The following is a 72089-nucleotide window of genomic DNA, read 5'->3' as shown; positions in this document are numbered from 1 at the left end:
AAGTTTTTATTTCTTCTCCATGGATAAGTCATTATACTCGAACATTATGTGTGTGTGTGTGTGTTTTTTTTAAGCACTATGGGACTTAACTGCTGTGGTCATCAGTCCCCTAGAACTTAGAACTACTTAAACCTAACTAACCGAAGGACATCACACACATCCATGCCTGAGGCAGGATTCGATCCTGCGACCGTAGCGGTCACGCGGTTCCAGACTGTTGCGCCTAGAACCGCGCGGCCACTTCGGCCGGCCATAATACGTGTTCCAAAATTCTATAACTGATCGACGTTAGAGATATAGGCCTATAGTTCTGCACATCTGTTCGACGTCCCTTCTTGAAAAAGGGGATTACCTGTGCCCTTTTCCAATCTTATGGAACGCTACGCTCTTCTAGAGACCTACGGTACACCGCTGCAAGAAGAGGGGGCAAGTTCCTTCGCGTACTCTGTGTAAAATCGAACTGGTATTCCATCAGGTCCAGCGGCCTTTCCTCTTTTGAGAGATTTTAATTGTTTTTCTATCCCTCTGTCATCTATTTCGATATCTACCATTTTGTCATCTGTGCGACAATCTAGAGAAGTAACTACAGTGCAGTCTTCCTTGATGTGGTAACGGAAAGGGACCATCAAACAATGCAGATTGGAGTGGTAAAAAATCGCACTAAATCAGCGGAAGGAATCAATGGTGAGTTCTGAGGTGCTACCCTATTCTAGCTAGCACAGTGACTGATGTTAGGGAGATAAAAATGACGTCAGCGATCGAGCAGCTACTCAGAAATCATTTCTTGTAGTCAGTGCCAGCAAGGGGACCATAGGAACCTACCCCCATCGACCTGAGTCATATTGACAGGATGTGTGCGGCACGGCAAGGACTTCAACGAATCTAAACAGAAAGATGCAACTCTCCACCGTTTTCGAGAAAATCCGGTTTGAAAATTTTACGCGTACTTATACTTTGTATGGTCGCGAGAACTGAAGAGTCCGCAGTAGAGGGAATAAGTGCTTAGCTTCAAAATGGCGAGTTCTTTGGATGAAACTCCCTGCAGGAACTTCTTTTATAATTCCCACGTAGTTATAACAACAGACTTATTACGATTGCATATTATCAGTAATTAATGATTCATTTATTATTTTCATAATCTTTATGTTCAAATAAGGAGAAAAAGTTTTGTAAGGAGATTAGAAATAAAAAAAAGGATAAAGAAGAACTTTCAATAAAATCAGTGTAGTCAATTTATATTATTGTGTTTAGATTTGTCACAAGTGTAATGAGGAATGTATGGAGCAGTGCACGAATCATGATGATCATAGAAACAGGGTGAACAATAATTATTCCGACATATAACATTTGTGATGAATGCCGACATGTTGGCGGTTCATAGTTTTTTCAGTGTGTCTGTTGCAAAACAAGCTTGGTTTACATTGTTAATCGGTAAACCATTTCGTGACGTAGCACGCATATCTGTTGTCAGAACTGCGTAGGAATGAAAAAAAAAAAAAAAAAAGAGTACCAGATTCGATCGACAGATGTTGCGCTTATGCCCCGCTGAGGAATTCTTGAATATTAGCGACCATACTAAGTATGTAAGCACATCTAAAATTTTAAGGCTCAGTATCTCGAAAACGGTTTAGAGTCGCAACTTCCTGTTTCCCTATGTTTGAAGTCCTAGTCGTGCTTTCTACACCCTGTCATCGGTGAGGGGAAGCTCGTACGGTCACCTAGTAAGTGACGCCACGGTGGTACAAAGAGCTACACAACTGGGCAGGGGGTGACTGGACACGTGTGTTTGGAGTGATCAGTCACCTTATATCCTGTGGCAATGAAGTGCGTGACCTGCTGTCCATCATGTGTGTGTCACTGATACCGCCTAATACACTGAAGCTCAAAAGAAACTGATAAAGGCATATTCAAATACAGAGATATGTAAATAGGCAGAATACGGGGCTGCTGTCGGCAACGCCTATACAAGAGGAAAAGCGTGTGACGCACTTCTTAGATCGGTTACTGCTGCAGATCGGTTACTGCTGCTACAATGGCAGGTTATCAAGATATGAGTGTTATAGTTGACGCACGAGCGATGGGACACAGCATCTCCGAGATGGCGATGAAATGGGGATTCTCTTGTGCGACTATTTCACGAATGTACCGTGAATAACAGGAGTCCGGTAAAACATCAAATCTCCGACATCGCTGCGGCCGGAAAAAGATCCAGCAAGAACGGGTCCGACGACGACTGAAGAGAATCGTTTAACATGACAGAAGTGCAACCCTTCCTCTAATTGCTACATATTTCATTGTTGGGCCATCGACAAGTATCAGCGTGCGAACTATTCAACGAAAAATCATGCACATGGGCTTCCGGAGCCGAAGGGCAACTCGTGTGTCCTCGATGGCAGCACGACACAAAGCTTTACACATCGCCTGGGGCAGTCAGTACCGACATTGGACTGTTAATGACCGAAAACGAGTTTCGTTTCAAATTCTATGGAGCAGATGGATGTGTACGGGAATGGAGTCAGCGTCATGAATCCATGGTCCCTGCATATCAGCAGGGGATTGTTCAAGGTGGTTGAGACTATGATGGTGTAGGGTGTGTGCAGTTGGGTCGATATGGGACCCCTGATACGTCTAGATCGACACTCACAGGTGACACGTACGTAAGCATCCTGTCTGATCACCTGCATCCATTCATGTCCATTGTGCATTCCGACGGACTTGGGCAAATCTAGCAGGACAACACGACACCCCACACTTCCAGAACTGCTACAGAGTGACTCTAGGAACTCTCTCCTGAGTTTAAACACTTACACTGGCCACCAAACTCCCTTAGACATGAACAATTCTGGGCATAGCTAGGATGTCTTGCAACGCGCTGTTCAGAAGAGATCTCCATCCCTTCGTACTCTTACGAATTTATGGACAGACCTGCAGGATTTATGGTGTCGGTTTCCTCCAGCACTACTTCACACACTTTGCTCGAATCCATGTCACGTCGTGTTGCGGTACTTCAGTGTGCTCGAAGGGGTCCTAAACGGTATGAGGCAGGAGTACCAGTTTCTTTGGCTCTCCAGTGTATAACTCTCACAAATATTCTGCTCTCAATGTTCAAAGGTCAGCAACAAGCAGTCGATAGATATCAGTTTGCTTCTTTTTGGTGAAAACTCTTTCTAACCTTAAATTTGATTTTAACTTTCTTGCCAGATGCCATCCCTGATGCCACAATCATCAGTTAACCTAAGGGGGGAGGGGACTGAGTGTTTGCCTTTGTGGGACCAGCCGAGCATTTGTATAAACAAGTGTGGAAAGACATTTAAAAACCATACTAAATTGGATTACGAAGAGTGCACGCACAATATTCTGGTCAGTAGATACACAATGGGCTGAGCAAATATATTTTACTTATTTATTTATTGTTCCGTGGGACCACATTAACGAGAGGTCTCCATGGCCATGGAACGAGTCAATACATGAAATTATAACACGACTGTAGAACAGATAAAATGAAATATAAGAAACATATTCAGGCGACAAGTAGTTAGTTTAAATAAAGAAAATCAAGAATGTGACACTGGAATTTGCTTAATTTTTAGCTCTTCCAGGAGCTCCTCGACAGAATAGAAGGAGTGAGCCATGAGGAAACTCTTCAGTTTAGGCTTAAAAGTGTTTGGGCTACTGCTAAGATTTTAGAGTTCTTGTGGTAGCTTATTGAAAATGGATGCAGCAGAATACTGCACTCCTTTCTGCACAAGAGTCAAGGAAGTGCATTCGACATGTAGATTTGATTTCTGCTTAGTGTTAACTGAGTGAAAGCTGCTAACTCTTGGGAATAAGCTAATATTGCTAACAACATACGACATTAAAGGAAATATATACTGTGAGGGCAATGTCAAAATTCCCAGACTATTGAATAGGGGTCGACAAGAGGTTTTCGATTTTACACCACACATAGCTCGAACAGACCGTTTTTGAGCCAAAAATACCGTTTTTGAATCAGAAGAATTACCCCAAAAAATAATACCATATGACATAAGAGTATGAAAATATGCGAAGTAGACTACTTTTCGACTTGAAATGTCACTTATTTCATATACTGTTCTAATGGTAAATAAAGCGGCATTTAGTTTCTGAACAAGATCCTGAACATGGGCTTTCCACAACAGCTTACTATGTATCCGAACGCCTAGGAACTTGAACTGTTCCGTCTCGCTTATAATATGGCCATTCTGTCTGACAAAAATATCAGTTCTTGTTGAATTGTGAGTTAGAAACTGAGTCTTACTGTGATTTAGCATCAAATTATTTTCCACAAGCCACGAACTTATTTCATGAACTACATTATTTGATAATGTTTCAATATTACACACATTACACACAAGATCCTTCACTACCAAGCTGGTGTCATCAGCAAACAGAAATATTTTTGAATCACCTGTAATACCAGAAGGCATATCATTTATATAAATAAGAAACAGCTGTGGCCCCAGCACCGACCCTTGGGGAACGCCCCATTTAACAGTGTCCCATTGGGACTGAACATCACTACCACTCTCAATATTGCGGTGAATTACCTTCTGCTTTCTGTTCTTAAAGTAAGAGGAGAAACCAATTGTAAGCTACTCCCCTTACTCCATAATGGTTCAACTTCTGCAGTAATATTTTGTGGTCAACACAGTCAAAAGCTTTCGTTAAATCAAAGAAAACACCTAGCGTTCGCAACCTTTTCTTTAATCCGTTCGAAAACCTCACAGAGAAAAGAGACTATAGCATTTTCAGTTGTTAAGCCATTTCTAAAACCAAACTGTACATTTGACAGCAAATTATGTGAATTCAATGCTCCATTAACCTTGTATATACAACCCTCTCGATAACTTTAGCAAACACCGATGGCATAGAAATAGGTCTATAATTGTCAACATTATCCCTGTCTCCTTTTTTATAAAGTGGCTTCATTACCGAGTACTTTAATCGGTCAGGAAACCCTTCCACTCCTAAAGGAAAAGTTACAGATATGGCTAAGTACTGGGCTACCACACATAGAACAATACTTCAGTATTCTGCTAGATACCCCGTCATATCCATGAGAGTTCTTGGTCTTTAGTGATTTAATTATTAACTCAATCTCCCTCTTGTCAGTATCATGGAGGAGCATTTCAGGTAACAGTCTCGGGACACTTTTTTCTAAGAGCGCTATATGATTCCCTGTTGGGACTAGGTTTCTATTTAGTTCACGTGCTATATTCAGAAAGTGATTATTAAATACTTTACATGTATGTGACTTATCAGTAAATACTTTACATATATGTGACTTATCAGTAACACGGGCATTCCCACTACGTACTGATTCTATATCCTCGACTCCCCCACACCGCAAAGAGCTCCTAGAAAAGCTGCCAGCCAACCTGTATCCTGGTAAAGGAAGGGAGAGCGGTATTGGTGGGGGCCGCTCAAGTTGCTGTAGGGGAAATGCTGAGCTCTGGAGGAGAAGTGCTGCTATAAACGGAAGCCTACTCTCATATTTGAAGCCTAATTTGTCGAGTACGTACCCTAACGAGGAGGTATTTTCGCTTATTATGGGAAAAAGTGACCTTATTGTGAGATGCTGTAACTTGTAAATCAGAATATTATCTAACTGTAAGATTTTTGTCTCTTTACATCTACATCTATATTTAAATCTATAGGGATACTCTGTAAATCACACTTAAGTGCCTGGCAGAGCGTTCATTGAACTACTTCACAATCATTCTCTATTATTCTACTCTCGAGTAGTCCACGGAAAAAACAAACACCTATATTTTTCCGTGCGAGCCCTGATTTTCCTCATTTTATGATGATGATCGTTCTCCGTATGTAGATCGGCTCCAACAAAATATTTCCGCATTCGGAGGAGAAATCTAGTGGAAGAAATTTTGTGAGAAGATTCCGCCATAATGGAAAACGACTTCGTTCAAATGGTGTCCATCCTTAATCCTGTATCATGTCCAAGGCACAATATCCCCTATTTCGTTATGATACAAAACGTGCTGCTCTTCATTGAACTTTCTCAATGTACTCCGTTAATCCTATCTGATAAGGATTCCAGACCACGCAGCAATATTCCATAAAAGGATGGACAAGTGTAGTGTAGGCAGCCTCTTTAGTAGATCTATCACATTTTCTAAATCTCCTGTCAGTAAAATGAAGTCTTTGGTTTGCCTTCCCCACAACATTTTCTGTGTGTTCTTTCCAATTTAAGTAGTTCGTAATTGTAATTCTTATGTATTTAGTTGAATATGCGACCTTTAGATTGGACTCGATTATCGTGTGCTGAAGCTTAATGGATACCTTTTAGCACTCATGTGGATGACATCACACTTTTTTATTTTTTAGGGTCAACTGCCAATTTTCGTACCACACAGATATCTTTCTTAAATCGTTTTGCAATTTGTTTTGATCTTCTGATGAGTTTACTAGAAGGTAAATGACAGCATCATCTGCAACCAACCTCAGACAGCTGCTCAGATTGTCTCCTAAATCGTTTATAGAGATAAGGAACAGCACTGTCTTGGGGAACGACACAAATCACTTCTGTTTTAATAGATGATTTTCTGTTAATTACTACGAAATGTGATCGCTCTGACAGGAAATCATGAATCCAGTCACATAGCTGATACGATATTCCATAAACACGCAATTTCAGTACAAGCCGTTTGTGTGATACAGTATAAAAACCTTTTGGAAATATAGAAAAATGGAATCAATTTGAAATCCCTTGTCAATGTTACTCGTGATTGTAAAGAGCCAGTTGTGTTTCGCAAGAACAATGTTTCCTAAATCCGTGGTGACTGTGTGTCAATAGACCACTCCCTTCGAGGGAATTCATAATGTTCAACACAACATGTGTTCCAAAATACTGCTGCATATCGACATTAATGATATGGGCGTGTAATTTAGCTGATTACTCCTACTATCTATCTCGAATATTGGTCTGATCTGTGGTACTTTCCAGTCTTTGGGTTCGGATCTTTCGTCGGGCGAGCTGTTGTATGCGATTGTTAAGTATGGGGCTACTGCATCAGCATACTCTGAAATGAACCTAATTGGTATACAGTCTGGACCAGAAAACTTGCTTTTATTAAGTGATTTAAGTTACTTCATTATTCCGAGAATATCTGCTTGTAAGTTGATCATGTTGGCAGTTGTTGTTCATTTTATTTATTTCGTCATCTTTGGTGAAGGAATTTCGAAAGTCTGTGTTCAGTAACTCTACTTTCGCACCGCTGTGGTCGGTAGTATTTCCATTGCTATTGCGGAGGGAAGGTGTTGACTGTGTCTTGCCTCTAGCATACTTTACTTACAACCAGAATATCTTTCGATTTTCTGCCAGGTTTCACGATAAAAGTTTCGTTGGAGAAACTATTGTAAGCACCCCGCATTGATGTCAGCGCTAAATTTCGAGCTTCTGTAAAAGATCGCCAATCTTAGGGATTTTGCCTTCGTTTAATTTTGGTATGCCTTTTTCTGTTGTGTTGCAACAGTGTTCTGACCCTTTTTGTGTACCCCTCGTCGTTTGATAATTAATTTGGTATAAATCTCTCAATTGCTGTCGATACTATTTCTTTGAATTCAAGCCACATCTAGTCTACACTTACAATGTTAATTTGGAAGGAGTGGAGATTGTCTCTCAGGAAGAAGTCAAGTGAATTTTTATGTGCTCTTTTGAATGGTATATTTTTTGTTTATTTTTGGAGGATTTGGGGGTTACAATATTCAATCTCGCTAAGACAACCCTATGTCCACTAATCCCTGTATCCATTATGATGATCGTTATTAGCTCAAGATTATTTGTTGCTAAGACTTCAAGTTTGTTTTCACAACCATTTACTATTCACGAGGTCTCATGACCTAACTGCTCAAAATAATTTTCGGAGATTGCATTTAACACAATTTCGGGTGATGTTTTATGCTTACCTCCGGATTTAAACATGTATTTTCGCCAACATATCGAAGGTAAATTAACGTACCACGAACTGTAATTGTATGAGCCGGGTATGTTATAAGATGCTACTACAGTAGGGTGTAAAAATGAATGCACGCAACGGAAAAGCAGCGTTCCGTCTGCAGGCCATAAGTGGCCCATCGGGACCAACCGCCCGCTTGTCATCCTCAGATAAGGATGCGGGTAGAAGGGGCATGTGGTCAGCTCACCACTCTCCCACTCTTTACGATGGTTTACTTTGACTGGAGCCGCTTCTATTCGGTCGAGTAGCTCCTCAATTGGCATCACGACGCTGAGTGCACCCCGAAGAATGACAAAAGAGCATGGCGGCCCGGATGGTCACCCATCCAAGTGCCGGCCACGCCCGACAGCGCTTCGGTGATCTGACGGGAACCGTTGTATCCATTGCGGTAAGGCCGTTGCCTTTGCAACGGAAAATACTGAACGCAAAAATCAAGATTTGGCCCTGTCTGACTACTCCCTGAAGCAGATCTTAGGATCCCTTAATTGTGATGTTATTTCCTTTTTCTTGCTCTTTAACATATAAATTACAACATAAACATAAATGAATGGTTAAGGGAACTAGTAACTATAAAACGATAAATGTTGTTTCTGCTTATACATTAATTGTAGATTAAAATCCCTTTATATATTACAAATGTTTACATATCAATGTCCAATGGACATAAAGAGATACAAATGAATTTTCTAACTAATATGACTGATCACATTGTCCAAATCTGCCCCTTTTTATGGCTACGCGATCTAATATAAATAACACGAGATGAATGACGTCATTTGTGTACCAAACACTAGAAGACAATACTTTCAACGATGATCTACAGTGGTGTGCAACCTCAGTGGAAATACAACTTACGTGATCACGGCTGTTTAGCTTTATAGCCCTAATAGGCTGAAGCAGTTAGCAATATCACTGTATGTACTGCGTCTGGTGCATCGGAGTGATGGTTCTCGTACATGTCTGCGACAATGGAAGAACTCCAGCCACATGATAAAAAACTCTTTCTAACACTAGGATGGCAGAAGGCGGTCCTCTGACTAGTATAATCTAATACTGTCTTCCCCTCTCCATGTTTTAAGACAAGAAACGCGAACTCCCAGCCACAAGGACAGAATTTAGATAACGTCTCAATGTGAGTACAAAAAGAAGAAGTGCTCTCAATAACTGAACGCTGCATACTCGACGACGAAGTCCAGAGTCGTATAAGTTCGCAACAGTGAAGTGCCCAACTGTTCTAACTAACTGTTCTAACTTTATAATCTCCTGAGAGCAAAGACAGCAAGTCCGTCTGTACCAACAAAAGCTGATACTGAGCGGCCGTCAAACATGGGTGCTCATAACGGAACACCTCTTTCTCTCCACCGTTAGCTTCCCAGCAAAGTTCGGCTCCCCTCTGTCATAACTGCAGAAGGCGAATCATATTCTCGAAACCACGGAATATTCTCCCTCTCTACAGATTCTTCCGATTACCGACCAACCATATTTTAGACTTTTGTCATCCAGTGCAGAAAGTTTCCAAGAAAAAACCAATATCTGTTAATTAGGAATTCATACAATGGTACGCTTCTCAGAGTAAAAATCCTCGGAAATAACCCAGCTTGTGTGATTTCCGAGGAAACACTTCCTTGGTCCTCTCTGCTGTGTCCAAGATGTTCAGAGTTTCCGGTTATCCTTCTGGCGTAGCTACAATACCGGCCAGCTGCCACTCTATTGTGCTTCAGTGCTCAGGTGCTCCGACCATCCGTCCTGGGCTACTTCCTGTTTTTAGCAGGACCAACACACATGTGCGGGCTTTTCCAGCCAGGGCCTGAATTACGCCCCCTTTTCATTTCCACTGGCGTTCCAACCTCTGCTAGTATAGGCAATAAATCATTACGCCATTTTGACAGTGAAGACAATCCATCACCTTTCATGCAGTAAGCGATAGCAAAATATTTACAAGGTGTACTGTGTACGTGACAATGTCAATCTTCTTTAACTATTCATTTATTTAATGTACAACCTATCAAACAATACCTAATTCTGGTTTTAAATCACGGCAAGGTACGTAGATGAGTGCTTGTAAGGTGCGAAATTATAGCCACCTTACAAAGTGTTTGAAACTAAACTCGAGTTTTTTTTAACCTTTCAGCAATTGTTGTTGGGAGGTTGGTAAAAGGATCCAGTTATTATTTTATTCCGGTTGCCAAGAATGTCCTCCCCATACTATCTCACATGAACTACTTACATCGATTTCGCTACAAGATTAACTACTTCTGATAGCAACAAACACCCCACCACCAACTGTGTTTAGACTACTCTTTCGGAACACCGTTAGGTTCTCTGCAATAATTACGGCGGAACATATTTCCGACTTTAGCCTGCTTTCAGTGCCTATAACAATTTGAGCATCACTGCTTTCTATTAGCGCTTGTAGCTCTGGTACTTTCCCAGCACAGCTACGAAAATTTGCAACTTTTATTCCGATGTTTGCTGTATCTACGTTCTTCCTATGTTCGACCTGCACCCTTTAAGACTGAAGCCTTCTTTGTATTTCGTCGAGACCTTCTAACCTATAAAACCACCCAGTCCACGGTGAACAGTTGCTGCTACCCATGTAGCCATCTCCTGCATGTAGTGGATCCCGTGTGTAGCGGACTGCTGTCCTATTCAGCGGAACCTGAGAGCCTATCACTCTATGGCGCAAGCAGCCTACACAGTCACAGAACCGTCTGATCCTGTGATTCAGACCCCCCCCCCCCCCCCCCACTCGGCTCTGTATCAGATATCCAAAATCGGTCCTCTCGGCTATGCAATGGTGAGCTCTGCACTCACCTTGCAGGCAAGACTGGCAGCCTTTACCACTTCTGTTAGCCACTTAAAACCAGAGAGAATATCTTGTGATGCAAAGCAACACACATCATTGGTATCGATGTGGCCGACCACCTGCATTTGGCAGCACCCTGTGCTCTTCATGGCATCCGGAAGGACCCTTTCCACATATGGAATGACTCCACCCAGTATGCATGCAGAATGCACATTGGCTTTCTTCCCCTCCTTGGCAGCCATGTCCCTAAGGGGCCCCATAACGCGCCTAACATTGAAGCTCGTAACTACCAATAATTCCACTATCTGTGACTACCTGGACCTTGCAAGCTGAGAGGTTACCTCTGAAACAGGATAAATGATTGCATCTGGCTGAGGGACAGTGTCAGCCACAGACAGCATCTAGAATCTGTTTGTCAGACTAACTGGGGAGGCCTTACATGCAGCCCCCTGGGAAATCTTTCGTCGCCTGCCTCGCACCGAAGTGACCTCCCATTCCACCACGAGAGATTGTTCAATTTCAGTGAGAGCACTAACTGGACTGGTCACTGGTGCAGGCTGATCAGCAGACTCAGACATGCTGGGAATCCATTGGATCCACACTGCTGGCCCACAACAGTGATGCCGATCCACTGCAGCTTCAAGCTATGTAACCGAGGCCATCACTGCCTGGAGATGAGAGTGAAGAGTCACTAAATTGGCTTGCATCTGCAGACAGCCATCACAGCCCTTTCTACATTAAAACTGTGGAAAACTACACTACACAAACAAACAAGGGCAACTTATACAGCTGTGAAACTCTACTGTGGACACAGATGAGAACACAAGAACTACGTTCAAAAAATTAGATTAACATGCAGAGATTCAAAAGCTGAACTACCAAAGCACACAGGTGATTAGGAGCGAATTTACTCTTCTAATTGTTCAAAGCAAAACACCAGTAGCAGCCTGAACTGTTTCTAGGATATTTATAATGAAATTTTTATCCCCTCTTTTGCCTCTTCCTGTATAAATTTAATTCCTCTGTACATAATCTCTTGTGCCTGGCTATGCAGAGTTCTTCCTGTGACTACAGTGCTTCGAGACTGCGATGCAATGCTGTGTATTGCAGTTTGATCACTAGATGTGTGCTGAACCTTAGACGACAATGGAGAGATGTGACTTCCCCTTCTGGTAAAGCGAATGAACTCGCCCAGAGTTTTGGACTAAAATGCATCACTGCACATCGTCCAGTGTATCCTGCCCAGAAACTGCGACACAAATGGTTCGTGCGGATTCCAGCCAGGTCTGGCTCACTTGTCTGTCTTAGTAACTAGTATGTTGTGTACTGTTAAGCTATACGAGCAGATCATTTGTCAATGGTCCAGTACTTGTACATAGCTGGCTGGTACTGACCTGCACGGCAACAGCGAGGTGCGCCACATTGATGGCGGCGATGGGACTGGGCACCTCTATGACCAGCAGGCAAGCAATGGCGTGCGCATGGCAGATGTTGTCCATGGTGGCCGCGTGCCGCGTCATCGCCTCCAGCAGCGCGTAGTGCAGCTGGTCCTGGCAGTCACACAGCAGCTCTGCATCACCAGCCACCTGCCAGAACCACACCCAGGCAATGTCGCGAGAATCCAGCGACGACAAGAGACCTCTCCCATTTAATAATCCGTTAGGCGCAACTGTTCACTTCAAATGACACAGAAATTGGGATGCACGAATAAAAGAAAGGAACCATTGTCTGTAAATATTCTCAGAGCAAAAAATAATTTTCTGAGAAATTTTGTATCAATAAAAAATTCGGAGTGTGTTCTCCTCTATATAGGCTGACTCTTACATAGAAGATTACAGCAACCAGCCACTTTTTACAATGCTGTTTATTAATTTAATCAGCGCCGTTGCCGGTTTCGAACCGACAGGTTCATCTTCAGACGGCTAGTTCACGTTTTACATTGGATTTCCCCTTTTGTTGCCCCAACTGACGAAATTTTCCTGGGGATGGTGGTGCCCTCCAACCAAAACAAGATGTAAGACGACGTCTTTTTGACTGTAATTGTCCCTCACAACAATTTTATGTGATGCAAACAAATTATTATTATTGTAGTGAAGGGTTTTCGGTTACTTACGATGAAGAATCCGCGCTATTATCTTCTAGTACAGGCTGCTTATTATCCCGCAGCAGCGAAAACTGTGTAATGCACTTTTTGTGTATAAACATGCACATAATGTAAAGCACCACTCATATCCTATGTAGGTATGTATATAAAGATGGCGATATTACAACCATAAAAACGCCAAAACTTTTCACTCTCAGAGATATTGCATTATGTACATGTATGTGACAGTAGAAATTTACAAATTGCTAATGTTTCATTACTTACTATTTACATTGAAAGACATCTGATTAAAATTAAGATAAGCAAATAAAGCAGTCAGTTATAAAGTATTACTGGAGTGATATTCCATAAATATAATGTTATACATTGGAACAAAAGTAAATGATATGGCCAGATGAACATAAATAAGTATTACAACTATGGACATATTATGACATACATCGAAAGCATAGCAAATGGGTTGAGATGGCTGTGTATATATAAATATTACAACAGTGGACATTCCCTTGTTTTTTATGCTTCAAAATGGAAAGCAGATGAATGAATTTTTAAAAAAGTCTCCATTGGCGAGCTCGGTTTGTTCATTGGGAGATTTTGTGCTGATTTGCTGTTATGTACAAATATTTCAAACTCCTCAAGAAAATTCATAAGGCTACCTTTCTCAGCGTGGTGCAATACTTATACATGGTCTTCAATGATCCTTATTCCATGACTGTTAGTAGTTGTGCGCATGGCAAATGCGGATTTTGAATTGTTGTTCAAACGTATGGCATCCACAAGTCTTCGAACTGTGTCTCAATGCTTCTTCCAGTTTGTCCTATATAGTAAGAGGGGCAACTTTGACAGCTGAGTTTATAAATGCCAGATTTTTTTATATAAGGGTCTGTTATTCTTTAAGTTGTGAATGGCTAACTGCCGGAGTTTGTTGATTGTGCGGAAGCTTATTTTAATGTTTGTGTTTTTAAATATGTTGCTTAGTTTATAGAATATGCTCCCTAAGAAAGGTAGTGCAATATATTTTATGCTGTTTTCTACTGTTTTGCCTATGTTGCGTGGTTGCCTGTTGTGCAGCATTGTTGGCTGGTGGGTTTTGAAATTTTTGTGATATTTTGTCTATCATGAGATGGGTATAACCATTGTTTGAGGCTATGGTTTTAATGATACTGATTCCTTTTTCTTATTTAACTGATTCAAATGGAATTTTGTGTAGGTGGTTCAGTGTGGATGTAAAATATGCTATCTTATGTTGGTTTGGATGGCAATACGAGTTGTTAATACATATGGCAGTGGATGTTGGTTTTCTATCAATCTTAAAATGATGTTTATGGTTTTTGTCGGTGATTTTTTCATCTAGGAAATTGATGCTGTTGTTGGTCTCATGTTCAATGGTGAATATAATGTTTTTGTGCATGCTACTCAAATTTGTTGCTAACGTGTCTATTTCCTCGTTGGTGTCATCAAAAAGTATAATTGCGTCGTCAACATATCTTTTGTAGCAGATGATTTTGCTGTTGATGTGATTGTTAGCTTCCAAAAAAGGTCTGTTCTAAGTGATTTATGAAAATTCCCTTATCATTTACTTTTGTTCCAATGTATACCACAATATTTATGTAATATTGTCGCAGAAGAAGCTGAGTAGCTCCGTAGTGTTATGGTTATGATACGAAATTGTTGCATGGAGGGTGGTGAATTCAAAACTCACCTGGGCTGTACAATTTTATTTTCTATATTCGGTTCGAGTACATTCTACAAGTAACCACAGATGTCAAGAACACTGTACAGGAATGTTCTGTAGCTGTATATACAGGGTGAGTCACCTAACGTTACCGCTCGATATATTTCGTAAACCACATCAAATACTGACGAACCGATTCCACAGACCGAACGTGAGGAGAGGGGCTAGTGTAATTGTTTAATACAAACCATACAAAAATGCACGGAAGTACGTTTTTTAACACAAACCTACGTTTTTTAAAATGGAAACACGTTAGTTTTGTTAGCACATCTGAACATATAAACAAATACGTAATCACTGCCGTTTGTTGCATTGTAAAATGTTAATTACATCCGGAGATATTGTAACCTCACACGCAACTGAAACCTCCGACGTTCAATTGCGTGTTGTAACATACACGGGCCACGGTCGGCGAGCAGCATCTGCAGGGACATGTTTACGATGACGACCGTGTTTACGACTGTTGTGGTTTGGTCTGGTCTAGCTGTCGCAGTGTCCGCATGTAGCGCTTGCTGTTATTGTTATTCTTCATTCGTCTCCGCACACACACCAACTGTAGTACACCGTGTTACCAGCCGTCTGTGATAGTGTAGTGTTGTAGGAACTGTGACCATGGTATGTTCGAACTCTAAAAAGGCGGAGATGATACTCATCTATGGCGAGTGTCGACAAAATGCAGCTGAAGCCTGCAGGGTATATGCAGAACGGTACCCGGACAGAGAGCATCCAACGTGCCGCACATTGCAAAACATCTACCGCCACCTGTATGCAACAGGTATGGTCGTAGCACGCAAACGGGTCCGTAACAGGCCCGTCACAGGAGAAGCGGGTGCAGTTGGTGTGTTAGCTGCTGTTGCCATGAACCCACACATGAGTACACGGGACATTGCGAGAGCCGGTGGACTGAGTCAAAGTAGTGTAATGCGCATACTGCATCGTCACCGCTTTCACCCGTTTCATGTGTCGCTACATCAGCAATTACATGGTGATGACTTTAATCGTCGAGTGCAATTCTGTCAATGGGCATTAACAGAGAATGCGTTGTAGTTCTACCTTTCTAACGATGAAGTGGGTTTCACAAACCACGGGGCAGTGAATCTACGGAACATGCATTACTGGTCCGTGGACAATCCTCGCTGGCTCAGACAGGTAGAGCGACAGCGACCGTGGAGTGTAAATGTATGGTGCGGAATCATTGACGACCACCTCATTGGTCCTCACTTCATTGCAGGGGTCCAGACTGCTGCAACATACATCGCGTTTCTACAGAATGATCTGCCAACGTTGCTCGAAAATGTCCCACTGGAAACGCGTCGACGTATGTGGTATCAGCATGATGGCGCACCTGCACATTCCGCAATTAACACTAGGCTGACCTTTGACAGGATGTTCGACAGGCGTTTCATAGGACGTGGAGAACGCATAAACCGGCCGCCCGTTCTCCTGATCTTACACCTCTGGACTTCTCTCTGTGGGGTACGTTAAAGGAGGATGTGTACCGTGATGTGGCTACAACCCCAGAGGATATGAAACAACGTATTGTGGCAGCCTGCGGCGACATTACATCAGATGTACTGCGGCGTGTACGACATTCATTACCGCCTTAGATTGCAATTGTGTGCAGCAAATGATGGCCACCACGTTGAACATCTCATGGTAATGTACATGTGCGTCAGTGAAAAAGACCAATAAAAAGGTGTTAGCATTTGGTCGTAATGTGCTGTTCCAGTCTCTTCTGTACCTAAGGTCCATCACCGTTCCCCTTGGATCCCTACGTAATTCGGTGCTCTCCGATACATACGATCGAACAGTGGAGGAGTGGTACTCAAGCGTCAACTTTAGGTTACAATATCTCCGGATGTAATTAGCATTTTACAATGCAACAAACGGCACTGATTACGTATTTTTTTATATGTTCAGATGTGCTAACAAAACTAAAGTGGTTCCATTAAAAAAAAACGTAGGTTTGTGTTGAAAAGCATACTTCCGTGCATTTTTGTATGGTTTGTATTAAACAAGTACACTAGCCCCTCTCCTCACGTTCGGTCTGTGGAATCGATTCGTCAGTATTTGATGTGGTTTACGAAATATATCCAGCGATAATGTTAGGTGCCTCACCCTGTATTTCCTTTATGTGTTCCGCGCTCCTGTATGTGCAAGTGCTGAATAAACCTTCATTAAGTGAAGTTAGTGTTCGTCATTCATCTAATTACACCTTCTTCTACATGACATTATTCCGGTGGGGACGCTGGGTATTGGAACTTGTGGTAGCTAACATTATTGACGATGCAGTGGCTCCCATCAGGCCACGACAGAGCCGCTGTTTACGTGGCAAGAAACAAGAGTCTGAGCCATATTCAACACATCGCAATCTATCGGAGATCAAAGAAGAAGAGGACGTTACGATGACAGCAACTGTGCGCCACCATATGAGACATCCTTCCGGGTTCTCTGGTGACGATGTCCAAGATCAAAACAAGTGACTGAAGGTATATGAGCGAATATCCAAATTTAACAAATGGGATGACGCCGTGTGTTTGGTTAACGTATTTTTCTACTTAGAGGGCACTGCCAAGCAACGAGGAGAAGTTAAGAAACTGGGAAGTATTCCATGCGGAACTGCGCAGGTATTTCGGCGACACACAACGACCGAAGTGCAAGGCTGAAGAAAAATTAAAGTGCAGGGCACAGCGTCCAGGAGAAACTACAGCATCTCACATTCAAGACGTCTTGAAGCTGTGTGGATACTAGAAGAAGGAGGAAGATAAGTTTGCACATCTCGTGAAGGGTGTTGCTGAGGACATGTACCAAGTCCTACTCCTGAAGGAGGTTTCTACAGCAGACGACTTCACAAAATGGTGCCAGTATATCGAGACAATGCATCAAAAAAGAATTACACGCAATAAGTTTGAACGGCTTCCAAACGTCGTATCGATATCTGTGATGGAGGAAGCAACTGATTTCACAAGTGTTCTTTGTCAGATAATGAGAGAGAAAGTTCAGAAGGCACTTGGATTGCTCGGAGAGCAAAAAACCGAGATGCTTCAAAAGGTCATAAGGGAGGAAATGGAACAGACATTGAACCCAATCTCTCGTCCTTCATTTCCATTTAAAACGGTGAAAAAGTCCAGACCCAGGGGGAGCTACGTTCCTACAATGCCGCAAGAGGAACCTGTTTGGGCACCAAGGAAGACTGACGTCTGGAGGACCCAGGATAACTAACCAGTATGTTTCCACTGTCGACGACCGGCCCATGTGGTGCGCTGTTGTCGAGAAAGGCCTCGGATATTTGATGACGGCCGCGCCAGAAGACAGCAGACCGATCTTAGCCGACGACAACTCCGGGACGACGAAGACGAACAAGAAGATGTGGGTGTGGGACAACATAGATCCCATCGCCGCAAGCTAGTCGCTAGAGAGGACGCTCCCCAACACGCCAACCAATGTCTCCATCGCCGTTTAGAAGCTCCAGCCGATCACCTTGCCGTCACAACCTGGGAAACTAAAGGGTGCGACCTTCCTTAGAGGTGAGGCCATCAAAGAGAAAAATCCTCCTCCGTCGATCACTACAAAACTGATAGGAAACTACGTCGACATCCTCACGGATGGCCGACCAGCCCAGCTCTGTGGACTCTGGAGCATCATGTTCAGTCATTTCGGAGAAGTACCGTCGCCAGTTGCAGAAAACCGTATTCGTCGACACCACAACATCTCTGCTGAAGGTGGCTAATGAGAAATATGTAAAACCTACAGGAAGATGTGTCATTCGTGTGGGTATAAGTGGCCATACACAGCCCTTAGAATTTAACATTTTACAACAGTTTAGTCATGACGTCATTCTTGGATGGGACTTTTTGAAAGCTTCTCAGGCAATTATAGATTGTGGTCACTCGAAGATTATGCTAGACGAGATGAGATACTGTGGACAGGAAGAAGCGCATCCGAGTGTGTGGAGACTATGTGTGCTGGATGAAGTGATCATTCCTGCAGTTAATTGCCGAACAGCTGAACGTCATAGAAATCTCCCATGCCAAGTCTATGGGCGGAATTAGCGCTATCACTACGAGTCAAGATCTTCTAGCTCGACTATCACCAGATCCGACTAAGTAACAACAGAAGAAGCTGCTTGCCTTTCTTCAAGTGTTCTCTGAATGCTTCAATCCACAAGTGAGGAGCAAATTAGACAAATCGATGGTGAAGCACCGAATTAGCACTGGAGACCATCAATCAGTAAGCCAGAGAGTGTACCGTGTGCTAGCTACGGAACGTCGAATAATTAGCGACGAGGCATAGAAAATTAGCGACGAGGTATAGAAAATGATGAAAAATGACATCATCCAGCCTTCGCAGAGCCCATGGTCGTCACCAGTGGTCCTTGTCAGGAAGAAGGATGGCAATTGGCGCTTTTGTGTTGATTACAGGAAGCTTGATGAGATAACTAAAAAGGACGTTTACCCTCTTCCACGAATTAACGATACACTAGATTGTCTGGAGGGGGCTAAATTTTTCTCAACCACGGACGTGTACTCGGGATACTGGCAAATCGAAGTAGATGAGGCTAATCGTGAGAAAACTGCATCCATCACCCCTGAGGGCCTGTATGAATTTAAGGTAATGCCGTTTGGTTTGTATAATGCACCAGCAACTTTTGAACGGATGATGGATAATCTTCTAAGGCACCTGAAGTGGACGATGTGTCTTTGTTATTTAGATGACATTATAGTGTTCTCAGAGCCATTTGATGAACATATTAAAAGAATGAACATATATAAATTAACACAGAAAAAGAGTATATGAGCGCCATTCTTAAGTGTCCTCAACGAGGTGGACTAAAACTTAATCCAAGAACGTGTCTCTTTGGAGCAAACGAGATGAAAATACTTAGACACATTGTGTCAAACGAAGGTGTGCGACCAGACCCAGGAAAGGTGAGATCTATAACGAAATTTCCTTTTCCTAAAAGTATTAGAGATGTGAGAAGCTTCCTCGGATTACCGTCGTTTTATCAAAGACTTTTGTTTCATAGCCAGGCCACTCAAAGAGTTGTTAAAAGCCGATGCTAAATTTATCTGGGGTGGTGTTCAACAAGATTCTTTCGATTTTCTGCGAAAAGCTCTGACGACTGACCCTGTACTTGGTCTGTTTGATGAGAGAGCAACTACAGAACTACACACAGATGCCAGCGGGTATGGGATTGGTACTGTTCTGGTGCAAATTTCGGGTGGGAAAGAGTAGGTTATATCCTATGCTTCTAGGACACTTACAAAAGCCGAGAGAAACTACTCAACTACAGAAAGAGAATGTCCTGCTGTGATCTGGGCCATGTGCAAATTTCGACATTATCTCTATGGAAGGCCATTCACAGTTGTTACAGACCATCATTCACTTTGTTTGTTGACAGGTCTTAAGGATCCAACAGGACAACTCGCCAGGTGGATGCTACGTCTTCAAGTGTATGACGTTACCGTAGTGTACAAAAGTGGAAGAAAACACCACGATGCTGACTGTCTCCCAAGAAACCCTGTGCAAGACCATCAAGACTTTGATGAAGATAGTGACAATCTCGCTGCACTCCAGGACCTCTCTGCTGAGCAGAAGAAGGACGTCAAGATATCTCACATTATGCTTTTCTTAAATCGGTCAGAGGATGTGAAAGGACAATTTAAGGTAGTTAATGGATTACTCTGCAAGAAAAACTTTGATCCGTTTGGAAATAGGTGGCTACCAGTGATTCCTAAACACATGCGCTTAGATATTCTACAGAAATTCGATGACACACCTGAGGCTGGACATCTAGGATTTATTAAGACATACGATAGAATCAGCAAGAGATTTTTCCGTCCAGGTTTATTTAGGAGTGTCCGTCACTATGTGTCGCAATGCCGAGATTGCCAGACGAGAAAGGCAGTTCCTCAGAAACCACCTGGCCGACTCATACCAATTCCACCAGTGGAAACGCCTTTCCAGCGTGTTGGGATTGACCTCCTCGGACGATTTCCAACATCTGCTAGTGGCAATAGATGGATTATTGTTTGCGCTGATCATCTGACACGCTATGTCATTACAAAAGCCGTGAAAACAGCCGAAGCATCCGAGGTAGGCAAATTCACCGTGGAAGACATTGTATTAATTACGCATTGAGGGAAAGTTTTTCAATCGAATCTTGTGACAGATAAAACCGTCGGTGCAGCATTACTCATCACATGACGGCTGCCTACCATCCACAAACGAACGGGCTTACTGAATGGCTTAGTAAGACCTTGGCTGACATGCTATCAATGTTCTTCAACTTTGAGCAGAGCAACTGGGATGAAGTGCTACCTTTCGTGACGTTTGCCTACAACACCACCAAACAAGACACCATGGATTTTCGCCATCTCTCCTGGTGCATGGGCTGAGGCGACCACGACGATGGACTCTGTGTTTCCGTTACATGCTGATGACGTGGACTACGACTACATCGGCCAGGTGTTAACCAGAGCTGAGGAAGCTCAGCAGTTAGCTCGACTCCACACGCTACAAGCTCAAGAAAACGATCGCTGAAGATACGAGGCGAGCCACCGCCCTGTTGTCTACCAGCCTGGTGACCTCGTCTGCATCTTCACTCCTGTTCGGAAGGCTGGTGTCTCTGAAGAGCTCAGGCGCTATTTTGGACCTTATAAGGTTGTAAGACAGTTGTCTGATGTTGCTTATGAAGTTGAAGATTTCGACCCTTGACATAAGACGACGAAAGAGCACAGATACCGTCCACGTGCTTCGAATGAAGCCCTATAAGGATCTTGCAGCCCAGGGTAAATTCGAAGCTCCAGCGACAGGCAACAAAGGGAAAGGTGACGAAGAGCGTAGCGGTAAAATAAGTTAAGAAGATCACCGCCAGGGCGAGAAACAGTCATCAGCAGTCGGAGTATGCAGGACCGATGACTCGTTCCCGGACTAGGACGACGTAACACCGAGACGCTGTTCTCTTAAGGAGAGAGCGCTGTTGCACCAGAAGCTGACTAGCTCTGTGGTCTTGTGGTTATGATACTAAATTGTTGCATGAAGGGTCGTGAGTTCGAAACTTACCTGTACTGTACAATTTTAGTTTCTATTTTTGGTTCGAGTGCGTTCTAGAAGTATCCACAAATGTCAAGAATCGTTATACTGGAATGTTCTGTAGCTGTATATATACTGTATGTGTTCTGGCCAGAGACAGTTTGCTCCGCGCTCTTGTGGAGCTGAATAAACCTTCGTTAAGTGAAGTTAGTGTTCGTCATTCATCTAATTACATCTTCTTGTACGTGGCAATATCATTCCAGTAACACTTTATAACTGACTACTTTATTTGTTTATCTTAATTTTAATCAGTCGTGTTCCAATACAAATAGTAAATCATGTAAGATTAGCAATTTGTAAATTTCAACTGTCACATTCATGCACATAATGAAACATCTCTGAGAGTGTAAGCCATTGGCATTGTTATGGTGGTAACATCGCCGTCTTTGTATACATGCCTCCATCTGATGAAACTTCTTTTTAGAGTGTGAGTGATGCTTTACATTATGTGCATATTTATACACAATAAAGTGCATTATACAGTTTTCGCTTTAAGATGATAAGCAGCCTGTACTGGAACATAATGGCACGGATTCGTAAGTAACCGAAACATCTTCCCTGCAATAATAAAAATAATTTGTTCACATCACTTGAAATCGCTGTGAGGCACAATTACAGTTAAAAAGGCGTTATCATACATCTTGTTTTGGTTGTAAGGCACTACCACTCCAAGGAAATTTCGTCAGTTGGGGAAACAAAAGATGAAATCTAATGTAAAACGTGAACTGGCCGACTGAAGATGAACCTGTCGGTTCGAAACCGGTAAAGGCGCTGTTTAAACAAGTAAATAGCATTGCAAAAAGTGGCTGGTTGCTGTAATCTGTATAAGAGTCAACCTACATTTTGTACACAGCCATGGGCTCAAAATGTCAGTTTTTCACGAAACTGCATATTCTCCTCTCCTTCTTGAGAAGGTTCTCGGTGTGTTTAGTGTATCGCATCTAGCACACAATGTACGTGTATCTTACATTTCATTCAGCTCGCTGAAACAGGCAAACTATTCAATGTACAAATATGGGATGTGTTTGAATGTGTTGCTGGAAGAGTTGCAATACTGTTCGATTTAATTTTATGTGCGGCAACAAATTATAAAGACGATTAAGGACAGTTTACTAAAATCATTTTCTGTTGACGGTACCGAAATTTTAACGTGCAGGATTTTTTTTTTTTTTTTGTTATTGAAATTAGGTGGACACATTACGTGAACGAAATCTTAAGAATATATTACATTTTCATTTACTGCAAGTCGGAACTCTGTCAGAGTTTTCTTACACGAGATAATTATGGTTAAAAATGGTGCATAACGGTTTTACTTGCGCATCAAGTAGTACTTGAGCGGTTTGTTGTACACTTTCGGTGCAAGAAACAGATCGCTAAGTTTCTAATAGACTGCTTATTAATTTTTCGGATCCGATTACTTATTTCTAATGAGATTTAAAAAATGGAAAATCCAGGCTGGAATGTAATAATTTTACGAAAACTATAGTTGAGATTCACCATGTAGGGGAGATACTGAATCGCAGATCGGCACAACAAAAAGATTAGAAAAGTCAACTTTCGGCCAAAAACGCCTACGACGAGAATAGATAGCACACACACACACACACACACACACACACACACACACACACACACACACACAGCCACAAGACAACAGTCTCTGTGGTCCTGTTGTGTGAGCTGCATATATGAGAGTGTGTCTGTGTGTATGTTGTTTATTTTCGATGAAGCCTTGTTGGCTGAAAGCTCACTATCCAACAGTCTTTTTCTTGTGTCTATCTGCAACTCGGAATCTGCACTATATGGTAAGTAGCAACTATCCTTTTCATAAAATTGTAAGATATAAGATTTATGCTATGAGAAAGCAGGATGATGAACATCTGAAAACGTGAGCGGCACAATTGTCTGGTGAATTCCAAAGTCATGGAGGTATACACCTCTGAAAACCTGTAGCTACTAAGTAACTCAAAAATCAATTCATTTTCACCTCATTTGAAACATCACCTTCGCATCTTTTATGATTTGCAGGAAGCATGTTAGTAGTAGGGCAAAAGAGGTGCCACCACACACTGCATTGTAGCCAAATTTATTCAGTACGGAGGATCCAAGAATTTGGCCATAGATGTGGCAACGTCACACTGATATCATGGCGGAAATTTCAGTTTTTGGCTGGAAAACTAGGTCAACCTCCACTATCCTAAGCCCACCCCCTCTGATCCCCTTCCTCCTCTCCATCTCTCCTCCCATCCACTCCCCTCTACCATCCGGAAAAGGACGCAATATGTGCTGGACTGCTGGATGGGAAGGACATAAGTCTTTATTTTGTATGCATTGCTTATTTAAACAGTTTGAATTGTCACAGACAGTAGCTCCATACAGTGTGTTCACCTTAAGGTCCGGAGTCCAAATAGTTCACAACACCACCACCAGACGGCACTGTTGGTTCTCCTACTTCCCCTTCCATGATGTAAATCAAGATGGTGGTCCAGGGAAAAATGGCAGGAAATTCGCCCAGTCTGTGTCTAGCTTCTGGACTGGGAGAACAGAATCATGCAGCTAAGGACTGTGCCCATAGCCACATGCATGATGTCTGGAAATTAATGATATTTGGTAAATGTTAGAAGAAGATGAATATGTTTAATCAAATAAAGAGGGTTTAGCAGGATGGGGCTAAGTTACACTTCGCAATTCATGCTGATGAATGTGTGTGTGCTGTAACTGCGTATCATTCGAAAAGAGTCCAGTCAGTTTTCCAAAGAGGTAAGACATTCACACCGCTTGAAGAGAGACCACGTTCAGGGCTCACAGAACATCCACGCAGTAGCCATAGGGGCGGCACCGTGCTAAATACTCCCTGTTGCGTTGGAAATACCCACAACCTTCCTCCTTCCCATCCCAGGCGCACAGATACTATTTGTCATTGAACACGAACTGCTTCAGGAGGTCTTAAATCTGGTGTTGAAGCAATGTCCAGAATACTATCACATACATAACTTGAAGATGTCACACTAACTAATGTACCACTGCACAAAGAGACAGAGAATGTGCTTTGTACGTGATGCAAGAATTTTAAACAATTGGCGATGTAGATGCACATTTTATTTTGTAGAATACCTCCATCACCAAACCTGAGCACAGATTCTAAAAAAAATATTGCGCTACTCTTGTGAAACAACCCAGAGACACTTCGCACTTCCCTTGTCTTTGAGCATGGGATGTTTCAGGAGTTACAAAATCCAATCGAATACATCTCTCAATACAGTTTCAAAAAGATTGCAGTACAGTAGTTTGCTTTAGTTTAGTGATGTGTACCACCACACTCGAACACGAACTCAAAAAAGATCACTGCACACTTGTGAAGTCTCCTTGAGACACTTCACACGCCTTTGTGGAAAACACTTCACACGCCTTTGTGGAAAACAGATCCCGAAACCGATATCAACTGCAATATCTGATTTTCCACGTCTAAACGACAGTATTTGGAAGTCGAAATAAATATCCCTGTATTCTAAACAGGAGGCTATATTTGCTTAAATATTACCTGAAGAATTTAGGTTGTTTTCATTACACATATATTTAGTAGTGCCTTATCTACTCAGGAAATTAAAGCTTTTAGGTTACATCTTTTATTTCTTTTCACAAAGTGTAAAGTATATACGCTCATACGCGATCTGAGGCCTAATTTTTCGGAGTATACAAGTTTTGATTTTTAATGTTTGTTTAAATGCATTATATTACTATATTGATAATATACATGTATATTAGTGTTCCGCATAACTTCAGTGACTCTTGTGATATATGCTTAATAGAATATTACTGTTATTGCCTAGAAAAATTTTGTAAAAATATTTATACGACCATGAGCGAGAAGTGTTTGAGCTGCCGCGGGAAAATCAGTTCTGGGATTCTGTGCAGCTGTTGTGACAGATGGTTACATTAGGGGAATGTAGTGGCATTAGAATTGGGGAAATAAATGGGTCTCTTCCATGGTGTTTCAGAGTATGTTCTAGGGATAGGAAAAGAGCTGTGCAGAAAGGGAAGATTAGAGCCCTCAAGGCTGAACTGGATAGTGCTAGGGAGCAACTGATGAGGTTAAGGGGAGAGAAGAGTGAAGACAGGTGGGAAGCGCTAGCAAGGAACAGGGGCCACAGAAGGGGAACAATATCTGACAGTTTCATCATCCATGATGTAAACCAAGATGGCAGTCGAGGGAAAAATGGCAGGGAATTCTCCTTGCTATCTCAGTCAACTAAGGAAGAGGCTCAGGTAGATTTAGGTGTAGTCAGCACTCAACAGGCTTTCACTGGATCAACAACTGTTGCAAAAAAAGTAGAAAGTAGGAGGAAAGGTCTTTAGAAGAGATGTGGACTAGATCTTTCAGGAAAAATTAGGTGATTGGTACCACGTCACAAGTGCATGTCTTAGCCAAGTGATAGCGGATGTAGGATCATTGTGCAACGATTTTAGAAAGTAAGATCATGTTGTGGTAGTGTGTGGAGTGGGAAACACTGTTCATAGGGATCAGGGCTACAACATTCTGCTACAAATCATACAAAAGTTGGCTTGGTTCCTGCTTTAACGCAGTATCATCAGCCCCAGTTGAACAGCTCTGTCAGTAGAGTCAATATGCAGCTCAATCAGCTGCTTCGGGCAGCTATTATGTCAGGTATAAGTTTGATTCCTGTTGATGGGATTGATAGGTGGGACTTTACAAGACATGGCCTCCATCTCAGTAGGAAAAGGAAGGGTAAATTAGCCGGGTTGATAGCAAAATCTTTAAAGGGGCATTGAAACTTATGGGAGTGTCTCTTTTTTAGGCTTAGGTCAGTGTCCAGTCATCCAACATTGATTGAAATTAAGCTTAATGAGAAGCTCATACAGGCAGGTACTAGAGATGTTAAAATATCACAAGATTCTCATAACGGGACAGTGAAAAATAATGTTAGTACGTCACAAGACCCTCATAACAACACAGTGAAAATTAATGTTAGTGTATTGCATCAGAATATCAGGGGATTAAAAAGCAAAGTAGATGAGCTTCTTGTTTGTGTAGAAGATTTAGAAACTGAAGGTAGAATAGCTGTACTAGTCGCAGGTATGGAAGAAGTATACGTAGGGGGTATAAGGTTTTGGCACATGTAAGTAGAGACACTATGGAGAGAGGAGGAGTCGCCATATATGTTAAAATATGACATAGTGTGAAAAAGGTGGAAACTAAAAAAAATTGTGTACAGCAACATATAGAAGCATGTGCATGTGGGCTTAAACTAAATATTGGTACTTTTAGAATTGTAGCTATGAATAGGTACCCATTGAGAAATTTTCAGCTATTTTTGAAAAACATAGTTGACAGAGGTAAGCAAATTATTGTTTGTGGGGATTTCAATGTAGATTTTGTGAAAGAGTCCGATAGAAAGCTTGACATTGAAGTATTGCTTGGTTCCTTCAATTTGACATCAGTTACTGATTTTAATACTCAGGAGGTATGAGGAAGCAGCACACTGATAGAAAGTGTTTTTATAGACCAAGATAAATTTAATCAGATAACAAGGGTCTGTCTGATCATGATGCACAGATAGTTACAGTATATGACAGCGCCATATAGTAATTAAAAACAGTCCTTGAAAATAGTGCTTTCAATTAACGATTTAACAGTTGCAAATTTTAGGGAAAGCTTGCACCAATTAAACTGGGATGAGCTGTACAGGGAACCTGACGATAATTTAGAATTTAACCTATTTTATGACACCTTTGTGAGTATATCTGAAAACAGCTTCCCCAAGAAAATAGTGAAATATAATTGTAAGAAACCATCTAAAAAGCCATGGCTTACTAAAGGGATAAAAATATCTTGTAAACAGAAAAGGGAAATGTATCTTATAGCTAGGAGGAGTAATGATCCAGAGGCAGTGAAACATTATAAAAACTACTGCATTATATTAAGAAAAGTTATTAAAAAGCCCAGAAGTATGTGTATTATGTTCAAAATTAGAACATCAGATAATAGAATTAAAACAACTTTGAATATTGCTAAAAGGGATACAGAGCAACTGAGAGCACAGGAAGACTGTATTTCTGTCAAACTCAATGAAAAGTTTGTTAACAAGAAGTCAGAAGTAGAAAACATGTTTAATAACCTGCTATTGTGAAGAAAATAGGATCCAACTACTCATTAGAAGATTCAGGGCAGTATATGCGAGAGGCAATACCTGTGCATCTTAATAAAATTGAAATTCTAGCTCTCCTACTGAAATTAGGAAGATAATAAATTCACTCAAAAGTAAAAGCTCACATGGAATTGATGGCATTTCCTCCAGTGTACTAAAAGCTTGTTCTCTACAAATAAGTGGGATTCTCAGCCACATATGCAGTAGCTCACTGAAACAAGACATTTTCCAGATAGACTGAAATACACTATTGTTAAACCATTGCATAAGAAAGGGGAGAGGTCTGCTGCTAACAACTACCACGCAATCTCACTTCTGACAGCTTTATCCAAAATTCTTGAAAAAGTGATGTATTCAAGAGTCGTATCACATATTTGTAAACATGAAATATTAACAAAATGGTTTTCAGAATGGTATAACAGAACATCACTCACTGGGATATTTTGTGATCTCTCAAATGCTTTAACTGCATGAATTATACAACCCTTCTATATAAGCTTAAGTGTTGTGGTATGAGTGCGACTGTGCACAAATGGTTTAATTCATATTTAACTCATTCACATTCATATTTAACTGGAAGATTATTTAACATATTCATATTTAACTGCAAGATTGCAGAAGGTTGAAATTAACAGCACAGATAGTCAGCAACAATCAGCAGAGTCTTTTAACTGGGCAGGTATCAAGAATGGCGTTCCACAGGGTCCATTATTGTTCAAAATATATATTAATAACTTTCCACTCTATATGTATGAATATGTAAAGCTAGTTCTTTTTGTTGATGATGCAAGTTTGGCAATCACACCCAAAAAACAAGAATCCGCTGATGGTATTGTAAATAATATCTTCTAGAAAATTATTAAGTGGTTCTCTGCAAATGGACTGTCAATGAATTTTGAGAAAACACAGTGTATACAGTAAATGGCATAACACAACTGATAAATATTGACTATGAATATAAGTTTGTTGATGAGGCAGAATATCCAAAGTTCTGGGTGTGTGCATTGATGAGAAATTGAACTGGAAGAAACACATATATGATCTACTGAAATGGTTAGGTTCAGCTACTTATGCTATTAGGGTTATTGCAAATTTTGGTGATAAATATGTCAGTAAATTACCCTACTATGTCTATTTTCATTTAGTGTTTTTATATGGCATCATATTTTGAGGTAGTTTATCATTAAGAGAATAAGAATTCATTGCACAAAAGCGTCTAATCAGAATAATGGCTGGAGCCCACCCAAGATCACCTTGTAGACATTTATTTAAGGAACTCAGGATATGCACAGTACCTTCTTAATACATATATTCACTTACGAAAGTTGTTATTAATAACCCATCCCTATTAAAAAATGACAGCGAAGTGCATAGCTACAACACTAGAAGAAGGGATGTTGTTCACTATACTGCGTTAAATCTAACTTCGGCACTGAAAGGGGTGAATTATGCTGCCACAAAAATCTGTAGTCATTTGCCAAATATCATTAAAAGTCTCACAGATAGCCAACCAACATTTAAAAACAAATTAAAAGGATTTCTGAATGACAGCTCCTTTTACTCAATAGATTAATTTTTTGACATGAAGTAGTGACAGTAAAAAAAATTAATATTTTGCATAAAGAAAACTTATGTTAAAATGACACATTCTGCATCATTACGAAATGTCATTTTGACGATCTGTGGAACAAGTATTAACGTATGTATATATGTCACCACTTTTCGAGTTCTGGCTGGTTGTTTGAAGGCATTACCAGAGCGAGAGAGATAAAATTTCTGAGTACTACTGCTGCTGTGGTGTTTGACACTTTCCTGAAAGGGTGAGTGGGCTTAGTTTGTATTTTCTCCTGTAGTCAGGGACGCTATTTTTCTCACTTCTCGAATCACACACTGATGTCCAAGTACAGACAGGAAACTCAGGATAATTACACAAACAGAATTCGAAGCACTGTCCTACAAACGATAAAAATGGCTGTAATTTTCGGTGAATTTTCGATGTCCTACAGATGATGGTCTACAGCTGCTCTAAAGCCACATTGACAGGACCTTGCCTGTCCAAACAAGAGGAGGCTGGTCTGCTTGGACTTGTCTCTGAACACTCGCACACAGAAGACACCACATGATTCTCAGACATTAGGCCTACAGATTTTCCCATAGATACCTTGCCCCCATCTTTTTTGCACCCGTCTGTAGAAGCTCCTATGCTCCACACAAAGGATTCCTTGTGATCCTCTGATGTCATGGAACGTCTTGCGAATTGAGCACTCTGATTGGTTCTGACTGAATTTATCTGCCAAACTGCTGCTGCTGCCAGTGCGGGAGCACTGTCCCCCATTTCCTACAGACAGACAAATCACGAGACTTTCAGCAGCAAAACTGTTTTGTACAGATCGAAAAATATCATGTAGCAGTCATATTGCTCTGTCAATTACAGATAATGAAATATCACGAAAGACGCTTCCTCAATTACACTGTTTTGCTACCGTCGAGGAAAGCTTGAGTTTTTCAGCGTGAAACCGATCTCCAACCAGTCTATATCGCCACATACCATAGCGATGTAGTAAACACAATTCATATCCTACACACCATACAGAATCATCACTTCTGCGTCCTGCACATCGGTATCGATCACCAGACACTCGTGCATATACCACGAAGACAGACAAATCCCCCCAAAAAACATAAGCACATGCATCAGATATAGTCTTTGCATCACTAGTCTTTCCACCATGGCCAACAGCCACGTCTCAATCACCCCTGCTCACACTTGCCTGATACACAATCAAGAGTGCCCTTAGCGGACGTGGTCACATTCAGAACTGGTGTAAAAAGGCTGGGCTGGTTGTCCCAGCACAAAGGTGTTACTGTTTGTGGCCCCAACGTATTTGCTTGTTTGCTGCCATGGTTTCAACAGCCATCTCCAGACTCTAGGATTACAAGAGCATATATATTTTCAAATGGTTTGCCAGAATATCATACGCGATATTTCTCGATATCAGTCACATAGCAGTATGCCACCAATCACTTGCATAGTATAATCTCTAGAGATATACCATAAGAAACCCGAAACTTTAGCGAGATTCAGCGAGGTGGGACGTTCTGAAAACCACTGAGTAACTAGAAACGTACCTCATCTGTGAAGACGTTTATGCAAAAACTCGAAAAAATAGAGGAACCTGGTAGTTCCAGTTATATATTTTAGCGATTACCTATGCCAAACATATAACGTATTAGGATCATCGTTGTACTTTACAAAGTCAACTAAGATTTTAATTCTTATAATCGTTTGTTTTTCTTATGTCTAGAGAACCAGCAAATGTCTCTTCCACCTGTTTGCCACCAACTAGTTGCAAACAACACAGATCAATACCGATGTTCTGTCAACCACATAAAGACGGGAAATATGAAGAAGCAGTCAACCGGTCAATCTACATGGGAGGGAATAATTGTCCAGCACAAACACACGTCCATATTGAATACCCTCAAATTTCCACGGAGAACACACTCAATCACGAAGGCTACCCATCACATACTGAGTATTAGTTCGATGTTCATCCGCCAATAGGGCGACATGGTTAGGTCTGCTGCACTCTTGTACTTCAGCCCATCTAATTCCGACGGCTCCCTCCATAAGCTGGAAATGTCAATCGTTTCAGCTACAGGCTACTGCCACAATGCATTCCCCATACGTCAGGCAGACTCACCCTAGGAAGCCAGTCACATATATATCACTGTATTTACAATTAAATGTTACGATTGCGTTCTCTATCTGATGATAGTTGACAGTGAGCGAAGTATCGGAAATACCTCTCTCCGGACGGCTGTGGCCCTGGAAATATGTAAATCTGTATCTGTCTTATAACTGGACATAATTTTTGATGTAAAAAAACTTTCCTTCCGCTTACGACTAGAGCAATTTTCTTTCCAAATCCGTACCGTCCCTTACGACACGACACAGTCATTTTCTTTTCATTTGTTGGAATACTGACCGCAGTACACATACTATATAAGCCCGTTTATCATAGTGAATCTATCACACATCGCCTACTAGGTATAATACTTTGCTAGTAACTGAAAGCTAGCGATACCAAACAATACTGAGCGAAAATCTGCGATGGATGGATATGTCTCATGTGTTTTTCTTGCGAGTGGTACCAGTGTGTAATAGTAAGAGAGTCGTCATCGTCTTATACTCGACCAACGATTACAAAAGGCAATCGCAAGGGTTATGTTACTGTCACCCTACATAAAAAGCGGTCTTGGTTCCACCGGCGCACACGAGTATCACTAACGACATCCATGTTAAAAACTATACAAGTTTCGTATATCGAGGTATGGTATTGCCTCTGGGTGAAGCAGTTTACCACAGACATACCGTGACATTGAATATAGGGGGTGATCACGGGAGTGTTTATTAACAGATCGAAAGCACAGATGCACGTCGCCAGTGGTGTAAGGTCATAATAAAATCACTGAATCTAGAAAGTTATTCGGCTAAGGAACGTGGTATGAAGCAGGTGTTTGCAACTACCTCACGCTGTCACTAGATATTTCTCACACTAACAAACAGTTTTTGTAATGCATTCTATTCTGATGCCATGTCAGAGGTTCTGCAATAATCACATACAGTAGATGGTGTGCCATGCAACGATTCACTGGAAAAAATATGTAATGCGTGATTGAGGTTGTAAGAAATGTACAAAATTCTATAACTAATACACTGGCTTTTCACATCTATAGTCTTACGCTTTCTGGTAGAAATGTTGTATCCGATTTGGAATCAATTCCTTCCATTCAACCACATACTTGCGTTGTATCCTATGGAGACGACCTGCGTTGTATCCTATGGAGACGTCTCTAAATGATTACAGCCACTGGTTAACCATATTCGTGAAACTGTCATGTATCAAAACGAGTCACCCTCTTCGAGCCTATATGGTACAGTAAAACTCTGGGGTTGTTTTAGACAGTCCCTATGCATCTTGTAACTGTTTCTCAGTCTCTTCCCCGCCCCTCCCTGCAGCTTTGTCCATTTGATCGTCCCAATTTAAGTTGTAACTGAGCAGAAGTCAGAGAGTGCTCTATCTAAGTCCTTCTGCAACCTATGGAGAAACAGGGTGAGTTGAGGTAATGCAACGTGACCATCTTTTTCGACCACTGGGTGGAACTGGAAGCATGTTGTCATAGCTCCACCAACTGTGTACGATGCGTAAGACCAACGCCAAATGAAGCATTCTCTTACAACATGAGGCAGTAGAAAAGACAGTCATGCAGTTACGGGATGGGAGGACGTGGATTCTGGTACTGCATTGCGACACATCTCCAAACTACATACAGGATATGCTATCCAAAGGAGATTTGCGTCCCTCAGGGTGCATTCATATCTGTCACCCAAACATTCTCTCTATCACCATTGTTTTGTGCCATGCAACAGAGAAAACACTACAAACTATAAAAATTCCACTAATGTCATCTGACAGAGAACTTGACAATATTTTACCACGTCCCTTTCTTCAGATATACAGGGTGAGTCATCTAACATTACCGCTGGCTATATTTCGTAAACCATATCAAATACTGACGAACCGATTCCACAGACTGAACGTGAGGACAGGGGCTAGTGTTATTCTACATCTACATCTACATGACTACTCTGCAATTCACATTTAAGTGCTTGGCAGAGGGTTCATCGAACCACAATCATACTATCTCTCCACCATTCTACTCCCTAAAAGCGCGCGGGAAAAACGAACACCAAAACCTTTCTGTTCGAGCTCTGATTTCTCGTATTTTATTTTCATGATCATTCCTACCTATGTAGGTTGGGCTCAACAAAATATTTTCGCATTCGGAAGAGAAAGTTGGTGACTGAAATTTCGTAAAAAGATCTCGCGGCGACGAAAAACGTCTTTGCTGTAATGACTTCCATCCCAATTCGCGTATCATATCTGCCACACTCTCTCCCCTATTACGTGATAATACAAAACGAGCTGCCATTTTTTGCACCCTTTCGATGTCCTCCGTCAATCCCACCTGGTAAGGATCCCACACCGCGCAGCAATATTCTAACAGAGGACGAACGAGTGTAGTGTAAGCTGTCTCTTTAGTGGACTTGTTGCATCTTCTAAGTGTCCTGACAATGAAACGCAACCTTTGGCTCGCCTTCCCCACAATATTATCTATGTGGTCTTTCCAACTGAAGTTGTTCGTAACTTTAACACCCAGTACTTAGTTGAATTGACAGCCTTGAGAATTGTACTATTTATCGAGTAATCAAATTCCAACGGACTTCTTTTGGAACTCATGTGGATCTCCTCACACTTTTCGTTATTTAGCGTCAACTGCCACCTGCCACACCATGCAGCGATATTTTCTAAATCGCTTTGCAACTGATACTGGTCTTCGGATGACCTTACTAGACGGTAAATTACAGCATCATCTGCGAACAACCTAAGAGAACTGCTCAGATTGTCACCCAAGTCATTTATATAGATCAGAAACAGCAGAGGTCCCAGGACGCTTCCCTGGGGAACACCTGATATCACTTCAGTTTTACTCGATGGTTTGCCGTCTATTACTACGAACTGCGACCTTCCCGGCAGGAAATCACGAATCCAGTCGCACAACTGAGACGATACCCCATAGGCCAGCAGCTTGATTAGAAGTCGCTTGTGAGGAACGGCCTCAAAAGCTTTCCGGAAATCTAGAAATACGGAATCAACTTGAGATCCCCTGTCGACAGCGGCCATTACTTAATGCGAATAAAGAGCTAGCTGCGTTGCACAAGAGCGATGTTTTCTGAAACCATGCTGGTTACGTATCAATAGATCGTTTCTTTCGAGGTGATTCACAATGTTTGAATACAGTATATGCTCCAAAACCCTTCTGCAAACTGACGTCAATGATATAGGTCTGTAGTTAGATGGATTACTCCTACTACCCTTCTTAAACACTGGTGCGACTTGCGCAATTTTCCAATCTGTAGGTACAGATCTATCGGTGAGCGAGCGGTTGAATATGAGTGCTAAGTAGGGAGCTATTGTATCAGCGTAATCCGAAAGGAACCTAATCGGTTTACAATCTAGACCTGAAGACTTGTCCGTGTCAAGTGATTTGAGTTGCTTCGAAACCCCTAAGGTATCTACTTCTAAGAAACTCATGGTAGCAGCTGTTCGTGTATCAAATTCTGGAATATTCCATTCGTCTTCCTTGGTGAAGGAATTTCGGAAAACTGCGTTCAATAACTCCGCTTTAGGGGCACAGTCGTCGGTAACAGTACCATCGGCACTGCGCAGCGAAGGTATTGACTGCGTCTTGCCGCTTGTGTACTTTACATACGACCAGAATTTCTTCGGATTTTCTACCAACTTTCGAGACAATGTTTCGTTGTGAAACCTATTAAAGGCATCTCGCATTGAAGTCCGTGCCAAATTTCGCGCGTCTGTAAATTTTAGCCAATCTTCGGGATTTCGCGTTCTTCTGAATTTCGCATGCTTTTTCCGTTGCCTCTGCAACAGCGTTCGGACCTGTTTTGTGTGCCACGGGGGATCCGTTCCATCTCTTATCAATTTATGAGATATGAATCTCTCAATTGCTGTTGCTACTATATATTTGAATTTGAGCCACATCTCGTCTACATGTGGATAGTCGGTTCGGAAGGAATGGAGATTGTCTCTTAGGAAGGCTTCTAGTGACACTTTATCCGCTTTTTTAAATAAAATTGTTTTGCGTTTGTTTCTGGTGGATTTGGAAGAAACGGTATTGAGCCTAGCTACAACGACCTTGTGATCACTAATCCCTGTATCAGTCATGATGCTCTCTATCAGCTCTGGATTGTTTGTGGCTAAGAGGTCAAGTATGTTTTCGCAACCATTTACAATTCGCGTGGGTTCGTGGACTAACTTCTCGAAATAATTTTCGGAGAAAGCATTTAGGACAATCTCGGAAGATGTTTTCTGCCTACCACCGGTTATGAACAAGTATTTTTGCCAACATATCGAGGGAAGGTTGAAGTCCCCACCAACTATAACCGTATGAGTGGGGTATTTATTTGTTACGAGACTCAAATTTTCTCTGAACTGTTCCGCAACCATATCATCGGAGTCTGGGGGTCGGTAGAAGGAGTCAATTATTAACTTAGTGCGGTGGTTAAGTATAACCTCCACTCATACCAATTCGCACAGAGTATCTACTTCTACTTCACTACAAGATAAACCACTACTGACAGACACAAACACTCCACCACCAATTCTGCCTAATCTATCTTTCCTGAACACCGTTTGAGACTTCGTAAAAATTTCTGCAGAACTTATTTCAGGCTTTAGCCAGCTTTCTGTACCTATAACGATTTCAGCTTCTGTGCTTTCTATTAGCGCTTGAAGCTCAGGGACTTTCCCAGCACAACTACAACAAATTACAACTACAATTCCGACTGTTCCTTGATCCAAGCACGTACTGTATTTAACATGCACCCTTTGAGATTGCAGCCCACCCCATACTTTCCCGAGGCCTTCTAACCTAAAAAATCGCCAAGTCCACGCCACACAGCCTCCTCTACCCGTGTAGCCGCCAGCTGAGTGTAGTGAACTCCTGATCTATTCAGAGGAACCCGAAACCCCACCACCCTATGGCGCAAGTCAGGAATCTGCAGCCAACACGGTCGCAAAACCGTCTGAGCCTCTGATTCAGACCCTCCACTCGGCTCTGTACCAAAGGTCCGCAGTCGGTCCTGTCGACGATGCTGCAGATGGTGAGCTCTGTCTTCATCTCGTAAGCAAGACCGGCAGCCTTCACCAAATCAGATAGCCGCTGGAATCCAGAGAGAATTTCCTCAGATCCAAAGCGACACACGTCATTAGTGCCGACATGTGCTACCACCTGCAGCTGGCTGCACCCTTGTAAGGTGTCAGGCAAATCCAACACCTTCCATGAAAACCCTGACATGATAAGCAAATCCAGTAGTATGTCACATAGCTCCGAATAAATCGTGACATTAAATTAACTAAAGTAATACGAGTAACGAGTGAGTAAATGGAATATCACAGACTAACACAAGAATGCCTAAATGCATGTCGTACCTTCCCACCGTGAGGCAGACGCAGTTCCAAGGGGAGAAACGAGGACAGAAGCCGAGAGCAGAACTGTGTTAACCTAGGAGGCCCTACGATAAGGGACGGACTGGACATCCACGTCGACAGCCTTCCTCTAAGACTACCACCCGCACGTTTTAGCGTGAGACTTTTTCGTGTCCCTGTTACGTCAAGGACCACCCCCCAGCCCATGTTAAAAGCTAGAGCCCTCCAGAAAAACAGTATAGATCTTACCATAACACAAAAAGGGCCACTACCACCCACAAGTTTTAGCGTGAGACTTTTTCGCGTCTCAGGTACGTCAAGGACCACCCCCCAGCCCATTTTAAAAGATAGAGCCCTCCATAAGAACAGTATAGATATTACGATAACGCTAAAAGGACCACACCAGCTGCAGGTTTTAGCGTGAGACTTTTTAGCGTCTCTGTTACGTTGCAAACTTTAAAAACATTGCTCCACCACGAAAAGTATAACGTTTCTCATTGGATAGACAGAATCTTTGTAGGCGGAGCTTAAGATTAACATTGAGACCCTGATTGGTCAGATGAAAACACAGACAGATAGTTTTTTTTAACCAACTTCGGTAAATTGTAGTAAGGAGAAGTTAGGAGAGTTGCTTCCGAGATGGCGAGGTGAGCGGAGCTGTGCTGCCTGCCGCTGCCTAAACACCGACAAGGTAATGAACACACGCGATGCCGCATTTTTGAGCGCATAAGGCTTCACTCAGAACTGCAGAAGTCTCATCTGTTACACCTCCTTTTTGCGTAATACTAGTGTCGATAGTCAATTAAAACTCATGGTGTTCACATTTGTCACTTGAAGACAAAATCTGAAACGCGATGATTTCTCTGTTATATAATTATTGAGAAGCCACATCAGCCACTGTAATTTACGACAAGTTAGATAAGTAATTAAAGATAATTGAGGGTCACTGTAGACCACTTTGATAGTTTTCTCTATTGTGAAACTTAATTTAAACCTAGATTATAGATGTGATATGGCATAGGTCATCCTTCGATCGATTGTAGAACTTGGAAACCCATTCAGGGAATATTCGTTCACATTTTTGTTGAACGCAGTTGGTTTTTACCATCCTGTATTAAAACACTTCCTTTTATCAATAGTGCAATTTATAAACAATGTTTTGTGAGTAGAATAAAATTTCCAGTGGTAAACTTAACTGCTTTTTCGACGTTATTTTAAAAGCTAACTAAAAATAGGAAAGCCTTGAACCCCTTCCACTAAATTTAGTTAGTATTAAGATTCTTTTACAGGGAGTGCAGTGGAGCTGACGTGAGAGATCATTTAGTATTTGGTTATATCATTGCTAGTCTCACTAAACTCTTCTGAATTCTACATGTCATGTGTGGTCTGGCGTCTCCTTACCAGCAACAGGCCCGAGGTTCAAACTAGTCAATTCCTTAAAAACACACTCAGAGCGTCGTTGTGCGAAAGTGGTAGGGAGACACGATATAGAACAAAAAGACACCACCATGAATGTTTGGACCCTGTGCTCTTCATGGCTTCCGGAATGACCCTTTCCACATCAGGAGTGACTCCTCCCGGAATGCACACAGAGTGCACACTGGATTTCTTCCCCTCCTTAGCCGCCATATCCCTAAGGGGCCCCATTACGCGCCTAACGTTGGAGCTCCCAACTACCAATAAGCCCACCCTCTGCGATTGCCCGGACCTTGAGGGCTGAGAATGATCCTCTAAAACAGGGCAGGCAGCTGCATCTAGCTCAGCCAGAGACAGTGCCTGAAACCTGTTTGTCAGACGCACTGGGGAGGCTTTCTGATCAGCCTCCGGGGACGTCTTTCGCTGCCTGCCACGCCTTGGAACGACCTCCCAATCAACCACAGGCGAGGGCTCAGCCCCACTGCGGACAGCAACCGGAGCAACCACAGCGGCGGACCGATCTGGGGACAGACGGGACGAGGTTGACATCCCCGTGATACCCAAGTCCGGCTCCCCACAGTGGTGCCCATTGGCAACAGCCTCCAGCTGCGCGACCCAAGTCAGCCCCGCTTGGAGCTGTGAGCGAAGGTATGCCAACTCAGCCCTCATCCGAACACAGCAATCGCAGTCCCTATCCATTCTAATCGATGTTGAACAACAGTTACTGAAACACGAGTCCGTGCCTAGATAACGCAAGCGAAACACGCAAAGAATGTATCAACTAACCTGTACAAATGCCTAACGACTGCGCTACAATCTGCCTGAATTTACGATTACAGTAACTAAAACTCGAAATTACACCTCCTATACGAAACTCACACGCAATTTAAGTAAGAATCTACCAAGTAAACACTAAAGCGCGATGCTACAACTCTCGAATACTATAATACGCCCGAAATTTATGAATTAAACAATGCAAGTACCCAAAAACACGCAAAGAAATTAAGAATTAAACTACGTAACAAATAAGTAAGCTAGGGGTATGCGACTTGCTGCTGCAGCTGCTTATCCAACGGCGGCGGGGAGCACAGTGGCTGTGGCCAACCGACACTGGCCGCTCAAAACAAAAACAGAAGACAGACGACTACGCGAATTTACACTATTCAGGTACAAGGCGCGATGCTACAACTCTCGAATACTAAAATACGCTCGAAATTTATGAATTAAACAATGCAAGTACTAAAAACACGCAAAGAAATTAAGAATTAAACTATGTAACAAATAAGTAAGCTAGGGGTATAAGACTTGCTGCTGCAGCAGGATACAAACCATAAAACCATTAAAAAATGCACGGGAGTATGTTTTTTTAACACAAACCTACGTTTTTTTTTTTAAAAATGGAACCCCGTTAGTTTTGTTAGCACATCTGAACATATAAACAAATACGTAATCAGTGCCGTTTGTTGCATTGTAAAATGTTAATTACATCCGGAGATACTGTAACCTAAAGTTGACGCTTGAGCAGCACTCCTCCGCTGTTCGATCGTGTGTATTGGAGAGCACCGAACTACGTAGGGATCCAAAGGGAACGGTGGTGGACCTTAGGTACAGAAGAGACTGGAACAGCACATTTCGTCCACATTCTAACACCTTTTTATTGGTCTTTTTCACTGACGCAGATGTACATTATCATGAGGGGTGAGGTACACGTACACACGTGGTTCCCGTTTTCAATTACGGACTGGAATAGAGTGTGTCCCGACATGTCAGGCCAATAGATGTTCAACGTGGTGGCCATCATTTGCTGCACACAATAGCAATCTCTGGCGTAATGAATGCCGTACTCTCCGCAGTACATCTGGTGTAATGTCGCCGCAGGCTGCCACAATACGTTGTTTCATATTCTCTGGGGTTGTAGGCACATCACGGTACACATTCTCCTTTAACGTACCCCAAAGAAAGAAGTCCAGAGGTGTAAGATCAGGAGAACGGGCTGGCCAATTTATGCGTCCTCCACGTCCTTTGAAACGCCCGTCGAACATCCTGTCAAGGGTCAGCCTAGTGTTAATTGCAGAATGTGCAGGTGCACCATCATGCTGATACCACATACGTCGACGCGTTTCCAGTGGGACATTTTCGAGCAACGTTGGCAGATCATTCTGCAGAAACACGATGTATGTTGCAGCTATTTGGGCCCCTGCAATGAAGTGAGGACCAATGAGGTGATCGTCAATGATTCCGCACCATACATTTACAGTCCACGGTCGCTGTCGCTCTACCTGTCTGAGCCAGCGAGGATTGTGCACGGACCAGTAATACATGTTCCGTAGATTCACGGCCCCGTGGTTTGTGAAACCTGCTTCATCGGTAAAAAGGTAGAACTGCAACGCATTCTCTGTTAATGCCCATTGACAGAATTGCACTCGACGATTAAAGTCATCACCATGTAATTGCTGATGTAGCGACACATGACGGGTGAAAGCGGTGACGATGCAGTATGCGCATTACACTACTTTGACTCAGTCCACCGGCTCTCGCAATGTCCCGTGTACTCATGTGTGGGTTCATGGCAACAGCAGCTAACACACCAACTGCACCCGCTTCTCCTGTGACGGGCCTGTTAACGGACCCGTTTGCGTGCTACGACCATACCTGTAGCATACAGTTGGCGGTAGATGTTTTGCAATGTGCGGCCCGTTGGATGCTCTCTGTCCGGGTACCGTTCTGCATACACCCTGCAGGCTTCAGCTGCATTTCGTCGACACTCGCCAGAGATGAGTATCATCTCCGCCTTTTCAGAGTTCGAATACACTATGGTCACAGTTCCTACAACACTACATTATCACAGACGTCTGGTAACACGGTGTACTACAGTTGGTCTGCGTGCGGAGACGAATGCAGAATAACAATAGCAGCAAGCGCTACATGCGGACACTGAGACAGCTAGACCAAAGCACAAGAGTGCACTACAGCCACACTCGTAAACACGGTCGTCATCGTAAACATGTCCCTGCAGATGCTGCTCGCCGACCGTGGCCCGTGTTTGTTACAACACGCAACTGAACGTCGGAGGTTTCAAGCGTCAACTTTAGGATACAATATCTCCGGATGTAATTAACATTTTACAATGCAACAAACGGCAGTGATTACGTATTTGTTTATATGTTCAGATGTGCTAACAAAACTAAAGTGGTTCCATTTTTAAAAAAAAAAAACGTAGGTTTGTGTTGAAAAGCATACTTCCGTGCATTTTTGTATGGTTTGTATTAAACAATTACACTAGCACTTCTCCTCACGTTCGGTCTGTGGAATCGATTCGTCAGTATTTGATGTGGTTTACGAAATATATCCAGCGGTAACGTTACGTGACTCACCCTGTATAGGTTGATCCATTGATCGTTACTGGGCCAAATATCTCACGAAATAAGCGTCATACGAGAAAACTACAAAGAACTTGTCTAGCTTGAAGGGGGAAACCAGAATGCGCTATGGTTGTCCCGCTAGATGGCACTGCCATAGGTCAAACGGATATCAACTGCGGTTTTTTTTTTTTTAGATAGGAACCCCCATTTTTTTATTACTTATTCGTGTAGTACGTGAAGAAATGTGAATGTTTTAGTTGGATACCTTTTCCAGCTTTGTGACAGATGTAATAGTCACAAACATATGGCTCATGATTTTAGACGAACAGTTGGTAACAGTTAGGTTTTTTAAATTAAAATACAGAACGTAGGTATGTATGAACATTTTATTCCGGTTGTTCCAATGTGATACATGTACCTTTGAGAACTTATCATTTCTGAGAACGTATACTGTTACAGCGTGATTACCTGTAAATACCACATTAATGCAATAAGTGCTCAAAACGATGTCCATCAATCTTAATGCATTTGGCAATACATGTAACGGCATTCCTCTCAACAGCGAGTAGTTCGCCTTCCGTAATGTTCCCACATACATTGACAATGCGCTGACGCATGTTGTCAGGCGTTGTCGGTGGATCATGATAGCAAATATCCTTCAACTTTCCCCACAGAAAGAAATCCGGGGACGTTAGATCCGGTGAACGTGCGGGCCGTGGTATGGTGCTTTGACGACCAATCCACCGTTCATGAAATGTGCTATTCAATACCGCTTCAACCGCACGCGAGCTATGTGCCGAACGTCCATCATGCTGGAAGTATAACGCCATTCTGTCATGCAGTGAAACATCTTGTAGTAACATTGGTAGAACATTACGTAGGAAATCAGCATACATTGCACCATTTTGATTGCCATCGATAAAATGGGGGCCAATTATCCTTCGTCCCATAATGCCGCACCATACATTAACCCATTAAGTTCGTTGATGTTCCACTTGTCGCAGCCATCGTGGATTTTCCGTTGCCAGTAATGTATATTATGCCGGTTTACGTAACCGCTGTTGGTGAATGACGCTTCGTCGCTAAATAGAACGCGTGCAAAAAACCTGTCATCGTCCCATAATTTCTCTTGCGCCCAGTGGCAGAACTGTACACGACGTTCAAAGTAGTCGCCATACAATTCCTGGTGCATAGAAATATGGTACGGGTGCAGTTGATGTTGATGTAGCATTCTCAACACCGACATTTTTGAGATTCCCGATTCTCACGCAATTTGCCTGTTACTGACGTGCGGATTAGCTGCGACAGCAGCTAAAACACCTACTTGGGCATCATCATTTGTTGCAGGTCGTGGTTGACGTTTTACATGTGGCTGAAGACTTCCTGTTTCCTTAAATAACGTAACTATCAGGCGAACTGTCCGGACACTTGGATGACGTCGTCCAGGATACCGAGCAGCATACATAGCACACGCCCGTTGGGCATTTTGATCACAATAGCTATACATCAACACAATATCGACCATTTCCGCAGTTGGTTAACGGTCCATTTTAACACGGGTAATGTATGACGAAGCAAACACCGTCCACCCTGGCGGAATGTTACGTGGTACCACGTACTTTTACGTTTGTGACTATTACAGCGCCATCTATCACAAAGCGAAAAAAGTGGTCCAAGTAAAACATTCATATTTCTTTACGTACTACACGAATATGTAATAAAAATGGAAGTTCCTATTTAAAAAAAAAAAAAAACGCAGCTGATATCCGTTTGACCTATGGCAGCGCCGTCTAGCGTGCCAAACGTAGCGCCATCTGTTTTCCTCCTTCAAGCTAGACGAGCTTCGTTCTTTGTAGTTTTTTGGTTTGATGTTTATTTCGTGATATATTTGGCGCGGTCACTATCAATGAACCACCCTGTATATATATAGAAAAAATACTGTTTACGTGCTGGGATCGAGCGTATATGGCGACCCTATTAAATATATAGGTATTGATCCATTGCAGCAGGTGATGAGGGTTCGAAGTCACCTGCAAATATCCAGTGTAAAGTTTCATCGCCTGTACTGTAGGAGGACCATCTCCGACAGACTATCAGCTGCAAGAGATGTTTCCTGTTTTGTTGTTTTCTCTGATGTAACATGTCCAGGCATTGTATGAATACAGCTTTGTACAGCACCATACATTTTGTTTTTTTTTTTTCACCACGATTCAAGGCCTGCATCAGCTTCTAAGCCGAAATTAACACATTTCGATACATTTGGCACTCACAGAAAGCTGGACATTGCATAGTGTAAATTATGCTGCTGCTCTCGCAACACCTACAACTACACACCACACACACACACACACACACACACACACACACACACACACACACATGCACTCAGGGTAACTGAAATAAAAGACAGAGGTGGTGTTTCCTATTGACGACAATGCAGAAGACATCACAACATATGGAAACTGAAAGAGTTTTGCAGCGTTATGGAGTTTTTCCAAAGAGCTGTCCAAAGGTCATTGGTGACCTCTATATTTAAACCCATCTTTCACAGTGGCGCGGTAGTAGATGGTTTTCTGTTCCCTTTCGACTGATTCCTCATACTATGGCCGTGTATGTGATCACTGTTTCAGTGCTAGCCCTTCCCAAAAGGTGCTGCCCTTCCACCAAGACTCTTTCTTCATCTCAAACAATTGATGTCGGTCAATCATTATGTGGATATCAACAGTGTACCAGTGGAGAGATGGGATGGAAAAAACATCAAAGTTGATAGCGATTTTACCAGTTTTTGATGTAATTTCAACGCCGACCAATGGCACGGCAGCATGCTTCCCAGTTCATGTAAGCACTCCAGTCATAGTGCGAGTAGGTTGTCCATCTTTATCCCTGTGCAGATGGGAGTCACAGAGCGTTGTCGCATTCCTGGGATAAAGTTAGAGAGTGACAGATCTCCCCATGTTTTTTTAACCAACCCTTCCTGCAACACTGTCACCACTTTAATTTACAACTGGCCAGAAATAGATCACTACGTTCCAAGTCTCATGAAAGAGCATAACGGGCGAAGTCCGTATCTCCTGTTCTGCACCAGTCTTACTAATGGCACCCATCCAGGTGCACAAAATCTCTCTAGACACGAGCATGTCAAGGAGGGCCCCTTATCGGTATGTAGTAGATATGAAAATGTTGTGATGACATAACAGAAGGTTAAGAAGAAGAAAACGTGTGGTTTTAGGCATGATAGAGCTCCAGACGGACGGAGTTTTAAACATTTTACGTAAATCAACTGGACTATCAATAATACAGTATTTTTCTAGTGTCTGGGGTTAGTACGAAGAAGGTATTAGTAAGAGAGAAATATTGTAGAACATAAAACACGGGCATTCTAATGCACGACATAAATGTCCAGCATCAGACAGACATCCACACAGCGAGTTTTCTGTCGCACTCACTACGGCGACAAACTTTAAAAAGTTAAAACTGCTTCCTTCAAACGTAGAGTGTTTGTGATACATGCACAATATGACTTTTCAGAGGTGTATAGCGCCCACTGTTCACATCCAATCACGGTTGATACATTATACTATGTTCTCATCAGTGCTATATAAGCCGGCCGCGGTGGTCTCGCGGTTCTAGGCGCGCAGTCCGGAACCGTGTGACTGCTACGGTCGCAGGTTCAAATCCTGCCTCGGGCATGGATGTGTGTGATGTTCTAGATTAGTTAGGTTTAAGTAGTTCTAAGTTCTAGGGGACTAATGAGCACAGCAGTTGAGTCCCATGGTGCTCAGAGCCATTTGAACCAAGTGCTATATAAAATGACAATTAGTAACAGAGAATGTTTCGTATAAGGAAATAGACAATCGTGTAATTGCGGTGTTCGACATATGACATATAAAATTACCATAACTTCATAAACGGGACATCCGTCAAGCAGATGCGTACAGAGGTATTGCAGTACCTCACAAACACCTGTCACTAACTTAGAACCACCGTAGATATGAAACTGAAGACTCGATATTTATCCAAGACGCAGCCGGGGAACGGAGTACGTCGCATAAATCTTCGTTTGTCTAGAGGAGGGTGTCGAAACAGTATGGGCGTGTTTCATCACCATCACACATGAGTTGTAAGTCCTCTGATCGCTGTGATATGGAGAGCTTTGCTGTTAACGATCGAAGGTAGATAGTGCTTTAAGTCACACACACAACACGAAGTTGTATACGAGACGAATGCAGGTTATGCCGTACAGTTGTACGGCATAACTTGCATTCCCCAACAGAACAAATGAAAAAATGGTTAAATGAGCGATAAATGACCTGCAGCAACATCAGTCACGATAAGTGACCTGCAGCAACATCTCCCTCTCTCTCTCTAGAATGCATCATCAGTCTACCATTAAATCATAACTCGCTACAACTCAGTCTCAACCGATCACTCCATCCACGTTCTGTTATCCCTTAAGGCAGATGAAAGTCGAGTTAGACGAGTTAGAGGTAGATGGTTCTCTTTCTTCCAGGAAAACACCAAAGACAGCAGTCAACCAGCTTGTATCACTATTGTTCAACAGACATACAGCAGAATGTTTCCATACAGTAACTGTTTGTTAGCTGACACCACAAGACGCGGAAAAGCAAATTGCAAACACTGTTTGTCACGGTTTTAAACACCTAATCAGCTCTACACAGGGTCAAACACGCGATCTATTCTGTAGTTGTATATTGCAGTCCCACGTTATTTTGCTAAGGATACTTTACAAAAATGCCGACAACTTTGGGGTCACACCTGGGCTTGTGATCTGGCACACACACACACACACACACACACACACACACACACACACACATATATATATATATATATATATATAAGTGTCTGGTGGTCGATAGCTACACTCCTGGAAATTTAAATAAGAACACCGTGAATTCATTGTCCCAGGAAGGGGAAACTTTATTGACACATTCCTGGGGTCAGATACATCACATGATCACACTGACAGAACCACAGCCACATAGACACAGGCAACAGAGCATGCACAATGTCGGCACTAGTACAGTGTATATCCACCTTTCGCAGCAATGCAGGCTGCTATTCTCCCATGGAGACGATCGTAGAGATGCTGGATGTAGTCCTGTGGAACGGCTTGCCATGCCATTTCCACCTGGCGCCTCAGTTGGACCAGCGTTCGTGCTGGACGTGCAGACCGCGTGAGACGACGCTTCATCCAGTCCCAAACATGCTCAATGGGGGACACATCCGGAGATCTTGCTGGCCTTCTAGAGCACGTTGGGTGGCACGGGATACATGCGGACGTGCATTGTCCTGTTGGAACAGCAAGTTCCCTTGCTGGTCTAGGAATGGTAGAACGATGGGTTCGATGACGGTTTGGATGTACCGTGCACTATTCAGTGTCCCCTCGACGATCACCAGAGATGTACGGCCAGTGTAGGAGATCGCTCCCCACACCATGATGCCGGGTGTTGGCCCTGTGTCCCTCGGTCGTATGCAGTCCTGATTGTGGCGCTCACCTGCACGGCGCCAAACACGCATACGACCATCATTGGCACCAAGGCAGAAGCGACTCTCATCGCTGAAGACGACACGTCTCCATTCGTCCCTCCATTCACGCCTGTCGCGACACAACTGGAGGCGGGCTGCACGATGTTGGGGCGTGAGCGGAAGACGGCCTAACGGTGTGCGGGACCGTAGCCCAGCTTCATGGAGACGGTTGCGAATGGTCCTCGCCAATACCCCAGGAGCAACAGTGTTCCTAATTTGCTGGGAAGTGGCGGTGCGGTCCTCTACGGCACTGTGTAGGATCCTACGGTCTTGTCGTGCATCCGTGCGTCGCTGCGGTCCGGTCCCAGATCGACGGGCACGTGCACCTTCCGCCGACCACTGGTGACAACATCGATGTACTGTGGAGACCTCACGCCCCACATGTTGAGTAATTCGGCGGTACGTCCACCCGGCCTCCCGCATGCCCACTATACGCCCTCGCTCAAAGTCCGTCAACTGCACATACGGTTCACGTCCACGCTGTCGCGGCATGCTACCAGTGTTAAAGACTGCGATGGAGCTCCGTATGCCACGGCAAACTGGCTGACACTGACGGCGGCGGTGCACAAATGCTGCGCAGCTAGCGCCATTCGACGGCCAACACCGCGGTTCCTGGTGTGTCCGCTGTGCCGTGCGTGTGATCATTGCTTGTACAGCCCTCTCGCAGTGTCCGGAGCAAGTATGGTGGGTCTGACACACCGGTGTCAATGTGTTCTTTTTTCCATTTCCAGGAGTGTATATGCAGAATGCAGAAGAAATGATTTTGTATGGTCCAGGATACGAATTGTGTTTACTACATCGATACGGTATGTGGTGATAAAGCCCGGTTGGAGATCAGTTTCACGCTGAAAAATTCAAGGTCTCTTTGACAGTAGCAGAAAAAGGGTTTCCGTATTTCATGATCTTAGACCAGTTTTGTAGGGCTTAGCTTTCAATACGATATGACTGATGTATGTTTTTTTCGATCTGTACAAAACAGTTTTTCCACTGAAACTCTCATAACTTGTCTGTCTGAAGAAAATATTGGACAGGGCACACACACCAGCAGCACCAGCCGTTTGGCGACTATATTCAGTAAGAACTAATCAGAATGCACCATTCACAAGAAGGGTGCTTAGTGTGGGGCATAGGAGCCTCTACTGTGTACCACCAGGCACAAGCAAGAGGGTTGCGATGCGCCACCACCTCCGGCAGACATCTATGGTCCGAAGATGATCTTACAATAAGATCGAAACCGGACACCACATTAAAAAAGTTTATGCCATCAAGACTGTTTCCAGTTTATTTATAATAATTATACATCGCTGGTTCCTATAATAAGAACTATGTTCTTTAAAATATTGGAAGTTCTATGACGTTTGTGAGTCACGTTATGCCGTTTCTTCTTTGTTCGAGCGTTTAGAGACAAGTCCAAGCAAACCATCCTCCTCTGTTTCGGGACAGGCGAGATGCTGTCTCTCACCCGCCATTGTGAGTTTAGAGTATCTCCAGACCAGCATCTGTAGAACATCGAAAATTCCAGCCATTTTTCTCATTTGTAGAACAGTGCTTCGAATTCTGTTTGTGTAATTGTTTTGATTTTCCTCTTTGGTCTTAGACCACAGTGTGTGCTTCGAGAAGTGAGGACAATAATGTCCCTGACTCCAGGAGAAAATATAAACTAAGTCCACTCATCGTTTCAGAAAAGTGACGATCACTACAGCATGAGTAGTACTGAGAAATATTGCCCTCTCTCACACACAGGCAGTGCTTTAAGACAAGCGGATGAAACTCGGAAAGCCGGCCGGTGTGGCCGTGCGGTTCTAGGCGCTTCAGACTGGAACCGCGTGACCGCTACGGTCGCAGGTTCGAATCCTGCCTCGGGCATGGATGTGTGTGATGTCCTTAGGTTAGTTAGGTTTAAGTAGTTCTAAGTTCTAGGGGACTGATGACCAAAGATGTCAAGTCCCATAGTGCTCAGAGCCATTTGAGCCATTTTTGAAACTCGAAAAATGGTTAGTGTTCTGTTTAAAGAGTTTATTTCGACTTCCAAATATTGTCGTTTTGGGGTGTAAAATCAGATGTTGCAGCTGATATCGGTTACGGGATCTGTTTCTCAAAAACGCGTGTGAAGTGTCTTAAGGAGGTTTGACAAGTGTGCAGTGATGTTTTTGAGTACGTGATCGAGGGTGATGGTATACATCGTAAAACAAAAGCAATCTATTTGAAAGTGTATGTAGACATATTCAACTGGATTTTGTAACTCTTGAAGCATCCAATGGTCAAACACAACGGAATGCTTTGGTATTTCCCACAAAAGCGCAAAGTGTCTCTGGGTGGTTTCACAAGTGTAGCGCAATATTTTTTTAGAGTCCGTGTTGAAGTGTGGTAGTGGTGGTGGTGATATTCCTTGGAATAAACGTATATTTACATAGCAAATTGTTTAAAATTCTTGCATCATCTGCAGAACTCTCTCTCTGTCTTTTTGTGCAGTACTACATTTAGTTCCTGTGACATCTTGAAGTTGAGTATGTGACAGTATCCCAGACATCGCTTCAACACCAGATTTAATAACTCCTGGAGCAGTTCGTGTTTAGCGACAAAGGGTCCCAATGCGTCGGGGATGGGATGGAGGAAGGCTGTGGGTATTTCCAATATGACAGGGAGTACTTAGCACTTTGCCGCCCATGTGGCTACGCATAGCGGTTCTGTGAGCCCTGAACATGGCCTCTCTTCGAGCAGATACTCTAGTGTGAATGTCTTGCCTCTTGCACTTTGGAAGACTGACTGGACTTTTATAGAATGATCTAATGTTACAGCGCACACAGTTATCAGCATGATTTGCAAAGCGTAACTGAAACCCATCCTCTTACATCTTCATTATTTGATTAAATGTATTCGTCTTCTTCATACATTTACCAGACATCATTGCTTTCATTAATTCGTGAAGCATATACATCTTCTTCATACATTCCAAACACTGTACCCGTGGCTGTGGACACAGTCCTCAGCTGCATGATTACAGCTAATATTCCCGTTAAAGTCCTCCTTCCCTAGCACAGATATTTCATCCATTGAACGCATAGTAAATACAGTAAACAATTACATCAGTTCTCCCAGTCCAGCAGTTAGACATAGACTGAGCAAATTTCCCGCCATTTTTCCCCAGACCGCCATGTTGGCTTATATCGTGGGGGGGGGGGGGGGAGACAGCACCATCTTGTGGTGGTGTTCTGAACTATGTCAGTTGGACTCCAGGCTTCTAGGTGATCAACGTAGATGGAGCTACTGTCTATGACAACTCAAATTGTTTAAATAAACAATGCATCCTCTCCAGCAGACCAGTACAGTCTGAGTCCTTTTCCTGCCAATTTCCAAATGGGGGAAAGGAAGTGAGAGGGGGATAGGGGAGGGGAAGGGGTGGGGTTAGGTCAGTGGAGGTAGGCCAATTGTCCTATTTCCCTGCAGAAATTTGAAATCCCAGCCAGGACGTTATTGTGATATTGCTTCATCAGCTTTCTTGAATAAACTTCGCAACAATGGAAAGTGTGTTGGCATTCCTGTTTCCCTACTACTCACATTCACTACCCAAATAATGTGAATATTGTTAAACCTGTATAAACCTATACAGTTTCTCTCTTCAGTAGTTCTTTGAGCTACGTGTAATCTTTTTTTGCTTCCCAAACAACATAAATTCAGCCTCTTTTTACTAAAAATAGCTCTGTAAAACTTAACCTCAGCATAATTTACCCAACTCGAAGTATGCCACAGAGCCCACTTCAAAATGGAAAATATTCTCCACTTATGAGGAACTTCCCTAGTTTTATTTATTCGAAACTGGAGAATGTACTTCGGGTCGAACAAATTTCCTCCCCCCTTGTACTCAAGCTGAGAACATTCTCAAGTGAAGTGCATTGGTGTCCAAAAATTACAGCAACAAACGGTAATTTTGCAAGGTTGCGTTTATTTTGCCAGAAAGTAGTATGAACAGGTGGTAGTAAAGTAGAAAAATGTAAAGAATATAGAACATAAGCAATTGCAACATGCATGAAGGTAGACAAAAATGTTCTTATTTTTTCCAACTCTACAAATTTGCATACGCATTCCAACAATATGTTAATGGGTCCAGTATGGAGTGTGACCACTTCTTTCAGCAATACAGGCCTGACAACGACAGCGCATGCTGTGATTGTCGTCATCAAGCTCACGTTGGGGCAATAAAGCCCATTCTTGCAGAGCTGCTCGCAAGTCTTGGAGAGTGGTTGGTAGATGCAACCCATCTCTGTAGTGCGTTCCAGACGCGGTCTATGGAATTCAAATTGGGTGAGCGAGCAGCCTACGGCATGCATGCAATATCTTCCGTTTCCAAGAAAACATCAACCACCTGCGCTCTATTGGGACAAGCATTATTGTGCTTCAGTATGAAGTCTGGGCCCATAGCACCTCGCAACAACCACGTTTGAATTCCCAAGATACCTGGCAGCAGTTAAACCTTGCCAACTCATCCGTACATTTTCATGAAGAGACGTTCGAGTAGTCAAAATAATCCTGCCTCCACGTTTTCTCATAGCGCGCCTCCGTCGAGAATCACTGTCATGACCAAATCGGGACTCATCTGTGGAAAGAACATGGGTCCAGTGTTCGCTCTTCCAGGTGGTATGTTAACGACTCCACTCTAAACTTTTCCTTCTGTGGAGACAGGTCAGTGGTTGGCGTACAGCAGGTCTCCGACAATAAAAGCCACTCTGCCGAAGCCCTCTGTACTGTGTTTGGCTCGATGCTACACGTCCAGTTGATGTTGCGACCTCAGATGCCAACTGCTGTGCAGTTCTAAGGCGGTACCGTCATCCTCTTACAACCAAGCAACTGTCCTCTCTTTCTGATGTCACACGTGATCGGTAATGACCTGGTCTTTGAGATACAGTTTCGGTCTCTATAAACTTTCGCCACATCCCAGAAACAACAGAACGATTCACATTAAGCCATCTGGCCTCGTCAGTTTGCGGCTGTCGTGCTTCTACTGTTGCTATGACCCTCTACGGAGAGTGTCTGTCTGGTAGGCGCCTTCTTAGTGCCATATTGTACCGTCTGTGACTGTGTATACGGCTATCGTGAATATGGGACTATCCAGCAAACGTTACCCCGGTTGGTACGTGCCTTGACGTCATCATTAGCGTTGACCGGATTACCATCTTCCGAGCAGAACATGTTTGTACGGGTATCTGTTGACAGTCTGTATGGTTATATCGAGAATTAGACATAGGACGGGGAAACAGCAGTTTGTTGCATTAATTTTGGACACAAGTGTATTTTCTCAGACTCGCTTTATTCATACGAGTCTGAGAATGTTCTACGAAATTCCGAGGATAAAGTACTTTCTTTGTCATACGACCCATTGACAATGGCAGAAGTACTACATGACGTCCATTAAAACTGCAACACTAGGAAGACTATTGTCCGATTCTCGAACTACGACGGTCGGTGCAGGTCGGGACACAGACGGGGTTTGCACTGTTACCCGTTCTAAGCGACAGTTGCAGTACGTTCATGAACGGGCTATGCACGTGAAAAAAGCGTATATCTTGCACATTATGTCTTTCCCTTTCTTATGTATAAGAGCCAGTCAAATAAAAACAAGACACATGGAAAAAATATGTAAACTGTTTATTCTTCTAATAATTTCCGGGTATGCACCCGGATCCCGTCGACATTCTGCCACGATATTTCGGCCCAGAGACGTCCGGCCATCATCAGGTGAGTACACAACTACTGAAGAGCCCAGGTGCAGTCGCGGTATTTATACCGATTCTCGTGCACGTGTTGACATGCGCGGCATAGCCGAGTTGTACGTGCTGCCCTCGGTGGTGAAAGTAAAAGATCATCTAGTCATTGAGTATCGAATGACGCTGTCTATTCCGCTGTGAATGTATAATTTTAATAACAGGATTCCAAGTTTTATCCAGCCGGACAACGGCTTTCAACTGGATAAAACTTGGAATCCTGTTATTAAAATTATACATTCACAGCGGAATAGACAGCGTCATTCGATACTCAATGACTAGATGATCTTTTACTTTCACCACCTAGGGCAGCACGTACAACTCGGCTATGCCGCGCATGTCAACACGTGCACGAGAATCGGTATAAATACCGCGACTGCACCTGGGCTCTTCAGTAGTTGTGTACTCACCTGATGATGGCCGGACGTCTCTGGGCCGAAATATCGTGGCAGAATGTCGACGGGATCCGGCTGCATACCCGGAAATTATTAGAAGAACAAATACGCCGGGAAAATTTCAGAAGTCACAAACTGTTTATTGTTTCAAAAGTAATAGCTATAACTGTTAATATATTTTTCACACTGTAAGTCAGTGCCTTTATGGAAAAATCTTTGCGACTGCTTACCGGAATCATGACTGTGCCCAGGCGTGCACCTTTTCGTCGAAGCAAATCGATGGCCATGAATGTCCTCCAGAGCTCCAAAAAACTGGAAATTTCATGGGGAGCGACTAGGACTGCATGGAGGATGAGCAATGGCTTACCAGCGAAACGTCTCCGGCGTGGTCGAAAAAGCATTGGCAGCATGTGGGTGGGCATTATTCTGCAACAATGATGCCGTCCGTCAACAATCCTGGGCGTTAGTACTTGACGGCGAGCTTCAGAAGTGTCCAGGTACCGCTGTGCTTTAATTGCGGCTCCGTGTTCGAGACAGTCAATGAGCAGCAGAGCACACCCTTGCAGTCAAAGAAAAAGGTAGTGATGGCTTTCCCGGAGCTGGAGCGCCTGTTGTTCCCACTACGGTGCAGAAGTTTCGCAGAAAAGCCCTTAAAAGTCCTCCACACAGTCTCGATCTCTCCCCATACGATTTCCATCCTTTTGGAACCCTGAAGAAAGACTCTAGTGGGTGTCGATTTGCTTCGACGACGAGATGCACTCCTGGGTACAACCATGGTTCCGGAAGGCAACCCAAACGTTTTTCCATGAGAGTGGTGACTATCTTGTCTCCAGTGGGATAAACGTATTAACAGTTGCAGCGATTACGTTAGAAACAATACCCATTTTACTTACTTTATTGCATCTGTCTTACTTCCATTTGACTTCCTCTTACAGAATTTCTTGCTTAACACCATCATAAGCCATGACAACACGCAACAGATGAAATAAAAATTCACTAAATGGTTCGCTACAGTCACGTTTAATGGTCGTACTGGCTAACGTTCACAGCAGAGTACTCCCATCCAAGTCTCCAAATGAGAAACAGTCAGATCGGTAACAAACGTTATATGTCGACAGATATCAGCCGCCGGCCGCGGTGGTCTCGCGGTTCTAGTCGCGCAGTCCGGAACCGTGGGACTGCCACGGTCGCAGGTTCGAATCCTGCCTCGGGCATGGATGTGTGTGATGTCCTTAGGTTAGTTAGGTTTAAGTAGTTCTAAGTTCTAGGGGACTAATGACCACAGCAGTTGAGTCCCATAGAGCTCAGAGCCATTTGAACCATTTTTAGATATCAGCCCATAACTTGGATGTAATTTGTGCTATGTGATGTCGTCTACGAAAGTGTGAGTAAACGGTAAGTAATAAGTAACATCTGACCCAGGGGGCACAGGAAAAGCAAAACCGTGATAGTCTGTCATGTAGAGCTCCCGTGGGCAAGTCGGTAGAGCGTTAGTTTCTCCTACTAATATTCCTACTAATTGTAAGGCTCACGGATCTGAGGTTTGGTCATGCCAGTTTTTGCACTGTGGTACTCGTGAAATTACGTCTACATGAATGCTCCGTAAATCACGCTTAAGTGAGCGGCAGAGAGTTCATCGAATTACCTTCACAATTCTCTATTATTACGCTCCCGAAAAGCTAGCGGAAAAAACTAACACCTGTATCTTTCTGAGCGAGCTCTGGTTTCTCTTATTTTATTATGATGATCGTTTCTCCCTATGTAGGTCGGTGTCAACAAAATATTTTCGCATTCGGAGCAGAAAGCTGGTGATTGAAGTTCCGCGAGAAAATCTCGCCGCAACGAGAAAAGCCTTTGTTTTAATGATGAGCACCCAAATCCTGTGTCATCTTCGTGACACTCTCTCCCCTACTTCTTGACAGTACAAAAAACGCGCTGCCATTCTTTGAACTGGAGGTGTTCCGTGTCGACTCGGGCCAGGACACCAACGTTCCTGACAGTTCAGCGGAGCATAGGGGCCTACCTGCCTGCCAGGCCAGGGTCGGAACACGTGGCAACCGTCTCAGAGAGCAGAGATGAACCATAGTAGCGAGAGGGGATCGAACACCTCCTAGGCCAGCGTGTGTAAGCGACATGCGCACGTGTGACCCTCTACAAGTGCAGAGGTTAACACAGTATCCACTTCCTGAGAAGTCCGCCCCCGGTAGATGAGTGGTCAGTGTGACAGACTGTCAACCCTAAGGGCCCGGGTTCGATTCCCGGCTGGGTCGGAGATTTTCTCCGCTCAGGGACTGGGTGTTGTGTTGACCTAATCATCATCATTTCATCCCCATCGACGCGCAGGTCGCCGAAGTGGTGTTAAATCGAAAGACCTGCACCAGGCGAACGGTCTACCCGACGGGATGCCCTAGCCACACGACATTTCATTTCATTTCACTTCCTGAGAAGCTGCCGGGCACTTGTGGTGCACCCGGACAAGCTTCGCTTCTATTTGCAGAAATAACTGGTTGAAAGTCACTCTTCTCCTACTGTGCCCACTGGCGTACAAGATTACAACCACTTCCTCTTCACATCGAGCGAGTTGGCGCAGTGGTTAGACACTGGACTCGCATTCGGGAGGACGACGGTTCAATCCCGCGTCCGGCCATCCTGATTTAGGTTTTCCGTGATTTCCTTAAATCACTCCAGGTAAATGCCGGGATGGTTCCTTTGAAAGGGCACGGCCGACTTCCTTCCCCATCCTTCCCTAATCCGATGAGACCAATGACCACGCTGTCTGGTCTCCTTCCTCAAACAACCAACCAACCAACTTCCTCTTCCCTGAGGAACCAGGAAGTGGCGAACTGGGAGAGACCCTCCTGACACAGCAGCCATCTGCCACACCTCCCAATAATCGCCACGTGCAATACTCCGAAAGGAACTTAATTGGTATACTGCCCGACCGGCAGACTTACTTTTATTAAGTGATTTAAGTTGTTATACGGAACAACAAATTCCTGACACGTAAAAGGATTGTTTGGAGTTATGGCAACCTTCTTGTGGCAGTCAGCTTTCCCTTCGGTTATTTGAAAGTAGCAAACGTATAAAATACATTTGTACTTTCGCATAATAAACGTAAACAGTCGGAACAGATGAAAAAAGAAACAATTGCGTCTCATGTTCGGAAGTATTAATACTAGTAATAATAATAATAATCATAAAAACAACAGTCGAATGGGCAGTTTTAGAAGGGTTGAAATGTCCCTGATGGATCTGTTACTCAGGTGACATCCAATGACTGGTCCACGTTCGATGTCTCTGAGTTCTCCTGACCGACCTACTGTGCTGTTACTGCTTCTCGGCCTTCAGCACAATATGCAGGCTGCTTCGCCCTTCGTGAGAAGTAGTGGACAATTCCGCATGACATTGGAATATCCGGATACTTTTGATCAGATGGTGTACTACGGTGAGGGGGAGGGGGGGTGTTGCAGCCGAGCCCCAGAGCTGAACCCTGAAGCCGTGCCTGTGGAATGAAATGATAGTATGTATGGCATTGACGGCAGGGAAACCCCACCTGTGGAAGTTCGGCCGCCATGCTGGAAGTCTATCCAGTTGATGCCATACTGGGCGACTTGCGTATCGGTGACGATGAAATAATGGCGAGGGCAACACAGTACTCAGTCTCTGAGTGGAGAAAATATCCGATCCGGGCAGAGATCGAGCCCGGGCTCATTACATGGCAGTCAATCGTACTGAGCACTCAGCTGGGGCGGCAGACTGTGCCTTTGTGTTCCTGAAACAAAACAGACGGTTTTGTCAGCTACTTCCCCCTCTGCCAGAAACTGTGAGAGAGATTCTGGAGTACAAATAGAGATTGCATCACTTGCAGACATTGGCACAAGATGAGGCGCCATATGTGATGAATCACGGTGGACGAGTGAGACCTGGTTGCGCCGCGACCTGACTCGGAACGGGCAGTTGTGGACGAAGCCGCCGGTCGCGAAGAGCTGCGGGTGCAGGAAGTGGCGGGCGTTATCCATGCGGTCCAGCAGGAAGAGCAGCGCCTTGCAGCCCAGCAGCGACATGGTGCGGTCCTCCGCCGCTATGACCACCAGTAGCGGCGGCAGCACCTCCTCCGTCAGCGTGTCCTGCCGGCCGGAACCCTGCATCAGCTTCACTACACCGTGCAGAACGCCAGCAACGGCTGTAAGCTGTGTGCACACCGCTATCGACAGTTTGCCGGTAGCGAGGCACTCGTTCATTTGCACGCGTAGACAAGGTTGTCGCACGGATTCCTATTTCCAAGGCTGTTGAGAAAGATACGGTACTGTTACAATGTATGTGTAATATGGGCACACTTTAGTGTAATAAAAATATAGTTGACAATGATAGCACATGCAAAAAAGTCTGACATACATAATCATAACGACTATATGAAAGAAAACTTATATTCAACCCTCGTTAATACAAGTTTGTGTCACAAAGACATGAGGGAACCTAATTTTAAGGACAGTTGTGCTTGTAAACTGTAGAAAATCTTACATATTTCAAGAAATTATACAATTTGGTTTGCTTAGCTTTCTCTAGTGGTATTAGCGTATTACGATAGGCATGCAAGCAGTGTGTATATGAGGGTGTGGTTGTGTTTTCACATCACGAATTTCTATTTGGTGGTGATGTTGTTTAATAGACTGAGGTGACAAAAGTCATTCCATACCTCCTATATCATGTCAGAGATCCCTCTGCCCGGCGTAGTGCTGCAACACGAGGTGGCGGGGACTCATCAAGTCGCTGGAAGTCCCCTGCAGAAATATTTAGCTATGCTGCCTCTCACTTCGAATCCTGCCTCGGTCATGGATGACTGTGATGTCCTTAGGTTAGTTAAGTTTAAGTAGTTCTAAGTTCTAGGGGACTGATGACCTAAGAAGTTAAGTCCCATAGTCCTCAGAGCCGTTTTATGCTGCCTCTATAAGCGTCTATACTTAGGAAAGTGTTGTCAGTACAGGCTTGTTTGCACGAACTGACCTCTCCGTTACGTCCCATAAATGTTCGGTTGGTTTCATGTCGGCGATCTGGGTAACTAAATCATTCACTCGAATTGTCCGGAATGTTATTCAAACCAATCACGAGAAAATTCTGCCTGGTGACATGCCACATTATCATCCATAAAAATTGCACCGTTGTTTGGGAACATGAAGTATACGAATGGCGGCGGATGGTCACCAAGTAGACGAATATAGCCATTTTCAGTCACTGATCTGTTCACTTGGCTAAGAAGACCCAGTCCATTCCATGTAAACACAGCCCTCACCATTATGGAGCCACTACCAGCTTACACAGGGTCTTGTTGAGTCCATGCCTTCGTGGGGTCTAAGACCCTACCACCAGCTTTTACCAACTGAAATCTGGACTCGTCTCACCAGTCCAGAGTTTTCCCGCCGTAAAGGCGCCTTAGGATGTCACGCTGATAGCAAAGGCACTCGCCTCCGTCGCCTACAGCCATAGCCCGTTAACGCAAAAATTTAGTGGCCGTGTGCTAACGGATACGTTTGTTGAACATCCCACATTAATTTCTGCAGTAATTTCATGCAGCGTTGCTTGTCTGTTTGTACTGACAACTCCTCGCAAACGCTACTGCTCTCAGTAATTAAGTGAAGGCCGTCGGTGAGAGATAACGCCTGAAATTTGCTATTCTCGGCACATTCTTGACAGTGTGGAGCTCAGAAAATTGAATTCCCCAACGGAATGTCCCATGCGTCTAGCTCCAGCTACCATTCCGCGTTCAAAGTCTGGTAATTCCCGTAGTGCGGCCATAATTACATTCGAGACCTTTCCACATGAATCATCTGAGCACAAATGACAGATCCGGAATGCATTGCCTTTTTATACTTTGTGCGCCCGATACTACCGCTATCTGTATACGTGCGTAATGCTATCTCATGAATTTTGTTACCTCAGCGTAGTTGATCGTAGGAAATACAGTCTATAAACGTTTAGAGAACCTTGGCACCGTAGTTCTGCTCGGGAAATATTGCAACCTTCGTCGAAAGTTGTTACGGTGCGTAACAACTAGCAGACCCAAACCATTTATAATAAAAGCAGTAACTGTGAATCAATATCATTGACTATATTTTTATAGTGTATAACATGAAGCATTATCTTTGTCCTTCCTACAATAGTACTTAAGAACAGTTTAGACGTGGAAATATACAGCACTGCAGTACGTGGTGTTACACCAACAGTACACCTAGTTAATTACATTATTCCATTAAATTACATTGTCTATTTTTTGTGTGCTTGTCTGGTTAACATAGAATTTTACTTAACTTGTATTTTCTGCACTTATAAGCCTGGTCAGATTAGTTTTTTCACAATATTGATCTCTTAGGCTTATCTTCTAATGTCAACTGTTAGTTTATCGTGTTATTTGTAATATTGTAAGTAAGGGTCCAGTATCACTGCTTAAAACATTTAATGATTATTACGACAGCTGTTTCGAAAGGTTTCCATTTTCGAGTACGTCTACGTTGTCCGGACCTATATATATAACATCTGGTGTGACTGTACCTGGTGACTGTTCTCGTTATATTTTGCGTGAAATTCTAAAATATCGATTTCACGTCGATGTTGTGCTGTTTTATAAAGTATGGTGCCAGATTTTGATATAATATTGTAGAGATTTCCTGTAATTTTTTGGACTGCTCACACCATAGATGTTTTTAGATGCTATGTAAATATAAGACATCTATTGCGTGAACTGTCAAAAAACTGCAGGAAATATCTAAAATATTATATCAAAATACTACGCCAAACTGTATAAAACAGTACAAAATCGACGTGAAATCGATATTCTAGAATTTCATGCGAAATATAACGAGAACTGCCACCATATGCAGTCACACCAGATGTTATACACTGAAGCGCCAAAGAAACTGGTACAGGCATGCGTTCAAATACAAAGATATGTAAACAGGTAGAATACGGTGCTGAGGTCGGCAACGCCTATATCAGGCAACAAGTGTCTGGCGCACTTGTTAGATCGGTTACTGCCGCTGCAATGGCAGGTTCAAAATGGTTCAAATGGCTCTGAGCACTATGGGACTTAACATGTGTGGTCATCAGTCCCCTAAATCTTAGCACTACTTAAACCTCACTAACCTAAGGACGTCACACACATCCATGCCCGAGGAAGGATTCGAACCTGCGACCGTAGCAGTCGCGGGCCTAGAACCGCGATGCAATGGCAGGTTATCAACATTTAAGTGAGTTTCAAAGTTGTGTTATAGCCGGCGTACGATCGATGGGACACAGCATCTGCGAGGTAGCGATTAAGTGGGGATTTTCCCGTACGATTATTTCACTAGTGTACCTTGAATACCAGCAATACAGTAAAACATCAAATCTCCGACATCGCTACGGCTGGAAAAAGGTCCTGCCATAATGGGACCGATGACGACTAAAGAGAATCGTTTAACGTGACGGAAGTGTGACCCTTCTTCAAACTGCTACAAATTTCAATGCTGAGCCGTCAACAAGTGTCAGCGTGCAAACCATTCACCGAAACATCATCGATATGGGCTTACGGAGCAGAAGGCCCACTCGAGTACTCTCGATGATTGCACAACACAAAGCTTTATGCCTCGCCTGGGCCAGCCAACACCGACATTGGACTGTTGATGACTGGAAAAATGTTGCCTGGCCGGATGAGTCTCGTTTCAAATTCTATGGAGCCGATGGACGTGTACGGGTATGGAGTTATGAATCCATAGAACCTGCATGTCAGCAGGGGACTGTTCAAGCTGGTAGCGGCTCTGTGATGGCGTAAGGTGAGTGCAGTTGGAGTGATATGGGTCCCCTGATAAGTCTAGATACGACTCTGACAGGTAATACGTACGTAAGCATCCTGTCTGATCACCTGCATGCATTCACGTCCATCGTGCATTCCGACGTACTTGGGTGATTTCAGCAGGACAATGCGACACCCCACACCTCTACAATTGCTACAGAGTGACTCCAGGAACAGTCTTCTGAGTTTAAACACTTCCACTGGGCACCAAGTACCCTAGACATGAACTTTATTGAGCATATCTGGGATGCCTTGCAACCTGCTGTTCAGAAGATATTTCCAACCCCTCGTACCCTTACGGATTTAAGGACAGCCCTGCAGGATTCATGGTGTCAATTCTCTCCTGCACTACTTCAGACATTAGTCGAGTCGATGCCATGTCGTGTTGCGGCACTTATGAGTCCTCACGGGGGCCTTACACGATATTAGGCAGGTGCACCAGTTCCTTCAGGACGACGTAGACGATGTTGAATACAGAAATCTTTCGAAACAGATATTGTAATAATCAATAAATATTTAAAGCGGCGATTCTGAAGCCTTACTTACAATGTTCTTTCAAGACATGTCCTGCAGGTCCAATCATCAAGAAATTATTTGTGACAATTCAAGCATAGAAATAGCATTGCAATACTTATTTCAGAGTTGATAATTTAACAGGTGGCTAACCTGCTCGGCTAGCAACTTCTCACCCTTGAGTAAAGATGTGACGCACAGAATCTAGCAATTGCACTTGTAACTGTAATGTTGGATGTAGCATTGATTGCAGTGGCACTACTAACCATCTATGCTTGCTCTTTTCTTTTACTGGGATTTTACAACTGAAGAATTTGAAAGACGGACACCAGGCCGTTCGGGACAAACGATACAAGGCAGCCAAGGGCCGATGCAGCGGTCGCTCCCTCGGGATGCCTGCAGCGCGGGCCTGTCGGAGCTGGGCCATGAACGCACAGCAGGGAGAAAGCGGCAGGTTGGGCTTTTGCGCAGGCGGACGTCCTGGTCCCAGACACCAACACATCTCGACACAGGACAGCACAATTGGACGGAGCTATGGCGGTAAGAAATACGAATCCCACGCTGTTTCCACCAGCCCGGCCTACCACAGACAACTTAGACCGACTGCAGGCGACTGAGGAATAATCGAGAAACAGTATTCTAACGTACAGAAATGCAAGCTCCAGAGGGAGATAACGTTTTAGAAAGCTGACCAAAAGAGAGCATGAGTTGTGCCATTATAAAGGTGCAAGTGACTCTCCTAGGTGATGCTAAAGTAGCAGAACCTACTTTTTTACTTTTGCAATACCATGGTGGCAAAAACGTGCAGACGGAAGGGACACGCCTTGTAATTGGTGGAGGGACCCCGATGACGCATCTTTTCTGGGCAGAGGAACGCGATAAAAGAGTGGAAGAGCAGTTAATACAGAGGCGGTGTAGGGAATAAGGGGGGGGGGGGGGTAGTATAAATTTATACTAGTGACCATCGATGGTCGTAAAGCGGAAGATTGGACAAAAGTGTGAAGGAACGTGAAAAAAATTGTGGATGGGTGGAAGAATATGCTTTTTAGGACAGATTAAAAGAGTCAATCGAAGGATATGGGAAAGAGGAGAAATGGTTAGGGGAGATGCAGAGTAGAACAGACTAATGTTACGATCATCGGCTCTGAGATCAGCAGAGCACACACACACACACACACACACACCACACACACACACACACAGAGAGAGAGAGAGAGAGAGAGAGAGAGAGAGAGAGAGAGACGCAGTGACGAGGGCCACCTCGAGTACTGGGATTCGACAGAAGTCGAAGCAGCTCAAGGTAAAAACACATTGCGGCAATAGCATGCCCTGGACATACACGCGTAACAGTTCGTTCATGTTTCTAGAAATGGTGGCCTCCATGTTAGTCATTCTGCCACAATAATAACATTACCTTCATTCACTGCCAATTCCTCACTGTGCGTCACTGTTTACCTACTGTACAACTTCGTGTGTTTCTAAATATAACATCGTGGCATGTACTGTTAGAGATCTCCACTCGTCTCCCAATCTTGCCAGCACATTGGAATGACTGTTAATGTCATCTCTCGTCTATTAATTGGGATTAATGATTATTAATCCTTGCAAACCACAATGTTATTTATGGAATAAATTCTAGCTGTTATAAGTGATGACTTTAATTTCGTGACTATTAAATCCCATGTTATAGTAAAAAGTTAGAGAAGATTTAAACAGACCCCACTCGGTATACTTTGCTCAGGCCAGTGTACACCAGATCGCGTCATCTAAAATCCGTTGTATACCATGAGGGGAGATCTGCTACTGGAATCATAGAAGTCAAGTCTCACTGTACAAGCACAACAAGGGTCGATGTTTCCTAGAAATGGAGGAGATCTCTCAAATCGTGTTTTAAGCACTAATTTGATGAATATGTGTGCATGTGTAATGAAAACGCAGTTGACAACATTTTTGGCATTTTATGGAATTCAGACAGTTTTTTAAGTGTGTGACAATTCTGGTAGTTCGAATACTTCCAAGTGGGGTTACTTTCATTCACTTCAGTGTTGACTAAAATACTAGGCGCTGATGGGACGAGAGGGGAGAGAGTATTTTTTTTCTAATAATTCAGGTCGTTTGGATACTTGTGAGCACAGCCCAGCTAGGGCTACATTGCAAATGACTCTATCATGTTAATTGTGGGTGTAATACTAGGCACTAATTGGAGGAGAGGAGAGAGAGGTGTGTGATACATTTTTTGATGAAAAATTCTGGGCTTTCTGATACTTTGGAGCACAGCCCAAATGTGGCTACATTGTAATTGGCTGACAATTGTGTGTGTGTGTGTGTGTGTGTGTGTGTGTGTGTGTGTGTATGTGTGTGTGTGTGTGTGGTGTGTGTGTATGTGTGTATGAGTGTGTGTGGCAAATATCTTTGCCTTTCACATGAACTTGTCATGCTTACAAATATAGATGAGTGGCGATAGAAGAAGTGGGAGTAAAAGAGTCAGGAGACAGTGGAACTGAAATATACAGAAGAGTGGAAACTATGCGCGGCGAACTTGAACACGTATATATAGGGAAGGGCACATCTTCGACGTAAATTTTAAACACGTGGATCTAGGTGAAAAAATAAGTTGGACCCACAGAATTTTTGAGCTACCGATGTATGGCGGAAGCACTGCCAGTCGGAAAGAAATACAAAAGGAGACATTGTAAGTGAGAGAGGAGACAGTGGTGGTTCAAATCGATGGGAGTGAAAGGAGACAGTGGCAGAGACACACATAGACAGTGGCAGTGAGAAACAGATGTTGAGTATGTAGGCACAACTACAAAGAGAGCCTAGGTAAAAGGATTTAGAATGTTCTGTGTTAAAAGAGCAGGAATATGCTCGCATGCCAAAACTTTTGGTGAGGAAGGCGGAATGAGCATTGAGGCAGTTGGTTCCCCGCTTTCCTGTCAGAGTCTTTTAAAGTGGAACATTTTCGCCCTTTTTGCGCATTGGCAGGAGCATTTTCCACTGGTATAATTATTGACCGAATTTAAAAATTGCCATCATTAGTTAATCACTAAGAGGTATAATCTTATGTTAAAAGTTTAACATGCGACGAGTAAGACAAGTATTACAGTTATAAACTGTGTATGTATTGTGCAGAAGCATAAGTCACAGCACGCAAATTATTTAGGTTATATTCGTGCAGTATATGAGGGTGAATTGGGGAGAAGAGAAGTTTGTGGCACAACTTGACTAGAAGAAGGGATCGGTTGGTAGGACATGTTTTGAGGCATCAAGGGATCACAAATTTAGCATTGGAGGGCAGCGTGGAGGGTAAAAATCGTAGAGGGAGACCGAGAGATGAGTACACTAAGCAGATTCAGAAGGATGTAGGTTGCAGTAGGTACTGGGAGATGAAGCAGCTTGCACAGGGTAGAGTAGCATGGAGAGCTGCATCAAACCAGTCTCAGGACTGAAGACAACAACAACAACAACAATGAGGGTGAACTTTGAATATAATTTCTAATCTTTTGTAAACTTTCCTCGCTCATTTGCTTAACGTAAATTATTAAACATATTAACTGATTTGTGAAGTAATCATATGTTCGAAGCTGTCTTACACACGGTGTGTAAAAATAAAGTAATGAGACTGGTTTTTCCCTGTTTTATTCCAATAAGGTTGCAACTGTTCACCGTTGCCTTCAGGATACTTCCACTAGTAAGTCACACAGTGCTGGAAACGGTTCTTCCAGTCCTCACAGCAGTGGTGGAACTCAGACAGTGGAGTAACCTTCAGCTGTCGGCTGCAGCCATTTGAGTGTTGTCCATGGAAGCGACGTGCCTTGAGTGTGTTTTCAATCTCGTCACCGTCACCGGTAACGGTGTGTTCAAGGAAATGAAGATCATTTTCAATCTGTTCCAAAAAGTCAACGCACCCGTCCCTTCTCATGTGCTGTTGGTCTGTGTGAAGTTTCCCGGAAACAGTTTTGAGCAGATTTTTCTCATCCTCAACTCATTTGCCAATATCTGATGAAAGGTGGTGTAGTTCAAATTCAACTCTGCTCCAATCTTTCTGACTGTTAACCAGTGATCTGCACACATAAGATCCCGAACGCTGTCAACAGTTCTTGAAACCGAAGACTTTCCACTGTGAGGTTCATCTTTAGTTGACTGTCTTCATTCTGCAATAGCCTTAATCCATCGAAACATTTGGACCTTTGAGAACACTCTGTCTTCGGAGGCCTGCCGAAGTTTTGAAAACGTTTCCACTCCACTGTGTTCAAGTCTGAAGCAAAATTTAATCGCACACCAGTGCTCGAAATTCGTGTCACTCATTGCCAGAACGCACAAGCAAACGTTCTGCGGTCCAACACGCATTGATGATGTATCACACGTTCAGCTGAGTCCCCAAGTCCGGCGCCACCAGCGTTTCGAATCGAATGCTACGCTAATAGTCTCATTACTTTATTTATACGCCTTGCAATGTGAGTTCGATTCCTTAAAGAATTAGGGATGGTATGTTTATTGGAATGCTGTAAGGCCGGTATTACACTATCAAATTTATTTGTCACATGTGTTTGTCCAATATCTTTGTCAATGATATTTGATGGTGTAATAGGGAACTGTGTCAAATGCCGTCCAATATTTGATCAAATCTAGGGCCTCGCTATAGATTCGATCAAAGAAGTCGCTTGTCTTCTGTTCACTGCAATGTGACACGTTACCACATGAAGCGCTAGCATCGGTGCATTCTGTCGTCTGTAGTGTTTTTATAAACACTCCCGGTAAATACCATTGGTGTGTGGCGACAACTACAATATTAATAGAGATGTATGAAGCTGTTGAGGCGCTTTACAACGTGAGGCACGCTGAATATGAAAATCGATTACGAAGATTGGAGACCTGACCTTACCTAACATAACCCTCTCCTGTAGCAAGGAATTGGAGTGTTGCAGTGACCCTGTCTTCTGCAGATGTAGCAGTTCTTAAGTGAATATTGTGCTTTGTGATATGAGGATACACTTCATTGAGCACATACAGAAATGTATGCTCATCCATTCTTAGGTAATTGATGTACGACTTGACGTAACAAGTTTTGTTGAATGCTTTTATCGTGTCGTCGTAAAACCCACAGCTTCACCCAGGTACGTTTCCTTTTTTCCCACCGCTTCTCTTCCGCATGTGCACACAGTGCAACTGTGGTACATGCAACTGCTGCGGTTAATAACAAGTTGTTGTCAGCAATCTCGAACTTTGACGAAAAATATGATGACAGTGTTATACCCCTTCTAGCGCTACGTCAAAGATCTTTGTCAAATACATTTGACGGAATACTTGATGATCAAATCTTTGACAAAGAAATTTGATAGTGTAATACGGGCCTAAGACTGTACAGCGTATGTGAAGGACACTGAGCGGACGTGTGCGGCACCTTGTAGGCTCGCGTGGTGTAGCCGGCGGCGGCGTGCACGAGCAGCTGGCCCAGGTCGAGGCGCTCGGCCCTGGTCAGCGTGGCGTCGGCGGCGCGGTCGGCCACGACGCACAGCGACAGCTCGCGCAGGTCGGCGCTGAGGTGCAGCAGCGTGCGGATGCAGAACGACGCCAGCGTCTGCAGGTGCTCCGCCTCGCGCTCCACCGCCTCGTGCAGCAGCGACAACAGCCGCATCACGCACATCCCCTGCCGACACACCGCCCCATCAACCAGATATTTAACTCAACCTTTTGCCCTGCTTACTAGGACTATGCGCAATGTAATTTCCGTTAGACTGAATAATAATAACATACGTTTTGTTGACTGTGTTCAACAGTTCCGACACATTTCAGCAATAATGTTACATAGAATGAAATTTTCACTCTACAGCGGGGCGTGAGTCGTGCTTGGGTACTTCAGTTTGCACAGCACTTGCCCGCGAAAGGCAAAAGTCCCGCGTTCGAGTCTCGGTCCGGCACACAGTTTTAATCTGCCACGAAGTTTCATATCAGCACACACTGCGCCGTAGAGTGAAAATTTCATTCTAGACACATCCCCCAGGCTGTGGCCAAGCCATGTCTCCGCAATATCCTTTCTTCCTGACTCTGCTTAACGCAGACTGTAAAATTTTTACACGCCTCCTGGCAACGCGATGCCGCAAGGTCCTGTCTAGCATTCTATCCCCGGAACAGACAACTCCGGGCGGTTCAGTTAATATACAAAAGGCCACAGGAGAATGTCGCGATTTAATTGCACTGGCAGCGGCGTGCAGACTCCGCGCCGCAGTGGTTGCCATTGATTTTGACAGCGCATTCGACAAAGTGCGGCATCTTTTTCTGTTCTCAGTGATGAACCGCATGGGTTTTCCACCAGCCTTTACCGACGTGATCCGGCGCCTATACTGCACCGCCGAATCGCTGATTCAGGTTAATGGCCGTGTGGCGGGACCACTGGCGATCCGACGTTCCGTACGGCAAGACTGCCCACTTTCGACCCTACTCTATGCCATCAGCCTGGAGCCACTCATCGGGAGTCTGACGAGCCACCTTTCTGGTCTCACTTTGCGACAACACAGTTTTCGATGTCGTGCGTATGCGGACGACCTCCTTCTCTTGATCCGCTCACGGAGTGAAACACACACGGTACTTGATTTGATATCAACGTACGGCACTGCAGCGGGCAGTAACATGAATGTGGCTAAATCTGCGGCGATGCCCATTGGACGCGGCCTCTCACATGACGACTTAGCACCTCTCCCGTGTGTACAAAAACTACGATACCTTGGTATCATTTTCACCTCCACAGTGCGCCGCTCCTCTGCCATCAAGTTTCGGCGTGCACTCCAAACTATCCGCACGACGGTGCGACAAAATCTTCTCCGATGACTCGATTCTTTACAACGTGTCCAATACCTCAATCAACATGTGGCGTCCAGAATTGTCCACATTGCACAGGTCCTCCCGCTGCCATCAACTATTGGACGCAGCCTCCAGGCTGCCTTCGGATACTTCCTTACGGCCGGTACGCTCTTTTAAGGTGCGCCACGACACGCTCACCCTTCCCCCGCGAGCGGGTGGCCTCGGCCTTGTCAATGTGCGACTCCGCGCCGCGTCCTTGTACCTGGCCACCATGCACAAGCAGTGGCACGGGGGCACCTCCCTTACGCGGAGCTTGCTGGAAATTCTTGTGACCGCGACCGTAACACCACCACTACTAGTCGGACACATGAAGCACCATCTGACGAACATTTCTGATTTTATCGTCGACTTCAGTTATGCTCACACACACTTACCGACCACGCGTTCTCCTCGACCTAAAGATTTTACACCCCACTCCTTCGCTCCATATCCAGCAACAATATCGAACTGAGACATCCGTCCACGCGGTGGCCCACGGTTTGGCGTCACATCCACCAGCCTTTTCTTCCCTCCAACGTCCGGGCAACATGGTACGAAGTCGCAAATGATAAATTCGCCACAAATCAGCGTCTTCACGCCATTGGACTAAAGGACTCTCCACTCTGCTCCATCTGCCACCTCATGGATGACGATGTCCATCAACTGACTTGTGCTGCCACCAGTGACGTCTGGAAACTTGCCCGATAGTTCGTTGCCTGTTACCTCCGTGTTCCGCCGGACTCGATCGACCCGTGGACTTTTATCCATCCTGAGAATACTTATTTCCCCGCCACCAAAAATCATGCGATTGTATGGGTCAAGGGATGGACCATCACCTACATGTATAATGATGGCGACAAATCACGCCTAGATTTCTGGCAGTACTTACAAACCGCTCACAGTGAAGTCGAACACCGACCGTGCTACCGCGCCTTCTTCGCCAATTACCTACATGCGATCTTTACGCCACCCCCGCTCAATTGAATGGTGCCACACGCCGACAGCACTCCCCCCCCCCCCCTCCTGCTGACATCTGAGACCCCCTGCGCTGCTTTCTACATTGTAACCAACAGTGGAGTAGGCGCATGGACACGCGCCTCCTTTGTTTTATGCACTACACCAGAAAACACTGGTTTTTCCCTCACTCCACTGGATATTGCTTTACACCTCTTAGCTTCCATCAGTATTATTAGTCTTTTTTTCCTACACCTTGTTCATAAAAAAAAAGTTGCTCGCCTGGTACGAGTATCATGTCTTGTGTTATTTTCGCCGGAAGGATGGCATTTTTGTTGCATTTAAGTTTGTACCAATAAAGATCTTTTGTTCATTTACCCTTTTCCTGGTGAAGAAATAAAACATAATAAAAATAATAAAATAAAAAAAAGTTGGTAGAGCACTTGTCCACGAAAGGCAAAGGTCACGAGTTCGAGTCTCGGTCCGGCACACAGTATTAATCTGCCAGGAAGTTTCATCATATTACATAGAATTTCCCATTTATCTTGATCACCCCAAATAACGTGTTGTCCAAAAGTAAAATAAAAAATGTATCACGTTGCTTAGCTGCTAGAGGCACTTTAACCAATATCACTGCTTGTCTTGTAGCTTTGTTCGTTACGAAGATATGAATAGAAGAACGTATTTTATAAAAAATCATCACAATATATTTCTTGTTCGGTAATCCACTTCTTCTCCTCAAGACATGTTCAAAGACATGTCACTTTGTACCATTCAGGTTCATACGACTTTATTATAATACAAAACATAAAATTGATGATGATTCCACTGTGCTAGCACACAATGCAGGTACTTCAGGTACTTTGACTCCTCCTCTTGATAGATAAAAAGTTATAAGGTGGGAACCTAATTTTGATTTGTAAGTTATCGACGTTCACACCAGAGAGAGAGAGAGAGAGAGAGGGGGGGGGGGGGGGGAGAGGAAGAGAGAGAGAGAGAGAGAGAGAGAGAGAGAGAGAGAGAGAGAGAGACAGAGAGAGAGAGAGAGACAGTCATGTTACTGTTAAACAATCTTTGGTCTAGTTGTGGCAGAGTCTTTGCCTCTGCGCGGTCTGACACATTCTTGAAGTGAGACAGGTGATGGATGTATCCGGTAGTGCTGTTCAAAACTGTTCACATGTGTGTGAAGTCTTACGGGACTTAACTGCAAAGGTCATCAGCTCCTAAGCTTACACACTACTTAACCTAAATTATCCTAACGACAAACACACACACCCATGCCCGAGGGAGGACTCGAACCTCCGCCGGGACCAGCCGCACAGTCCATGACTGCAGCGCCCCAGACCGCTCGGCTAATCCCGCGCGGCAGTAGTACTGTGTTGACTTGGGACTGTATCTCGTAGATGGAAAAAAATTATTCTAAAAGACGACAAGGGTGACTATGTGTATACATTGAAAGGCGAACAGAATATAAATTGTAATGTCGTTTCGTGGATACAATTTGGACTGTGTATGAGATCGCTCTCCAAGTTTTTATATATGTTTAGGTTTCAGATACATATTTCAACGGTTTTTGTGATGATATTTACTATATAAGTGACTTATTAGTGGTTTCTTCATTCACCTCTGCATTTCTTGTGTTGTGACCTGATATTTGTGAGTGTTTAGTATCGAGCAACGTAACCTCTTACCTGTGTTTACATTCCGCGCTGACCAGTTGCACCTGTAGCGGCGCATCGAAAGCTAAGTACTAATTGTTTATGTATAGTGGTTTATTTAGGAACTTTAGTAGTCTTCAACCGGTGTTTTTTGTGTTTTCTGGTGAAATAATTTCAGAAGAACCTTTTGGGTACTGTTTTCAGCTTCGTTACTGTGTCATTAGACGTTTGATTCTCTTTCTGTATTAGTCTTTCGTTATATTCACATTTGCTGTTTATTAATACTGTTAATAATAGTAGTTACTTCCCTTGTAGAGGAAATTTTTTGATTATTGTAGTCAGGTTATTAACATCTTTTTGCAGTTGTTGTTGTTGTTGTTGTGGTCTTCAGTCCTGAGACTGGTTTGATGCAGCTCTCCATGCTACTCTATCCTGTGCAAGCTTCTTCATCTCCCAGTACCTACTGCAACCTACATCCTTCTGAATCTGCTTAGTGTACTCATCTCTCGGTCTCCCCCTACGATTTTTACCCTCCACACTGCCCTCCAATGCTAAATTGGTGATCCCTTGATGCCTCAAAACATGTCCTACCAACCGATCCCTTCTTCTAGTCAAGTTGTGCCACAAACTTCTCTTCTCCCCAATCCTGTTCAATACCTCCTCATTAGTTACGTGATCTATCCACCTTATCTTCAGTATTCTTCTGTAGCACCACATTTCGAAAGCTTCTATTCTCTTCTTGTCCAAACTAGTTATCGACCATGTTTCACTTCCATACATGGCTACACTCCAAACAAATATTTTCAGAAATGACTTCCTGACACTTAAACCTATATTCG

Source organism: Schistocerca gregaria, chromosome 1 (assembly GCF_023897955.1).
Source record: "Schistocerca gregaria isolate iqSchGreg1 chromosome 1, iqSchGreg1.2, whole genome shotgun sequence".
In the NCBI taxonomy this organism is placed as follows: Eukaryota; Metazoa; Arthropoda; class Insecta; order Orthoptera; family Acrididae; genus Schistocerca; species Schistocerca gregaria.
The sequence above is the reverse complement of the archived record's forward strand: the minus strand, read 5'-3'. Positions refer to the sequence as shown.